Source organism: Xenopus laevis, chromosome 1L (assembly GCF_017654675.1).
Source record: "Xenopus laevis strain J_2021 chromosome 1L, Xenopus_laevis_v10.1, whole genome shotgun sequence".
In the NCBI taxonomy this organism is placed as follows: Eukaryota; Metazoa; Chordata; class Amphibia; order Anura; family Pipidae; genus Xenopus; species Xenopus laevis.
Genome location: NC_054371.1, coordinates 193,743,189 through 193,815,277, shown reverse-complemented (window position 1 = coordinate 193,815,277; position 72,089 = coordinate 193,743,189).

Here is a 72,089-nt window from a genome sequence, read left to right as displayed (position 1 = left end):
ATATTAATAGTACAGAGCTCTTTAGTCAGTTACATACATGCCATTTTCAGACAGCTTAACACAATCATTACTTTTCTTTCTTTCCTTTTTTAAAATTATGCTGCAAAATTATAGCCGAATCCAAATAAACCCAATAACATAAAAGCAAAAGTTTCATAATTTAACCTTATTTTAGCCAGTGCAAACAAGTCTTAAATTATTTTGTTGGATGTGAAACTTGAACACATTTACAGTAAGTTCCCTAACAGGCTGCAAAGGCTACAGAGAGTATAATTTTTACTGGATAATATGACGTATTTTGTGCATAATTATCAAAGAGAGGTCAATTCATACTGCGTAGATTTAGGGTTAAAATAATACCATTGCTTAGGGCCCACAAAGAAGCTGTTTTTTTTATAAAGGATATCCAAACCTATAACCTCATTTAAACAAATTAACTTTTCTCCTTAATCTGGAATTTCTACCTGTCAACAGATATTGATACCAGTGGGGTAACAGAAATAGCCCTAATTACCCTGTACAATTTAGTCTGTTTGAAATGCAATAATGCCCTAAACTTAAAATAGTCATTTACGGCGTTATATTTTCCAGTTTAAAGAACATAATAAGAGCCAGGTCTTTATTATGACCCCCCTCTAATTGACGGTGAAAACTAGGCTTGAAAATGTAATGGTAATAATCATGAGACTTTTCTTCATAAAACAATCTGTGAGCCAAGGTCAGAGATCAAACACTTGAGGGCATACCTGTGTCACTTGTACAGATCACATACAATAGAAATGAACAGCTTGATAGGCTCAGGGGAGAGAAAACTGCACGCTGAATTGGAAAATTGGATACAGAACTAAACAGAAAAAATAACAAATAACGCACAGTCTTAAATTATCTTAACTAAACAGTGTGCATTTCTTTATAAAATTCTGTTAATTTTCCAGGCTTTCTGACATTACGAAAATGAGGAATTCCTTTTTATGGAACACCAAGACATGCTCAAAAAGGAGTCCATTTAATACAGCAGTCTCAGTATCTATGTGGTTCCCTGTGCCATATTAACCATTTAAACATAACTTGTTATTTCTTCAAACGAAATGCACAAAAGCTATGATTGTTATCCTATATTTAAACACGCCAACAAGTTTACTCATTACAGTGATCGTGCATCTTTCTCATCAGTCTCTACCATAGTGGAGCTTAGAATTTGTTTTTCACATTCACATAACACACTATCATCCATGTTTCTAAATATTTTTGATATTCTTAAAAAATGGCAAAAAAACGGTACTGCTAGTAACTATGCTGACTCTTACTTGCTTGTACCAAATACTGGTCCAATGTAGCCTGGTATCTCCTAGGGGCTGATTCGTCAGCACTGGAATTCAAAACACGTTTTTATTTGCGCTAAAACTCAAATTTTAGAGATTTACTAAGATGAAAAAAACTCAAACAATTCAAATGTAAAAATTTGGCATTTAAAAGCTTGTGAATTCATGTAGAAGTCAATAGGAACTTGCCTAGCAAAATTTAAGCAATTTGTTTCAACTCAAGTTTTTTTTTTGAGAGCTTGTAGTCTTTTTTAATTTATAAGATCAAGTTTTTTTAAAAAAAAAATCAGCACACATTCACATTCAAAGTTTGAATTAAAAAAAACACTACATTTGAATTTTGTTAGATAAGCCTCCCTGTGTGTTTTCATATTTTCATAGTAAATCTCCCATTCCATATATTAATATTTTGCACACTAGAATCTGCCATTTTGAGCTGGTCATAAAATAACTATAGAGCCTCATAAGATTTATACGAGGGGACACAGTGGTCATGAAAGTGTCATTTGCCATTCTTATGTGCAGGTGTTGAACTGTTTGGGCAGAGAATGGGATGAAGTGAATAAAATTGTGCTCATGAGAGTATGTAGAGAAAGAAAAAGTGGGGCAGAAGAATTTTAGATATAGGAGCCCACTGGCCTATATTTCTGCAATTTGACGCATTGCTCACCAAGGTAATTGACTGTGATCCTTCCATACAGGGTCAGTATAATGCAGCATGGTGAGGGTTAATATTTTCCAGATCTCAAGGTTAGCTTAGTTAGAAATTTCCCAGGAATGAAAGCACCACACACACTCACACACTTTTCTAATTTATATGTCATAAGCACAGTAAGGAAAGGCAGGCAATGCACAAAGGTCACAGAACTTCCCAAAACATTCACAAAGCTTCACAGAAAGCAAAAATGACACCACGCAGGACAGCTTTATGTTGTGTGTAATGAAATATGCAAAGATGATTGTGATTTCAAACATTTTTGCAGTCACAATCATAATGTAATGGAAAATGTATATTTTTTTTTTAAAATAGTCATTTTTTTCATACCAGTTGTTGTTATAAAACGTAACGCTGGCCAGGCATTCCATTTCAACATATTTGCTATTTATCTATAAAGATAAATGGGAGATGATGTTTACATCATAACAGCACAAAATAGCCCCACTAGTGTAGATTAGATTTAGCTATGGCATTTGCAATGTAAGGAGAATGTGATTGAGATTGAAAGCAGCATGGATGCATGCAATCATAGGGACAAAGGTATAGGTAGGGGGACTGATGATTTTGTACACTGTATTTAGGCAGTCCTCTAAGCTTTAGACAGGTACTTGGGTCCTAATTACAGTTGGAAGGGGAAGCTGCTTGCATATCCTGGGTTAAACAATTTATCTGGCAGTTCCACAACCGGCCAGGAGGCGTCATCAGGGTCGCCATCAGGGGGGCACTGGGGGTACTTCTGTACCGGGCCCTGGCCCAAAATAGCCAGGCCCCCCTTGACAGCGGCAAAGCCGTGCCAAAGTCTGGAACCGCCAAAGTCTGGAAAAGCCGAAGTCCCGAACTGCCGAAGTCCCGAAGCTGGAAAAATACAAAGTCACGTAAAGAGCCAAACTTGATGTCCTGAAGCCGCGAAAAGACCCAAAGTCACAAAAAGAGCCGAACTTGATATCCTGAAGCCGCAAAAAGACCTGAAGTCACAAAAGGAGCCGAAGTTGAAGTCCTGAAGCCACAAGTTTGGTTCTACTGAATGCAAATGTGTGTTTTTTTATTTTTTTAAACCCCTAGCCACCAATCTATTATTTTAAAACTCTATAAGCCCCTGCCACCAATGTTTTTTTTTTCAAAATATATTCTCTGGGGCCCCAATGGTTTTGTTAACTTGTAAGGGGGGGCCCTGGCACCAACATTTTTTTATGGGTGCTCTGACCACCAATGATTTTTTAAAAACTTTTATGGTGGGCCCTGGCGCCAAGGTTTGTTTTTTTTAACTTATAGGGGGCTCTGGTCACCAACTTTTTTTTTAAAACTTATAGGGGTTCCTGACCACCAATTTTTTTAAAAAAACTTTTTTGGGGGGCCCTGCTGATATTTGTGTGGCCTTTTAACTGTGGTGTGGGGTGGGCAGGATCTGGGGTGGGGCTTGGGATGGGTAGGGCCCAGAAGGGCCCCTAAAAAGATTTTTTATGGGCCTCGTGATTTCTAATGGTGGTCTGGGCGTCATTGTTCTAGTGTTTAAAAAAAATGGGAAGTTTACATGTGGTCATTTCCACGTTCCTATATGTGGAGGCAGGTTATAGCCTGGGCAGAGTTAGGCCCAGTAGGAGAAGCTAGTGTGAGGATATTTCTGTTATAGCTCACTCCATGAGTGAGAGATAGAATCACATTAGCTAGTAAATAGCCTGAGCTCTGCAGAGGAGAATTAGAAGAAATAGGGTCTTGGGTGTACCATCCATAGAGTAGGGATTCAGTGTACAGACTTGGTTACAGTGGCTCTCCTTCCACTTGAAGGGACTAATACTTGGGACTGGACACTTCCAAGTTGACTACACTGTTCAACGTTGTCTCCTCATGAGTAAAACACTGGCTGTGTTGCTGGTACAAGGGTATATGCTGAATATTTGTGCTGTGTACTATCCTCCTTTAGGTTGTACTATGTTAAAAAAAAGAGTTATCATTTGTTTTTGTGCCTCCTGGGACACTTACTCGTAGAAGCCTATGAGTAAGTTCCCCAGGAGGCACGAAATGCATCAGGCTCTAGTCCTCGTGTCCTATTAAATGCTTTTTGTACTTTTACATTTCTTGTTATTATTTTCAGGAATACTCACATTTCTCTTTTTGGTTTGTATCATATGCACCCTCAGACTGGGGTGAACTGTGAGTTTTCTTCCCTGATTTTATGCTTATTACTTCTCCGTTACATAGCTTAACAATTGGGTAGTGTTTATAATTGAATAGGCATTCAGGCACCATTTGTTCATTTTTGCTTTCTTTGTATTGGTTTCTTTGTTTTCTTCCCAAAAACATACAGGCAGGTTAATTGGCTCCTGATAAAATTGAGCATACTATGATAGGGACCTTAGATTGTAAACAAAGGCTAGTGTAAATAATATATATTCTCTATAATGTGCTGTGGAAATGTGTTGTTGCTATAAAAATACAAGGAAATAAAAAGGAAAAACATAAAGTTTGAAAGGTCCACATATTTATATATTCGATTTCAGGTGTTTGCTTCAGTAGCACACGGTATCGGATAGCTAACCTTGGAGCTAACTCATAAGGTAATTATTGTGCTGAGATGAGCTTATCTAACACAGAACGCTACACCTGCCTCATTCGGCTAACAAATAGGCCTCTGCCCTATAAAACCTGCTCATCTGACTTATTATATCCTCCCCATCAGCTCAGCCGAGAGACTCATATCATCACCAGGCCAAAGGTGAAATGCCTGGAGACAAAGTTGAAATTATTTTTCAGGTCCATTTAGCTAGACATTCAAAAATGTCAAATATGTTCATTCTGTAGATGTGTACAGTGCTCATACATTTTGGCAGGTTTAGAGCAAAGTATTATATAGCATTATATATAGCACACACACACACATATATATATATAAATAACTTTCAAGATCATCAGAGCAAGACAGAGTTTTTCATCAGTAAATCAAAGGACTGCCATATTTTTATCTAAGAGAGATCACCAACTGGGTCCAGTGTCATAAAAGGTACAAAGTCTGGGCCAGAGGTGAGTAGAGGAGGAGGCAGTCAATGCTACTTGCTGATTGGTTGCAAATTTTATGACATTATCCCCTTTTCAAATGCTGTAAATAGATAGACTGCTTATATTGTTCAATTGGGCAATTCATTTTGCATGATCTGCTTCATAAAAAAATGTGTTATGCTAGATTTTAAGCATTCCTGCTTATGTACCTGACTTTACATGCTTTAAGAATTTACTGAGACTTTTCCCCTGCAAATTTGTGGTAATATTATGTAAAAAAAAAAAATGGGAAATTGTACACGCTAAGCCTCAAGTAAATTATTCTCTTCCAATATACCTAGACAACTGTCATAAAGAATTACAGTACAGATTTAGTGATGTTAAGTGTCAATTGTAATTTGGTGACAGGCATTTTATTGCCTATGCATATTGCTCTCCTCGAATGTGCTTCTTAGTAGAGAGGCCAGCATATCATTAAAACCCAGTGATCCTTTACTGATGACATAATTTGACTGGCAGACAGAAACGCTAAAAGAAGCTTCATTTCACCTTCCCAGTGTCTGCTTTGTGTCAGAAATGTATTTGAGTTAAATTAGAAATCCAGCTGATTTGGGGGCACATTTTGTTTAATTTTTTTTTTTTTTGGAGAAGATTTTTTTTTTCAATGGACAGATGTCTCTCTTGTAGCCAACACAAATATTAATTGTCATTCTTATAATGAGTAACAATAATACAGTTTTTTAAAAAAAAAAAAGATGAGTAACTCTCATATCTTTCCTGAATCATTTATACAGTCACCTTAAGGATGTTCTTGAAATCTCAATTAAATTACCCATTTGTGTAGAACAGTACTGATCAAAAATGGCACTCATGACACAGTTCACCTAGACTGTCAGATAACTACACATTAGAGGCATTATTTATAAGATAGCCTGGTCTTCAGTGTACGACAGGTATATGTTTTTCCTAGTAATCTAATTTCTGGCTCTTTAAGTTATTCCCAGTGGCTGTTGATCTCCCTTCCAAAGCACATGTATTAGGCAAAATGCAGTGTAACTACAGGAGACCACGCACTGTCCTTTGTTCTGCAGCAGATTCTTTACTTTTTGCAGAAGAATAGAAATGTTTTAACTACATGCAATGCCCTGGTCTACTAAAAATTCTTGAGAAGTAGATACATTTAGAGGCATATTCATTCAGGTAGGAACACACTGTTCTATGCCTTAAACCATTGCTCACTAACCCAGGCATATTGGTCAGTAGTTCAGTTACTGTAAACCAGGGATCCCCAACCTTTTCAAACCGTGAGTCACATTGTAAAATATAAAAAGAGTTGGGGAGGAACTTCAAATATAAGCACCTGCTTTGAGGCCACTGAGAGCAACATTTAAGGGGTTTATGAGCAACATGTTGCTTGGGAGCCACTGGTTGGGGATCACTGCTCTAAACAATTAACAGCTTCTTAATTACCAGTTGCATTGCTTAGGGTCTAGAAGACTAATTCAACTGTTCAGGACCTGCCAAGATTGGTCTTAAGCCCTGTTTTGTACTCATAACCTAGCAGTAACCTAACCTAGTTCTCCAGAAATAGAAACAGTGACTTAATTACAGCTCTATAATGCAGACATCCCTTGTAAATAAATTAACCCTAATAAGACCTTTGTATAAACCTACTCTTAAGGCACATGTTTATGTAGTTTATGGAATACAAGGATATGTTATCTTCACTAGATGGCAGCTGATAAATACATGCAATGCTGTAGCAGACACAGTTATCAAGTGTCAATAAACACTTAATTATTTTGGATCACTCATGGGACAAGGCTATCTTACTTTAACCACAGTATGGTATGCTACTGTAAATTATATTCTAGTGGATTTGTACTGTGTCTGCTCATATTTAGCTGACTGGTTTGTCAACGGCTCCAAAATGGCTGAAATTAATTGGAGTGTTGTAAGGGACCAGAGTTGATGGTCCACATCCATAATATCAGCTGGCAGATGTTTTCACTGACATCTTTAACATCTCCCTGATCACCTCCACTGTCCCAAAGTGCTTTAGAACGACCACCATTGTCCCCTTACCAAAGAAGTCATCAGTGTCCTGCCTCAATGACTACCGTCAAGTGGCACTCACGCCCATCATCATGAAGTGTTTTGAGAAGCTTGTCAAGAAACACATCAAAACCCTGCTGCCACCAGCACTGGACCCTCTACAGTTTGCATACCGTCAAAATCGATCAACAGTCGATGCAATAGCCACCACCCTCCATCTGGCCCTCTCTTATCTGGACAAAAAAGACACCTACGTTCGAATGCTATTCATAGATTTCAATTCAGAATTCAACACTATCATTCCTCAGGATCTGATTGAAAAGCTGAGCCTGCTTGGACTGAACACCTCCTTCTGCAGTTGCATTCTGGTCTTCCTGACCGACAGACCTCAGTCAGTCAGGATTGGAAACATCATCTCCAGAACCACCACACCCCTCAAGGCTGTGTGCTTAGTCTCTACTGTTCACTCTGCTGACACATCACTGTGCAGCCATGCACCGCACAAATCACATCATAAAGTTCGCTGATGACACGACCGTGGTGGTACTCATCAGCAATAATGATTATGAGTCACCATACAAAGAGGAGGTGCAGCGGTTAACAGACTGGTGCAGAGCCAACAACCTGTCACTCAATGTAGACAAAACAAGGGAGATGGTTGTTGACTTTAGGAAGACTAGGAGTGACCACCTGCCACTGTACAGCGACGGCTCTAATGTGGAGATTGTCAAAGCACCAAATTCCTTGGTGTCCACCAGGTAGAGAGCCTTACCTGGTCCCACAATACCAGCTACTTAGCCAAGAAAGCCCAACAGCGCCTCTAATTCCTGTGCAAGCTGAGGAAACCCCATCTCCCACCATTCATACTCAAAACCTTCTACAGAGGGACTATCGAGAGCATCCTGAGCAGCTGTATCACTGTCTGGGCTGGGAACTGCACTGTCATGGAGCGCAAGACCCTACAGAGGATAGTGAAGACAGCAGAGAAGATTATAGATTATAGCTCTTTTCCTTCCATCACGGACCTTTACACCACTCGCTGCATCCGTAAAGCCACCAGCATTGTGGCTGATCCAACTACCAGACTGTGTAACAGTTTCTTCCCCCATGCCATAAGGCTCCTGAATACTCAAGTAATGGACAGATCTCTCTCACACACATACTCCATCTGACCTTACTATATACCATAACATTACACAGCCACTGTAAGCTATTGTATAAATAAATAGCCATTGGATACAATTGTTCTCTATGAGCACATCTGCACTTTATCATGTTCTTACTACTATCATATCACAATGATACACCCATCATGTCTGACGTTTAGCATTATTTACTTAACATATTACATCTGCTGAGTGTGCACTGAATTGTCCTGTCCCTTTGCTGTCCTGCCTTGCAGGAGTTGCATATTTTTTCACTTGCACTTTTTGTCTGTTGTCCGTTACATCTATGTTGTATGTAGCACCATTGTCCTAGAGGAACGTTGTTTCGTTTCACTGTGTACTGTACAAACGTATATGGATAAAATGACAATGAACTCACTCTTGACTTGACTTGACTCTTGAAATAGGTGATTGAACTACTTTGATCACTCACTTAGCTCTCCCTTAGGCCAATAAATCATGCAATAAAGCTATCAGGCAAGCTAAAATCGATATGGAAAAGGATATTGCAGCAAGCAGTAAAAAGAATCCAAAATATTTTTTTAAATATGTTAATAGTAAAAAACTTAAGCAGGAAGGGGTAGGGCCTTTAATATCAGAGAGGGTCAGGTGGTTGATGAGAACATAAAAGCTCAGATTCTGAAATCATATTTTTTGTCTGTCTACACAAATGAAGAACCAGTTAATGAAGGTTTCCTTATTAATAGTCCCAATTCTAGTAATACAACTACAGTAATGATGCATGATTCACACATGAGGAAATTCAAAAGAGACTTGAACATGTTAGATAAACAAAGGTCCCTGGCCAGATGGTATTCATCCCAGGGTACTTAGCAAGCTTAGCTCTGTGATTGCCAAACCTCTTTACCTAATTTTTCAGGATTTATTGAGGTCTGGCATAGTGCCGAGAGACTGGTGAATTGCTATTGTGGTGTCACTATTCAAAAAAGTTAGTTAGTCTGACGTCAGTAGTAGGAAAGCTTTTTGAAGTGTTAATAAAGAATGAGATACTGGACTTCATAGCAAATCATAATACTATGGGGTTATTTATCAAAGTCCGATTTTATCTCAAAATTTTCTGCTACAAACTCTGATCAAATCTGCTCGGTTTTTTACGCTTATTTATTATTACACTTTCCTGAAAATTAGCTTTGTGGGAAAAAATCTGATTTTCCCAATTTTTGGGGGATTTTTCACCCGAAAACTCAGATTTCTTATGCTTTTTTTGCCCAAAAACTCAGAAAACTTCGGGGTATTGCACAAACCCAGCACACATCAAAAAATCATTGAGACTTCTCCCATTGACTTATATTCAACTTCGACAGGTCTGAGATGCCAGATTCTGATTCTGACTTTTTTAATAAATTCGTGTCCAATTTTTTTTTAAAAAGAAACCACAAATTTTTTGGGATTTTTGCATTCGGAGTTTAGTAAATAACCCCCTATGAGTTTGTGGCAGCATGGTTGTATGCATAATAGATCTTGCCAGACTTACTTAATTTCTTTTTAGAAGAAGGTAAGTAGAGTCCTCGATTCTGGGATATCATTGGATGTGATTTACTTAGACTTTGCTAAAGCATTTGATACAGTGCCACACAAAAGGTTACTGGTTAAATTAAGGAATGTTGGCCTGGAACATAGTATTTGTACCTGGATAGAGAACTGGCTAAATAATAGACTACAAAGAGTGGTGGTAAATGGAACATTTTCTAATTGGACCAGTGTTGTTAGTGGAGTACCGCAGGGCTCTGTACTAGGTCCCTTGCTTTTCAACTTGTTTATTAATGACCTGGAGGTGGGCATTGAAAGTACTGTTTTTATTTTTGCAGATGATACTAAATTGTGCAGAACTATTGGTTCCATGCAGGATGCTGCCACTTTGCAGAGGTTCCTTGGGTTTATAAGGAGTCAGCACTGCCACAGCTTAGAGAAACAAGTAGTATGGTAATATATGGTGTAGTATGTTTACAATCTTTTTGATTTAGTTAGCCCACTTTCCAAATTTTCGATTAAACAGGGATTTCATACTCTGCTCACTCGAGTGTCGGAGAAAGTCCGCTGCAGATTGTGGGTGACTTAAAGACTGCTGCGTGTTTAACTATGACAATTGTGAGTGTATTTTTAAAGATATATATTTTAAATTAAAAGGTTTTATGCTATGTACTGCTCGTTTTTAAAGTACTGTGAGAACGGAAGTGCCGATTAGGATCAAAGATACCTTGAAGGGCTTATCACTAAACTAAGTATTTGTGAGTATTTTTAAACTACACATGGTGGTTTTGCTGTACTACATTTGTGTGACACTCGAGTGTGCAGCATTTGAAATTCCTGTTTGATTGAAAATTTGGAAAGTAACTAAATCAAAAAGAGTGTAAACATACTACACTATATATTGCCATTCTACTTGTTTCTCAAAGCTGTGGCAGCGCTGACTCCTTATAAACCAAAGGAAATTTGTGCATTACGAGAACGAGTCTACTTGGAGCCGGCAAAGAAAGAGAAACTTCAGGACTCTTTGGGTATATTAACTGATTTTTGAACTCACTTTGCAGAGTGATTTGGGAAACTGGGCAGCAAACTGGAAAATGAGGTTCAAAGTTGATAAATACAAATATAAATGCAAGATATACACTAAATGGCAAGTGTGTTGTTAGTTTCCTTAAATGAGAAGGATCTAGGGTTTTGTAGATAACAAGTTGTCTAATTCTGGGCAGTGTCATTCCGTGGCTACTAAAGCAAATAAAGTTCTGTCTTGCATAAAAAAGGGCATTAACTCAAGGAATGAAAATATAATTATGCCTCTTTATAGGTCCCTGGTAAGGCCTCATCTGGAGTATGCAGTTCAGTTTTGGACTCCAGTCCTTAAGAGGGATATAAATGAGCTGGAGAGAGTGCAGAGACTAAGTGCAACTAAATTGGTTAGAGGGACGGAAGACTTAAATTCTGGAAAAAAGGTGCTTGCGAGGGGACATGATTACACTTTACAAGTACATTAGAGGACATTATAGACAAATAGCAGGGGACCTTTTTAGCCATAAAGAGGCTCACCGTACCAGAGGCCACCCCTTTAGACTAGAAGAAAAGAACTTTCATTTGAAGCAACGTAGGGGGTTCTTCACAGTCAGGACAGTGAGGTTGTGGAATGCACTGCCGGGTGATGTTGTGATGGCTGATTCTGTTAATGCTTTAAAGAGTGGCTTGGATGATTTCTTGGATATACATAATATCAAACGCTATTGTGATACTAAACTCTATAGGTAGTATAGATATGGGTATATATAATTTATGTGAAAGTATAGTGGGGGGTGTGTGTGTGGATGCTGGGTTTTCATTTGGAAGGGTTGAACTTGATGAACTTTGTCTTTTTTCAACCCGATTTAACTATGTATAACTATGTAAAACAAAGTATAACTATGTATAGTTGTGCTCAGCGACACTGCTTGCCCCCAGTGCAATTGTGTTTATTGCCATAGTGGAAACCTGGAGCTTCCCACAGCATCCTGTGGCAATAGATGCAGCACAATTGCAACTAACGAATCATGCACAGATGTAATTTTGCGATGGTTCATATGGAGCACTCGATGTATTGGTTAAAATCTTCATTTATTGAATTTAGTTAAAAGCATAAATACAGCTCATATGAATGTGATCAGTATCCCACGCTTGATGTGTTTTGTGGCATCTCACCACTTCCTCAAAAGCATAAGATATCCAAACCCCTCATCCCAGTAGAAATAGACACATTAACCCCTCCCTATAAAATCATTAACCATTAAACTCCCATAGGAGGGAAGTGCAACAGGAGTCAAAACAACTCCTGGTCAGTAAATGCTAATTGGGGACAATTATGTTACATTCAACCAGGAAGAAAATTACATACATCTTAACTACATACTTTACAAATCATATGCTAATAATCATAACAAAAATAGATAAAGAGGAGGTACTTATTAACTTCCATTTACAATTAAACAAATAAAATTGTCATTTAAATATAATAATAATAAAGGGATTTGGTCAAGCCTGTGTATCATGCCTCGATAATAACCATCTAATGTTAGATCATCCAGTTTACCAAAATGTAAAACTACACATAAGCTTCAGAAAAGGAAAATGCACTATCAAGAAATCTCCCATTCTCTATTAAAGTGATACTGTCATGGGAAAAAAATTTCTTTTCAAAATGCATCAGTTAATAGTGCTGCTCCAGCAGAATTCTGCACTGAAATCCATTTCTCAAAAGAGCAAACAGATTTTTTTATATTCAGTTTTGGAATCTGACATGGGGCTAGACATATTGTCAATTTCCCAGCTGCCCCAAGTCATGTGACTTGTGCTCTGATAAACTTCAATCACTCTTTACTGCTGTACTGCAAGTTGGAGTGATATCACCCCCCCTCCCCCCCAGCAGCCAAACAAAAGAACAATGGGAAGGTAACCAGATAACAGCTCCCTAACACAAGATAACAGCTGCCTGGTAGATCTAAGAACAGCACTCAATAGTAAAATCCATGTCCCACTGAGACAAATTCCATTACATTGAGAAGGAAAAACAGCAACCTGCCAGAAAGCATTTCTCTCCTAAAGTGCAGACACAAGTCACATCACTGGGGGCAGCTGGGAAACTGACAATATGTCTAGCCCCATTTCAGATTTCAAAATGAAATATAAAAAAAACTGTTTGCTCTTTTGAGAAATGGATTTCAGTGCAGAATTCTGCTGGAGCAGCACTATAAACTGATTCATTTTGAAAAAAACATGTTTTCCGATGACAGGATCCCTTTAAGTTCCCCATGATTTTCAGTGGTTTTTAATTGGCAGATCCAGAAAGCTTCTTGCCTGCGGAGTTTTTGGTCTAAATCTCCTTTCCTTACATCTCTTGGTGGCGTGTCTATGATTTGAAAACTAATGCGCACTTCACCCTGATGCTTTTCCACCAGATGCTTAGCTATAGCTGACTTCAGATCTAAGCGATCAACAGCCGATATCTGTTCCAAATGCGGGTACTGGCCATCTTAACTGTTTTACCCACATATCGGTCCCCACATCCGCATGTTGCTAGATAGATGACAGATGTAATTTTGACATTCCAACAAAAACAGACATTTTTCAATAGAATTTTTTTCATGTCAAATAGGAAATGCATTGGTCACAATCAGGCGCATCTCCTCCTCCTGACTGCAATCACACTGGAATTTTGGGGGAAAAACTGCATTATGGTTAAAAAACATGGAGATTGCATCTAAAATAGCACTTTGCAGACTGCACTTGCGATAAGTAAATGATCCCTATAGTATTTTCTTAGTTGACCTGAAGCATTTGAGAATATACCCAGTAATTGTATTTCATGCAATATTGTTTTTCACATATAGAGGAGCTGGTCAGGGTCAGACTGGAGTGTTCTGGGCCCACTGGTAAAACTCAAGGGCCCTGGTGTCAGTGTCCACAGTCCCCCCTCCCCCGTTTCTGGCCCATACACTTTAATTCCCTCCTCCTTAAATTTCCACTTCAGGCTGGGGGAGTGGGCCCTTGAAGGCCAGAATTGACGCGGGCATCAAAATTCGTGTTTCACAAATTTTGCGCCATTTAACAGATTTCATGGGAAATTCACTATTTTTTCGGTGAAGAGAAACTGGACAAATTCGCCCATCACTAATATTCTGTATAAATTTATAACTCAAAATGTTTCATATTTAGAATTATAAGAACTAAGAAAAGACCATGTCTACATTGTACAATGTTATTCTGGTGGTTTATGTTGATAAATGCCAATCGAAAAATGACAATTATCCTGTATATATATAATTAATTGTGTATGTAATTAAAGAGAGAAAGATTGAGGCCAAAAATGTGTATCAGGGATGATTGGGGGTCACAAGGTTGGGTTAAACTAGATGGACAGTTGTCTTATTTAAACTCAAAACAACTAGCTATGTAACTAAATGCCCATACATCTTATTTAGTTTTTGAGCGATAAATGGCTTAATGTATTCCATGAATTTCAGCACAATAATTTAAATCTTGTTCTTGCTGACACACAGCTTCTGATAAATGCTTGTTTAAATGAGAGGAAACATACCACCAGAAGTTTAATCAGAAGTTCTAAACATTTTAGACATTTTTTTTTTGGCAACAAGCTGCATTCCTACATTTGCAGCATCCTCTTAGACCGCTGGGAATGTGCCTTTCCCATGAGAATATTAAAACCATCCCATGCTTTTGGGAAATTATTTATAAATAGCTATGGCTTTTACAGGAGCAAACATACAACCTTTTCTGTTTTTATAATAAATAAATTGTTGTTTCACCCATTTTGATAGGCTTTCTTTCTCATATGTCAAACATTAAAGGCAATGTTTGTTTCGAAAGAAGGAAAGAATTTATCACTGCAGGAGAATAAAACTAATATGAGCACAAATATTCTATTACTGCTACACACTAAGGGGCCCGCTCGAGTGAAGGAATAGAGGAAAAATACTTCGAATTTCGAATGGTTTTTTTGGGCTACTTCGACCATCGAATGGGCTACTTCGACCTTCGACATTCAACTTCGAATCTAACGATTCGAACTAAAAATCGTTTGACTATTCGACCATTCGATAGTCGAAGTACTGTCTCTTTAAGAAAAAAATCGACCCCCTAGTTCGCCACCTAAAAGCTACCGAAGTCAATGTTAGCCTATGGGGAAGGTCCCCATAGGCTTGGCTATCTTTTTTTGGATGAAGAAAAATCGCTCGATCGATGGATTAAAGTCCTTCAAATCGAACGATTCGAAGGATTTAATCGTTCGATCAAATGATTTTTTGTTCGATTCTTCGATCAAACTATTTGCGCTAAATCCTTCGACTTCGATATTCGAAGTCGAAGGATTTACATTCCCTTGATATTCGACCCTATGTAAATCTGCCTCTAAATGGCACACATGGGAGGCTTTCTCTTTGCATGTTTTGTATCTATTTTGGCTCCTTCCCTAACATGCAATACAGTGTTTGCAGTAACAAATCCCTCCTTCCTTTAAAGGGAAAATAAACCATTTTTTTTTTTTTAAAAAAAAATGCTTTCTTCTCCCACATTTTTGTTACCCGTCTGCATGTTTGCCCAGTTCAAAAATTTACTAACAAAAATATAGATTTCACCACTGCTGGGGTATTTTTTTCATTTTGGGAAGAATATTGGGAAGTATATTTTACACAGAATGATTTTGAAAGATTGAAAAATGTGTCAAAATCTACCAAAAGACATTTGTGCACAGCTACTAAGCACAATAGATACCTAATGGAATTAATTAGGGGACAATGCTGTTTTTTACTGGCTCTCCATATTGCAGATTATTTTTTTTACATGTAATAATTTTTTGAATAAGTATTACTTTTTGGAGCCACATCAACCACTGGGGACTGTCCTGCCTAAATTAAACCAAATGGTATATATGTCTATTAGCAGCACAAATTAATTACATTAATTAAATAGCCACACTAATAGGACCTCAGAAGAGGTAGCAGTGACATATGGGTAGGAGGAAAGGACAGGGCTAGGAGGAGCTGCCAGTAGAGTTGGTACAAGAGGAAGGTGCCTTAGTCTAGGCAAGAAGCATGGTGGCCAGGAATGCTTGCCAGAGAGTAAACACCACATACAATACATTCCAACCCCTAGCTAGTAGGTAGGCAAGTGAAGCCAAGCAACTGACTGTCAACACTTTTTGTAACCCACTCACTGCCTACTGTGACAAAGTTAGCAAAAAAACAACCAACCCTTCTATCCAAACAGAGCATTTGTGAATGCCCAATGGGTGTGTGGGAAGGGACTTACTCAAACTGCATTCTTTGTCTCTTGGGGATTAAGGTGCGAGAATAATTGTATTTTGTATATATAGCTGCCATCTTGATGCTGCCTGTGTCATACATATTAATTCTTATTCTTAACATTGGAGACAAACAATGTCCATCGCAACCAGTCAGCAATTAGATTTGAACAGTTAATAATGTAGTTTAACAAATTTGTAAAATCTGATCAGAAGGCCCCCTCTTATGTCAACATGATTCCAGAAGAAACTGATGAGTTTAATAGTTGCTATATTTATCAATGTTTTTTCGTTTTTAACATTTCAATTGAATTTTTTTAGTTGAATTCCTTTTAGTTTTCTACTAGTGCAGCCTAAGACTCTTCCATATCATGTTCCCTGTTCTTTGATGTACAAATGTAATGACTTTTCATAAACATGTATTTTTGGATAGTATGTGCCATTGCACAGTCCCATATGAAATGCTGCCATTTTAAGTAGTAAAGTCCATCCCTCAATCTCATATGACAAACCAGTAATGTGTATAAAACTAGCTTGCATCACCAATGACAATAAACAGAGCTTTGTCTTTCACTCCCACACTTCTTTGCTGTGAGATGATCTCTGAGAGACACAGAACATCACAAAAGTGGTGGCTCAACGAAAAAGATGTAAAGAGGCAATAGGGCAGAAACGCACATGCCAATTTTGTGCAATTCTTAAAATCCAGCATGAAAACACAGTACAGAACTGTGGGAGCAGAACTTGTGAATACATCCCTGCCAAATGCAGACAGCAGGGTATTCATCATGCTCCTGGGGAAGATCACTGTGAGGCAGGGTGCAAAGTGGGAAAAATGGAGGCTTTTGTACTTTGTAGTCTGCCTCGTGGTTTGTACCCCTTCCAATGGCAAAAACAGAAAAGAACATGGCAGGCTCAATTTATTCTGCAAATCCTTATTGTGTGATTTATACCAAATAGAATGTAATTTATTTATGAGCCTTATGAAAATATTGATTCCAATTGATTTATGACACTTGTTAATATTATTACACTAGCGATCGATGTATTTACTGATAACAGCATAATGCATACTCACACTCACAGCATATGCGTTCATTACTCTATTTGCAGTCAACAGATCGAAGCTAATGGCTGATTGGTTGCTATGGGTTACTGCACTTAAGAACATTTGCCTGGTGTTGATAATGAGTCTCACTTCTGACCTGCTGGAGCAGGTGATTTTGCTCAGATTCACTATTGTTAAAGTGAGCCCATGAGCATAAAGCCCTTACAGAAGGCTTGAAGAAGAACAAAACACTTAGGGGCACATTTACTTAGCTCGAGTGAAGGATCCGAATGCAAAAAACTTTGAATTTTGAAGTGTTTTTTGGCTACTTCGATCATCAAATTGGCTACCTCGACCTTTGACTGCGACTTTGAATCGAACGATTCGAACTAAAAATCATTCGACTATTCGACTATTCGACCATTCGATAGTCGAAGTACTGTCTCTTTAAAAAAAAACTTCTACCCCCTAGTTCGCCACCTAAAACCTACCGAACCTCAATGTTTGCCTATGGGGAAGCTCCACATAGGCTTTTTAGGCAATTTCTGATCGAAGGAAAATCGTTTGATTGATGGATTAAAATCCTTCGAATTGTTAGATTCGAAGGATTTAATCGTTCGATCGAACGAAGTGCGGTAAATCCTTCGACTTCGATATTCGAAGTTGAAGGATTTAACTTCGACAGTCGAATATCGAGGGTTAATTAATTAATTCGACCCTAAGTAAATGTGCCCCGTAAAGCCAATTTACATAATTAATTATCAGTAGCATTTTAACAGTCCTGTCTGTATTCCGGCTCTTCAACATGAACGAGGTTATAGAGGCAGATGCAACAGAGATATACAAGAGAAAGTTACTGAAAATTGAAAAAAAAAGGCTTGTGTAATGGTTTTAACATGTATCACTCTATGGAACGAGGGACTGTTACTACAGACAATTTTAATCAAGGAAACATTGTTTCCCGCATTGTAAATAGGAATAATATGAAAACATCCCTAAAAACGTAAACCTTGTTCCTCTTATTAAAATAATGAACATGGGTATTAAACACAATAATTAGCGCTAAAGTAGTAAAACCAGCATTTAAAGCAAGAATAATTACATTTTTACATATTATAATAATAGAAGTAGACACAGAGCACTAGATCACATCAGCATGTATGAAAAATATTTAAAAATAAACTACAGAATATCAGCCTGATCACCTGGTGACTGTACCGTGGTCTTGAAACAGAATGTCTGAAAGAGAGGTGATAATACTGCGTATTAAACCAGAATGATTCATGGAGTGGAATATATACACCTTCCCATGAGATGAAAGCATGATGTTTTTATTTCTATCAAATCGCATTGGTGTTTCACAGCTGGTGATGTTCTAAGCAATGCAGTTCTTTAGTTTCCAAATGCCTGAAATGCCATGGGAAATCCTTTGGTCTTATATTCTGACATTAATGCTTCAGCCAAAAGCGCTAATAACCCATATCCTTGTTTTCTTTAGGCTATCCACAGTAATTTACAGTATGTCACAAATCTTAGGTTATGATATTTGAAGTATTTTTACCACTGAAAGCTAATCTCGTAAAAACAAATGAACTACATTATTTTGAGATTTAGGAATATGCATTGTGTCAATCAAATTATAATCCAAACATTTTTTTGTTTTTAAATGCTGAAAGGGATTTTACTCAACTGCAGCTCATATTTCTTAAAGGAGACACATAGGATTGATGAACTCCCCCCCCCCTAATTTTGCAGGCAATAATGTATACTATATGGCGCTGGGTTTTACTTTTGGATTTAAATTAATATTGTCTTCAAAAATATTTTATTCCTTTATTGGAGTTCCCCATAGATGTTCACTGGTGTTTCAAATGGTGGGTGGGTGTGTCCTAATGGTCCCTACCAGATGCACAGTAGGAGGGGGTTAGCCAATCACAGCCCTGCAGTCGCACAAGCAAAGACAGGTTTCAGTTCCCTATCAGATCAGCTTAGCTGCTGATTACTATCCTATAGTGCAGTGTGCTGACTGGCTCCTTGAACAGCCATACAATTGGGCTGGAAGTGGAACAGATGGGCGGGACTAGTAGGGTTTTTGCAGGAATATTTTTAAAGCACATTTCTTCTATATCTAAAAGAGTTTAATGCACTGGTACATTTCTGTTTTTTGCATAATATGTCGCCTTTAAATTATATATATATATATATATATATACAAGGGAAAGTTGTGCTCACCACTATTTTTTAAAACCGTTAGGCGGGGGTGCAATGAGGGTGTGATCACAAAATACATATAGTCAAATACAAAAGTCCTCTGCACTCAACCCATTATCAATATATTTAAGACAGAGACATTTTGTGCATACTGCTACTGAAAAATGCCTTACCCTTTAAACAAAACAGGGATTGTTTGTCCATATATTGCAATATATTTACAAGGCACAAAATGTCTCTGTCTTAAATATATTGATAATGGGTTGAGTGCAGATGACTTTTGTATTTGACTATATATATATATATATATATATATATATATATATATATATATATAGATATAGATATAGATATAGATAGATATAGATATAGATATAGATAGATATAGATATATATAGATAGATAGATAGATAGATAGATAGATAGATAGATAGATGTTTTTTAGGAGTGAGATTTTTAATTCATACATTTTAAAGCATTAGCAAATTTCTTCCTAAATTGTATTTACTTCCCTCAGTAAACAGAAACATTTGTCATTAATCTGCAGCCAGGGTTGCACTAGATGATTCCCAATAAAGCTCCTGTTATCAGTGTTCCCTCTAGGTAACCAAGTAGTACAAAAAGAGATAAGAGTCAAGGGAAATACAAGAAAAAAATCAAATGAAGCCTTATACCAACTATTTCACTGTTGGTTTGTTCACCTTACAAGGAATAGTACCCAGCGGGCCTTCTTTTTCACTGCACATAGATTAATTGCTTCATTGATTTTTGTAGGTATTTATCCAACCAATTGTTGTTAAACCATCACCATTATGTCAAGATCATGACAATGCATGATGCCCTTTCCTGGATAGTGGACAATAGAATGTTTTTGATAATGTTGAAAAAAATAATTAGGACTGATATGTTAAAAACTATGTTTGTGTTTTTTTTCTTGATTTGAGAAAAACGAAGACACGAAATGCGATTATTTTCTGAAACCTCGAATAGTCGGGATATGTAGAGAAAAAAAAAAGTTGGCCGAGATAACTTGGCAAGTAAAAGCTGATGAGGTTGTATTGAAGTCTAAAGAAATATTCTATAACAAGTTTATTCATTTATTTTCCCCGTTTATTAAAACTTTTTAGCCTCATTGAAAATGAACTGAACAATGTGATTCTTCTTGGATAGTAGGGCTCACCAAAAGGGATAGATAGCTTTTAGTCTCCTTATTTATATTATAAAAAATGCTTGAGTATAATTATTTTGTTTTTTTATGCATTACCTAAGCTTGCAGTAAAAGCTTCATTAGTTTTATATTTCCAAAGCAAAAATACATGACTCCATTTTCTACACAGGTGAACAAACATTTGGTTACAATGCATTAATCACTTCTGAAATGAAGCAGCAGTACACATACTACTTCTCCAATATACAACCCCAGGACATGATTCTACCTTAAGCAACTACAGCGCCATGGAAATAGTTATGCCAGCAGCAATGTCACCAGCACATTCATGGTAGAAGATGCCTTATTTGATATAGTTATTGATTCATTTTTTGTACCATATATCTCATTTAAGTAAATCCTGTTGTTTTAATTAACACAGCATGTCTGTGGATCTAAATACTGATTTAGAGGAAGTTACGGAAGTCATTATTCTAATAATAATATATAACAGTTCATGTAAAGCTATTATGGGCGCTATTATGGGCGCTGTCAGAAGCATACGCACCCAGCATTTATTCCTCTTTTCTTTCTTCATTAATTCAGAAACATATTAGTTGGATAACAGAGACATACATAGTTCTGCATTATTTTATCCCATGTAGCCCAATCATATTTAAAGTTTAGAAAAAAAATTGGAATGAGCATTTTACCCAATATAAAATGAAAAGAATTATAAATCGCACTTGGGCTTCTTTTTTTGTTATAATTCCTTTGTGTAAGAGAAGTCATGTTGATGAATTCCCAAGCTACGTGTTACCCCAATGCATGGTCAGCCTATACTTGTTTTGATGTATATCCTAAGCAACAGCATTCCGCTGAGTGTGGAAACAGAAACAAAGAGGAGAATACAAGACAAAAGATTAAATAAATAATTTCAGGGACATGCCATTTTTTCCCCTGAAATATAAAAGCTCTATAGAATGGTATGGTCAAATAGCATGTTTTTTTAACGCAAGACATTATTTGTTCATAATAACATTGTTTTTAATGCAGCAATAAACACACATCAAACAATATCAAATATTCAGAAGTAAAAATTATATGACATCTTAATAAAACAGCAAGATAATAATGGCCAGGGACTATTCTATCAGCTTTTGTAATCCTCTGCCCAATTCAGGTTTGTGATAAGTTAGGTAATTGAAAGAGTAGCAACATTTCTTTCATTTTATGCAGATTGAATTGCACGTGAGGCAGATGGCTGACTTTGCAAGTGAGGCTTAATGCAAGTTCTGCAAAAATCACAAAGAAATAAATGTTTAAACAAACAGGCCAAAGTAAAGATTTGGGTGGAAGAAGGAGGTTCCACAACACCCTTCAAAAGAAGGGCCACAGTATATTAGAGGACCAAAAGTATCTGGACAACTGCCTGTCTCATTACCAAGCCCAGGGCCGCCATCACGGGGGGACAGCCAACCCAGGCCCAGTGGGTTTTGGATCTTAAGGGGGGTCCAGCTGTGTTGCACTTGAACTTGGATTAGCTGGGCCTCCCACTGTCACACTGGACTTACGAGGCCCACACCATGGCAGCACACAGGCTTTTAATTCATCCCAACCCTAACCTTGAGTGGCCTAGCTCACCCCATCTCAACTGGCCAAGGCCATTCCCATCACTGTTTGGCCCAGCCAGCCCCAACCCCAATTGGCCCAGCCTGACCCAACCCCAATTGGCCCAGCCAATTCCCAACCCCAGTGACCAGCCCTCTCCCATAGTGAACTGGCAGATGCAGTTCATTCTCAGCTATTAAGTGCCAATGTGATGGTCTAGCCAGTGCAGAGTGAGCTGCTTCCTTTCATTTTACTTATGTACAATGTATGGATGAGTAACTGAGTTTAACAGTGGTATTCCTATCATTTTGTTTTTTTCCAAGTAACCCCCCATAACTTTAGCTTTATCTATTTACTGCCTTATTGTCTGTATTATCCTTGCCCTCCCATAGATCATCTTGCCATTCCCTATTTTTATATTCCTATTGCCTTCAATGTATCCAAATGTAAGGGACCCATTTATTAAACCTGGATTTTTTCTGGTCAAGGTTTTTAGGGAGAAAACTTAAATTTTTCATAGAAAAATAAAAAATCAAAGTTTTATAGATTTATCATACCCCAAAGCTGCTAAAAATCTGAAAATACTCCATCTCCATCCTGTCCAGGTCATGTAGAAGTCAATGGCAGATGTCCCTGAAGTTGTGATGGTGATCTGCACTGGATAATCCAAAAAAGTTGCGTGTTTGCAGCGATATTTCAAAAGTCGAGTTTTCAGAGCAACAATCATATGATATGAATTGATGCTCAAAATATATTGATAAATAAGTTCACGTAATTGAAGGGAGTTTCGTCGACTTTGTTTTGATAAAAGACTGAAAATCATTTTGAGTTTTAGTAAATAACCCCCTAAACCTTGTCTCATATACCTTTTAGTATTTACTCTGTTCTAGGAGTATGATACCACATCTGTATGCACATTTCCAGCAGGGCTGAAGGAATACAAACTGCAGTGTGAAGGCATCGGGGTTAAGAAAATTAGCGAAACGGGCAAAATATTTCACTCATCACTCATCAGCCAACTCTGTCTAAAGATTTGTGAGGTCAGTAATCAGTGGAGCTAATAAAGTGAAGAGGGAATTCCGGGCAAGGGATGGCATTTTTTTCATGTATGTAAGTATAGTATTTATAGTACTATATATATATGAATGCAGCACTGTAGAGCAGATGTACTGGGAGGTTTCTTTTTTAATGAAGAACCTAGGACTATTAGGACCCCTGGCCACTAATATTTGTTTTAATTTTTAACTACTGGGTCCCCAGAGGGGCCCTGATAATTTTGCTGTACAGGGCCCTGTGAATTCTAAAGGCAGCCATGACCAATCCAAAGATTTTAATACAGGTAAGGGATCCCTTATCCGAAAACACCGATACCCAGAAAGCTCTAAATTACGGAATGAATGACTCCCATAGACTCCATTTTATCCAAATAATCCAAATTTTTAAACATTTTTTTTTTCTCTGTAATAATAAAACAGCACCTTGTACTTGATCCAAATTAAGATATAATTAATCCTTATTGGAAGCAAAACCAGCCTATTGGGTTTATTTAATGTTTAATTGACTTTCTAGTAGACTTAAGGCATGAAGACCCAAATTACGGAAAGATCCGTTATCTGGAAAACCCCAGGTCCCAAGCATTCTGGATAACAGGTCCCATACCTGTATAAAGTTTCCATCATTTTTCTTGGTATAACAGCCTCGTCTCTTTTGTAAAAGCATAACACTAGACTTTGAAACATTGTTTGTCAGATTTGCTTCAATTCAGCCACAAGAGCATTAATAAAACTGGGCGAGGATATTGGGGATCAGGCACAGGTTGCAGTTGCAGTCACAAGCTGGGTCAGCACAGTCAAATTTGCCCACTCCCAGATACTTTACACAATTCCAGCTGAAACTTGGCATTGTAAATGGTGCTGTTGGGTTTGTTTTCCCTGATCACCCATTGATACCCCACTCTCCCTAGGAATAGTTTTTGTAACATTGCTTCCAGAGACAGTTTGGAAATTGGGCATTGAGTGTTCCAGCTGAGTACATGTCATTTTAGTGACAGTGTACTTTTGGCAAAAATTGTGTCTGGATTCATTTGGCCACACTCAATTTAGGCAGTCCTATTGTAGAAGAAGACATTTAGTATTATTGGTGAATGGTTCTACATTGTGTCAGTTATGATGTATGTGTTATAACTATTCTGAGCAGTAGTATCTTAAGTGAATCTTAGTTGCACAGGATGTATTCACTTACCTTAAGAGTAGCTTTATTTTACCACCATAATCCAGTATGCTAGCACTGGGACACAAAGTTGCTTCCATCACTACTTATTCTCTGAGGATCTGCCTTGTAGGAGCTTTATAAAGCAGCAGTTCTTACCTTAAAAGGTAACACATAAAGGTAGATTTGAAGCCTGCCCAACTTCAGAAATGCATGATGTCATCCGCAAAAAAAGACCAGTACAATTTTTTATGCAACCTGTCTGGTTTTTCTGATACATCACTGGATTGCCTCATTTTTTGAGCCAAGAGTCTTCTTTGTAATTAGAAGGGGAGAAAGGGCAATCTTCACAATCTTAGTCGGTGCCACTAGTAAAAGGAAATGGAGTAAAAAGAATGTCTTCATTAATTACACTCAGCGAAGAAGCAGGATAAAGAAAATAGTGACATCACTACAACCCTTCTTGATAAGAATCACATTATTATGGTCATGCAGAACTATGTCAAAAGCTTTTTTTGTGTTCAGAGACAGAAGAGCTGGGTGTTTAGGATTGTGTACTTTGTTGTGTTATATCAATAAATGCCACTGTGATAGTTGAATATCAAGGAAGCTTGATAACTGCTTGATCAGGGGTAATCAGTTCATGTGATAGGTTGCACTCTGATGTACTCCTTAGGTCTATTCCTTCTCTTAAAAATAAACTTTAATTGTACATTTCACTTGGCAAGTATCCTCAGCCTGTACGAAATTATTCCATTTCGGGTTAGTAGAATAAAGTGCTATTCTTAATGACAAGTATTTAGTGATGAGCAAAGCCCATATCACCAAAAATCACAAATGGTGACAATTTGCAGAAATGTCATCAAAAGCTTTGGAGTCAATAGACTTTTTTTCCCGGCACAAAAAAAAAGGCTTTCTTTTTTTGATGAAAAGAAATGCACAGATAAATGCTAATAATGCTGCTGACATTTTTCTGCCACAAATACTATAATGTTTGCTGGCACAAAACAAAATGCATGGCAAAACTGGTGTTTTTCCATGCAAAAAAAACACCTATATTTTACCCCTGGCAAAACACATAACAAAATTCTGGTTAAATTGGGAATTGCAGTAAAACATTTTGTTTATTCCAGCTGGTAATATATCTAGGCCAGTGGCTGCATGTTAGGAAGAGATTTAGGAATATAATTGTGTGAATGCCTTGCATGTGGTAGTTTTCCCATGTTCTGGTTTGATGGCTTTACAAATATTATTTTTACATGCCTACAGTTTATTTGGGGTCTTTATAGGAGAATTAATCTTTTTACTGGCAGGTTATCTTCCCAGTGATTTCCAGTAGAAATACATGCCTTATCTTTCCGTCATCTGTTTTGCTTTTATTACCAGTTCAGTAGGATCTCTTCCCCATTCTACTTGTATAACCTATCACTTACATACAGTTATTTTGCTTTCAAAGTGTTGATTTACTGCTTACCATCATTTCATTTAACAGTTTTATTGCTTTAGAAATTAGCTCTTACACACTAATCTACAAGTACTATCTGATATGTTTATTTTTCATTAAAATTCATTAAAAAAAACAAAATATTTACTGCATAAGCTAATCAAGTTTCTCAACATAGATTTACTTAACACATGTGCTTAGGGAGAACTGAAGTAGTAAGTTCATACTGACTAAGTCAGGATAAAATGGTCTGTAATTTCATATCATTTATTGTTATAAGGGCTGAGAAAACAGATGACATGAAAGTCGGTAGAAATCTACTCTTAAATAATATGCTCAAAGATTTTGCATTAAACACAAGCTTTTCACACTATAAATATATAGATTGTCCCATCCAATGCTCATAATAGGATTGCAACAGGAAAAAAAAATACCAACGGGAATAAATACCTTATTAATAAACAAATAAAATAAATTGCATTGTAGACTGAATTCTTTAGTGACAAGCACATCTGTGCTATTTGAAAACCCCAATCAATCTTTTTCTGCAATCTCAACCTGCATTTCTGGGTCACTTGAGGCATTCAAACTCCACTTATAATTAACAGCTATTTTTAAACGGCAACAAAAAATAGAGCAGTGGCAAGGTACAAAAGCATTAAAATTGCCCCAGTTTTGCTATTGAATAGGACACACTGCACACTGGTGCAATATGCTTCAAGATCAAAGAGAGCTCAGAAAAAAAAAAGAGACAGCCTGATCAGTGGGGATAAATTGTTCCCATTATGATGGTGTAAGAATAGGGTTCTTTCAGTTGAAACAATTTAATAACCACATTCATTACATTAGTGTCCACTCTGTTTTATCTGAGCAGTTTCTGCATAACTGGGGAGCGCGTTCAATTGAGCTTATTTTCTAGAAATTAAGATGTGCAGACTTTGACATTATGGAATTAAGCACTAGTAGTCAGCAAAGCAGTTGTCTGGAGACTCCCTCTGGATGTAGCCTACCGCTAATTATGCTGAATGCAAAAGCACACTGTAATAGACGTAGCAAAAAAATTTACATTATTGTATCTCATTTCATGGCTCTTAAAATGACACTTGTTTTGAGAGCAATTTCATATATTCAAAGATTAGTGCATTTTCCACTGTGTAGATTCCTAGTTAATTGTATGTCTATTACAATCTCCCATATGAAATATATTGGTCCTTATATGAAGGTTTATGAATACTCAGGGGTGTTTACCTTGATATGGTATGGTGGCTTAGCAAACTCTATGATCACAGTAACTAAAAACCCCAAATGAAAATGTTGGCACATGTAAATATTGAATTATTAATAAAGCATGGGCCAGGGAATGCATATTGAGCAACAACACATTTACATGTCGCTGTACAGAGATTATACATCATTCATATCAGTCCCTGCTCCAGTGGAGCTTACAGTCTAAGGTCCCTATCAACTTCACATACAGTAGGGTCAGTTTTATCAGGAGTCAAGTAACCTGCCTGTGTTTTTATTGGGGTGTGGGAGGAAACCATTCATTAGCCTTATAGTGAACAAACAATGTGTTTTTGCCATGAATAAAAATTTGACATTGTTAATGTAGGGATGTGAAAATCTTAGACACCCTTACACTTTACAGACAGGCACATCCCTAGTAATATGGACACCTCAGTGGGTCCTTATGGGGACTTTGTGCTTATGTAACCCCTGCAGTTCACACAGTGTACACCAGATGGGACTGTGCCAGAGTATAAAAGTTTAGGAACCATGTGCTCTGGGTCCATTGCTTTAGCCCAACCAAGCAGGCTGGAAGGGAATGGGTAGTGCTGACCCTAGGTGCCTTGGCCCCAGTAATTAGACAGCTATACTCGTTTTATAGATCGCTCTAGGAGTGATAGAGAGGTTATTTAGTTGAGCAGCTCAAGGCTCCGCCGAGGAGATTAGAGGGATTAAGATCCCAGGGTATTACTGACCCAGAGTAGGGAACCAAGTGTTGAGATAGGGATGTCAGGAGTTCCCCTAGTCTGCCACTGGAAGATATCCTGAAAACTGGGCAATACCCATCACATGCTGTCAACTTAAGGTGGCCATACATGGATAGATCCGCTCGTTTGGCGATGTCGCCAAACGAGCGGATCTCCCTCCGATATGCCCACCTTGAGGTGGGCAATATCGGGCAGATCCGATCGTGGGCCCTAGGGCCCAACGATCGGATCCAAGCATTCGGTAAACGGGCGGTCGGATCGCGGGACCGCATCAACGAACAGATGCGGCAGCGATCCGACGGGATTTTCTGTCCCATCCGATCGAGATCTGGCCGACTTTCGGCCAGATCTCGATCGGGGAAGCCCGTCGGGGGCCCCCACACACGGGCCAATAAGCTTCCGACACAGTCTGTCGGCAGCTTTTATCGGCCCGTGTATGGCCACCTTTACTCTCTGCTGTATATTCCCTAGCCTGTGGGGATTCAGCCTATACGTGCTGTGAGTATATGCTTCCTTTATGCTGCTGTGTATGTTCTATACTCCATTGTAGATCAATGTGCTAAATGATCTCTGTGCTATTGTTCAATAAATACTGTTCTTTGCTCAACTGTTAAAGAACTACTGGCGCCCATCATTGTGCTATCGCATCAGGTTGCAGTTACACTACACCCTTGCCTCCACCCCGCTGCGAGGGCTTACCCCTGAGAAAGAGAGCTCATCGGTGGTCTCAGCCCACCAAGGAAAGTAGCTAAAACTGCCCTAGCACAAGTCAGTTTACTATAGCGCTACATTAGCAACCACCTGTAGATGTAAAACTCTTCTACTTTGAACGTTTCAAAAACTCATGGCAGGTTTGGGAGTTGGTAATAGCACAGAAAGAAAAGTAGAGAACATGAAATGTAGATGTGGTACAAAACCGTACATATCAATCAAAATGATAGTTTTATATGATATATATGTATGTGTATATATGTAACCACTTCCCACTGGTGAACCCCAATAGGAAGTCAATCAGCAATGCGTTACTTTGCTTTAAAAGATGATAGTTTGGTTTAAGCCTATAGGAGGCATGTCATACTCACTGAGAAGTGCATTAAATCACGGGCCCCACATATAATATTAATGAATTCTACAATATTTAATGGCAAACACATTTCTTTACAAGATTTATAATAATTTGTTTATCAACTAAGTTAGTCTTTCAATGTCTGCATGTACTGTATAGTTATTAGTAACATATAAATAAAATAATATATGAATAAATATTTTATGGAAGGCCTAACGCGTTTCGTGCACTTACTCATCGGCCTTCACCCAATATGTCCAAATAAATACTTTTTGTATTTTTACTCCTCTTGGTTGATTTTTTCTAGGAACTCGCAATACTTGTTGTATTCTCATGTATATGCACTCTTGAACTGGGGTGAACTGCTTCCCTTGTTTTATCAATTGGATTTATATTTATATCCATTTTAGTAGTGCTTATAACTGGCTTTGTGCACCAATTCATTGTTGTAAATATTTTATGGCCCTAAATTAGGTGAATGAGAACATTTTCAGAGGCTGGGGACACTGTGGGGCATATTTATTATGCTGTATAAAAAAACATTGGGATAAAACACTACACATCGCCATGTAAAAAATGGCGTAAAATTTTTATACGTTTTTTCTTAGAGTGACTTCTGCCGGAAACAATGTAAAATAACAGCGACAAATCTGGCATTCACCTGGGGTATTTTACACAGCATAAAAACAGCAGCCAAAGACAGAATAACACATTGTAGTTGCTAGTAAATTTATAATATCCTTTTAGTTTTGAGTTACAAATGCCAATATTATCAATTGATTGTTGAGCTACAGTATATGAGTAACTATCCCCAACAAAGGGGATACAAACAAAGGTTTTATTTAGACTTTAAACCACTATAATTGAAACCCTTAGGGTAAGGCCACACTAGGCGATAGCGCCGCGATTTGACTCGCGGCGACTTTTCGCCGCGACTTTTAATCCGCAATCGCTGGGGAAACTTTTGCGCTGGCGTCTATGGGGAATCGCGACAAATCGCCAGCGTAAAAACACACGCGGCGATCTTTTTTCTATTGTCGCTCGAAATCGCCGAGCGAGTCAAATCGCGGCGCTATCGCCTAGTGTGGCCTTAGCCTTAGGCAAGGGAGCAATGAGACTGTGACCACAAACTTCAAAGACAAAGAAAACGTCCTCCACAATCAAATCATTATCAATATATTAAGGTCCTTCAGAACTCAAAAATTGTGCTTCAGTTCAGGAAACCACAGAAACATTTGTGCAATGGTGAAATGATACCTGAATTTAGTGGAAAACGATGGGGTGAATTGAGTGAGCATTTTTGTCATGTTTTTTTCTCATGCCCAATATATTAACATATTGTTCTTGTATTCAAGTAAAGTAGTGTTTTAGGGGCACATTTACTAAGCTCGAGTGAAGGATTCGAATGAAAAAAACTTTGAATTTCAAAGTATTTTTTTGGGTATTCGACCATCAAATTGGCTACTACGACCTTCGACTTCGATTCGAATGATTCAAAGTAAAAATCGCTCGAATATTCAACCATTCGCTAGTCGAAGTACTGTCTCTTTAAAAAAACTTTGACTACATGCTTCGGCAGTTTAAACCTACCGAGGTACAATGTTAGCCTATGGGGACCTTCCCCAGCACTTTTCTAACCTTTTTTTGAACGAAGAAAAATCCTTCGATCGATCGCTTAAAATCGTTCGAATCGTTTGAATCGAAGGATTTTATTGTTCGACCGAACTATTTTTACTTTGATCGATCGATCGAAGAATTTGCGCTAAATCCTTCGAATTCGAAGGATTTAAATTCGAGGGTCGAATTCGAGGGTTTATTAACCCTCGATATTCGACCCTTGATAAATGTGCCCCTTAGTGTCAATAAGCATTTTTTTTTTCACTGCAAAAAAATCACACATGACAAAGTTCTATTGCATATTTGCAAAAATTCTCACCACTAACAAAACATAAAATCTGTATCAGGCGAAAAAAAATCCTTCATTCCTAATGCACATGCATGAGGTGGTTGTATATTTCAAAAGATGAAGTAATTGGGGTTTTTTTGTACTTTTTAAATAAAATAGAGTTTATTATCCATGCATTGCTCAATAATGGTCTGTAGGCTGTGTGATGGTATAGGGAAAATCAGGTTGGTTAACATGTAACGCTTGTTTCTTCTGTGAAGTTATAGGGACTCTTTTCCTGTTCGGTCTTGTGTCAAAATGATTAACTAGAATGTACAAATCTCTTATCTACCGCAATTTCAGGGGCTCTTGACACAACCTCCAAATCTCTGCTTTCCTTGACACAAACATTCTGAAATCAAAACAATGCAACACAAATCTACTTTTGTTGATGGAAATGAAAGGTGTTATTTTGTTCCAGTTCAACATTTATATCAATGCATTTTGTATTTCCTTGCTAGAAGGGCAATTTATGTATTATTTTCTATTTGCACTATTGGAGAGGATGTAGAACATGCCAGCACACAACCCCTCACTATTCCACTACTGTGGGACAGTCAGATATCCCAATTTATCATAAATTCACAGCAATGTAGGAAAGCATCATAATACCTCCTGCTCTATCGATGCACTCTTAGATATGCTCGAAACCTAGGGTTTATCAGATAATGGCTCTTTCCATAATTTGGATCTTCATACTTTAAGTCCACTACAAAAACATGTAAACATTAAATAACCCCCATAGTCTGGTTTTGCTTCCAATAAGGATTAATTATATCTTAGTTGGGATCAAGTACAAGGTACTGTTTTATTATTATAGAGAAACAGGAAATAATTTTTTTAAATTTGGATTATTTCAATAAAATGGCGTCTATGGGCGACAGCTTTTCTGTAATTCTGAGCTTTCTGTAACGGTTTCTAGATAAGGGATCCCATGCTTGTACAATAATAATAATAAGTATTCTGCTAACACTCAAACATACACAAGTGTGACGCACGCTTTTTATGGCCTCATTTCCTATTATTCTAGACACTTGTTATATAATCTTTTACAATGCAAACGTGTGTTATTTCTACAGACCAAAATTGCAACCAGAACAAAATGATTTGATTTCTGGAACATCAGACATAATCTACATAGACATATTTTACATCTGCCATTCTTAAATCGGATTTCAGGGTTATACAAAAGTCATTTCAGAGGTGCAGCAGTCACTTTGCTGTAGGTCGACACAGGATAAAAGTCAAGGTAAGGACACTCAGACCTACATTTTGGCAATGGCCCAGCTGTTTTAATTGGTCCCTGGAGACTGAAAAAAAAAGCAGTGGAAATTCCCAGAAGTGTTCCTGTGAATGCATTCAATTGGCAATTACTACATTGCATCTGATATGCTTTTAGTTAGCACTTGAATAGTAAAAGGACCATTTTATCTTTTCATTTTAATTTTATATCTCTGTAAGTGTTTACCATTTCTAGAAAATTCTACCAGCCCTTCTATAACTGTTATTTTTTTTTCTCTACTAATAACATTGGCATTAAGCATCATTTTTACCATCCAGGACCGTAAAATACCAACCAGATGTCAAGCCTATTTATATAATGGATAGTGATGTGTAAATCTCTCCCTTTGCTTCGCGGAAAAACTCACAAATTTCACGCAAAATTTGCGAAAAATCGTGAAATCGGAAAGTTCACAAAAAAATCTTGAAATTCTACAGTTTTCACGGAAAAAACATGAAATTCTACCGTTTTCACAAAAAAATAGATCAATTCGAACATTTTCACTAGAAAATCTAGCAATTCGAACGTTTTCACTAAAAAAATCAAGCAATTCGAACCTTTTCATGAAAAAATTGAGCAATTCGAACATTATAATGAAAAAATCGTGAAAATCTGAATTTCACTGGAGATTCACAAATTTATTCGCCGGCGGCAAAACGCGGGAATTCGCTGCAAATTCGTGCCAGCCGAATTTATTCGCTCATCACTAATAATGGCACTTATATTGTTTAAACTATGCTAGTATATCTGTACTTTTCACCAGCATTTTTACCAACATTTACCAGAATTTTAGTCAGAAAAAAATATATTTTCATAGCAATGTCAATAGACAAGAATGATAACAGACATATGTATTTTTTCCATAAATCATGCATCAAGGTATTTATGAACAAACATCTGTGTTTGAAACAAACAATAAATAGGTTCAGGTGAATTAGCTGGAGGCAAAATGCTGAAAATCGCTGTTAATTTGTATCTGCCGAATTTATTTGCTAATTTTTGCTTTATTCACTAATGTTTGGTGATATGAGGTCTTCAGGCAGCTGAAATAGGACTAACAGCTAAGAGGAGCCAGAATGGTGATCCTGTGTCAAGATGCACACTAAGGGGTAGATTAACTAACGTTTGTTTTCACAAAAAAATCTTGTTTTTTTATTTTTCTAAAAAAAATCAAGATTTATTAAGTGTAAAAACCACAAAAAACTCTAATACGAAACTTCTCCAAGTAAAAGTAGTCATGGTCCTATAGAATTCAATAGGAGCTTCCTTGATCCTATTGGACTTTTCTTTAACCATTTTTCACTAGGAAGCATTTGAAAAACTGAAATTGTTAGAGGTTTTCGTATTTTTTTTCCATTCATAAATTTCATGGCTTTGGAGAAAGAGTTTATTTGTGGTTTCAAAAAGTTCTACTACCACTAAAATTTGACCTTAAATAAATGGGCCACTAATGGGCTGATTTACTGACATTTTGGTTTTCTATTTTTTCATGAATCTTATTTTTTCTCCAAAAATGTATGTTTTTTCATTTCTCTAAAACTCTAACAAACCAAGATTTATTGAGTGTAAAAACCACTTAAAACGATTATATAAAACTTCTCCAAGTAAAAGAAGTCGAGGTCCCATAGAAGTCAATGGGAGCTGTACTGACACTATTGGACTTTTTGTAGCCATTCAGAGGTTTTCAAATTTTCTTCACAATTAATTGTCCAGAGTTTTTAAAACTTTTAGGGTATCATTCAGTGTTTTTTCTGTTCATAATTTTTATATTCAGATCTTTTAATAACTGTCATGGCATTTGTTGTTTCAGAGAAAATGAGTTTAGTCGTGGTTTAAGAAAGCTCTAATAACACTAAAATTCAAAATTTATTAAATGGGCCTCTTAACTTGTCCAGATATATAGGCACATGCCAAGCCTTATAACGAGGGTGCAAGTTTAAAGCAAGAGTAAACCAGGGATGAGTATAGAAACAATAGTCATTTGTTTGGGTTTTTGTGCTGAGAGAAACAAGGGTTCACCATTATCTGAGAATTTTTTGGTAAAGCCAAGAAAACAGCATTTTCATTATAGAGTATCTTACATCAGAGTAACTTATGCCACTGTAAGAGAAATTTATATGTCCATTAATATGCTTACTGTACTGCTTGCAATATCAAAAAAACTGTCTTAATTAAAGAAATTCTACATTGTACATTGTTACCCTAGTTAGGATTTGCCAACTTGTTTAACAAAGCTTTGTTTAGAATTGCAAGCATATTATCAAAGCACTAAAATTAACACAAAACATTTAGGGGCACATTTACTAAGCTCGAGTGAAGGATTCGAAGTAAAAAAAAACATCGAATTTCGAAGAATTTTTTTGGGTAATTCCACCATCGAATAGGCTACTATGACCTTCGACTACGAATTAGATTCGAACGATTTGAACTAAAAATCGTTCGACTATTCGACCATTCGATAGTCGAAGTACTGTCTCTTTAAAAAAAACTTCGACTACATACTTCGGCAGTTTAAACCTACCGAGCTACAATGTTAGCCTATGGGGACCTTCCCCATCACTTTTCTAAGGTTTTTTTGATCGAAGGAAAATCCTTAGATCGATCGATTAAAATGCTTTGATTTGATCAAACAATTTTTCCTTCGATTGTAGGATTTGCGGTAAATCCTTCAAATTCGATATTCAAATTAGTAGGATTTTACTTCGAGGGTCGAATTCGAGGGTTTATTAACCCTCGATATTCGACCCTTAGTAAATGTGCCCCTTACAGTATGCTATTCACAAAGATACAGGTATGGTATCTGTAATCCGGAAACTAATTTTCCAGAAAGTTCCAAATTACGGAAAGGCTCCATTATAATCAAATAATCCAGATTTTTTAAAATGATTTACTTTTCTCTGTAATAATAAAATAGTACCTTGTACTTGATCCAAACTAAGATATAATTAATCTTCATTGGAAACAAAACCAGCCTATTGGGTTTATTTAATGTTTACATGATTTTCTAGTAGACTTAAGGTATGAAGATCCAAATTATGGAAAGATCCATTATCTGGACAACACCAGGTCCCAAGCATTCTAGATAACAGGTCCCATACCTTTATTAAACCCCATACATGCACCTCACAGCCAGTGTCAATGGCCTGCCCAGTATACACAATTGTACATTGATATAAAGGCACCGTAGAATTAAAGGTTGGATGGATGTAGTGGTACTTCCAGGATTTGACTAATGAGTTGCATCAATAGCCTATAGAGACTTGAAAGTGAATACAGTTATTAACACCATGTTCATTGATATGCGGTAGTGTCTGCTGCAACTCGCAAACAATTTGGCAATATTTGCACTAGTTAGCGAGTTTATTTTTGTGAGTGCTGCAAACACTTTCAGAGTGGGTATGGCACAACTTCCTGCATGACAATCGCTCTTGATGGATTTTCGCTAAAAAGACAATACATAGTGACATAGCCTATTTAATAAAAGTTGAGCAACAGGCAAACAGTCATAAATCCACTAATATCAATTGGTTACCCTTTTCACCAAAATCTATTTCACCATGTTCTGACTGGCGAATTAATACAATGAAACTACATCCTCATTGTTATGTCAGTGACATCATATCCTGTATTCCCAAAAACAATCATAAGCAAAAGTCAAAATGTTGGTGGTTTTTTTATATTTAAAGTGGGATTATGTTAAACTTGTAGCTGTTAAACATATTTACTTATTTACACTTTTTTTAACAGTTGAAGCTCATGCCACATTTGTTTTAGGGTGGGCTCATGGCCTAGGACAATAGAGGATCTCTGTCTTCCTTTGCTTCCTTGGACATTTTTACTAAGACGGGGCCACTTCCAGCATTTTTACCAACATCACTAATAAATACATACATGTGACCTTTATATACCCATTGAATTTAAATTTACGTAAGCATAAGAAGTTTCACTAGGAAGGAAGTAACACTAGAGAAAATTCATTATGAAATCATGGCTGACAAAAGTATGCCAGTGTTCTTTTGCCGAGACACAATTTAGCATTTTGATGAAGACGCGTATTCATCACAAAATAACGTATGAAGTAGTTATGCAAATTATGGCGGAGAGTTCTAAAGCAAAAATTTGCACATAATTAAATGTGCCCCAATGAGAGAAAAGAAGGTAAGAAAATAGAACAATGATCCTCTTTTACTTTCTGTAATTTGGATCTCAGTACCTTAAATCATTTAAACATGAATTAAATCAACTAAAAAAAATTTTAAATATGAATTCAACCCAGTAGGATAGTTTGGCCTCCAATAAGAATGAATTATATCTTAATTGGGATCAAGTACAAGCTACTGTTTTATTATTACAGAAAAAAAAGGAAATCATTTTTAAAAATGTGAATTATTTGTCTGAAATGGAGTCTATGGGAGATGGCCTTCCCATAATTCTGAGATTTTTTGGATTGAAAGAATAGCCAAACCTATTAACTGTATGATGCAAATGCTATTTATATGGCTCATGCTGAACATAAGATGTAAATATTGCTCCTTTAAGACTCTGCTTTTTTGATGTTCCCTTGTTCCCTTTTAAAAGAAGTCTATCCTGATTTTATCTTCCTACAACATACAACGTGCTCGAATAATCCTTATAATGCTTCAGTGACCACCTCAACCCTTCAGATGGAGTTTTTTAGTATTTGTGGTGCTTTTGTGCACAACTGACATAATGCCAAGTGAATCCCACATGTATTACATGTACATCCAACTCCACTAGATTATAAACTCTCATGGGCAGGGCCCTCTGACCTCATGGGTTGGTTTGTTTATGCTTGTTCCATTATGCCAATTCCATTGTAATTGGTTGTCTATACTTGCCAAATCCACTGTATAGTTTCAAGGAATAAACTATGAATTAATAAATAGCAATAAGAACAGTGTTATTTTGTAAAAGCAAAACAGCATATTTTTCTAGTTAAGTAACAACTTGTAGGGGCAGATTTACAAAATTCTAGTGAAGAATTCGAATGTAAAAAAATTCGAATTTCGAAGTATTTTTTGGGTACTTCGACCATCGAATTGGTTAAATTCGATCGAATTCGATCGAATTCGAACGATTCGAACGATTCGAAGTAAAAATCGTTCGACTATTCGACCATTCGATAATCGAAGTACTGTCTCTTTAAAAAATACTTCGACCACCTACTTCGGTAGATAAAACCTACCGAAGTCAATGTTAGCCTATGGGGAAGGTCCCCATAGGCTTGCCTGTGATTTTTTGATCGAAGGATTTTCCTTCGATCATTGGATTAAAATCCTTCGAATCGTTCGATTCGAAGGATTTAATCGTTCGATCGAACGAAAAATCCTTCGATCGATCGATCGCAGGATTTGCGCAAAATCGTTCGACTTCGATATTCGAAGTCGAACGATTTTAGTTCCCAGTCGAATATCGAGGGTTAATTAACCCTCGATATTCGACTATTGATGAATCGGCCCCGTAGTGTCCAAAATTACAAAGGTTTCTGATTAGAAAGCTATTTTAACTATGAACCCCACCAATATATACCTTATAATTTTCTTTTCTTCATAAGATATTAAATAATCGTGCTGCTGAAACATTGAATAAACCACTGTTCCTCCAGCATTGGTGGAAGTTGTAATTGACTTTATATATATATATATATATATATATGTGTGTGTGTATATTTTTGCATGTTGATCATTTCCCATCATTTTCTAAGGAAATTTCCATTCCTCCAATTAATGCAGTTTACCTCTAAATGTTTCCAGATCCTTAATGCCTTTTTGCCTTTTTGCAGGTATTGGAACCACTTACCTTTATTCAAGCTACAGAGATGTGGTTAAACAAATAATATACTGCTGCTTACTATCAGTTAGCATTATTCAAGTAGAACAGTAAAGAAAGAAGTGATCCCTGAAACTATACAGCACTTGTGTTCTACATTATTTGCAGTATTTTTCTATCCCTGTGTTTCTGACTGGTATTGTATTAGTAAAATTATATGTTTTTGTACGTTTTACTTTGCAAAACAACTTTAACCATGGATTGCTTAATGTGCTATATAAAATGTATCTTTACTTTTATTTATAGAATCCTAACTTGTTTCTTACCTAAGGGTAAGATAAAGTGGCACAAATTTAAACAACCATATCCATATCTCTGCATAAAAGATAAGATAGGAAAATGCAGGCCATTTGCAGATTTAAAATACCTTCTAATACAGATCCTGTTTGATCTCTATGTCATAAATCACTGTTGCCACTGTAAAATATCATCCAGCTGGCAAATCTATTTGTGTGAAAAGTGGTATGATTACATGGTTAGGTAATGTAATAATGAAATAAAAAAATGAAACAAAGTTTTTATCATTTATTGTTTTAGAAATATTTTACCAATGTATGTATTTTTAAAGATATGTAATTAATAGTGATGGGTGAATCTGTGCCAAAACGGCAAAAAATTTGCAAAACACATTAGAGATCATTTATAAAGTTCTCCAAGCTTATTTATTTGCAAATGGTTGTATTGCCCATGTTTTTTCCTGAACGCTAAAATATTGCACTGCTGTGCCCGTCTTTTCCGGCTTTAGAGAATTTGCATTGATAATAAACATTCGCAAATCACTCGCAAATGAGACAGATGTTTGAGTGAGTGCGCCCACTATGCGAGGTTGTTTTATGCGACAATAACATTGATAGTAACTTAAATTCACAATTTGCAAAACTGTTTTACGAATATTTGCTCAGCCACCAAAGTTGTGGCGTAATTCAAACATAGAGTGTGCACATAAATATTCGCAAATTTGCGATTTACATATTTAAAAGGCTCTTATAAACTTTCAGCTTTATAGAGATTCAGCTTTATAAATATAACCACGCGCAGGGCAAATATATTCACTGTGCAAACCAATATGCCCTGCGCAAAGTTTCTAAATAAGCCCCATTGAAGTTAAGGGGAGTCAAAATAATTTTGACGCGCGTCAATTCTTATGCGCACACCAATTTTGACGCATACCAATTTTTTTGGGCGTGCTGGATTTTTCGCTGGCGATTTGTCACCACAGTTTCCCTAATTAACTCGCTTGCTGTGAAATGCGGAAATTTGCAGTGAATTTGTGTCTTGTGAATTTATTCGCCCATCTCTAGTAACTAATACATTAACACAAATGACCTATACCAGATGAAATGCAATGCAACTGACTTAGGTGTTTTATTGGTTATGATAAGTGATAAGCTATTTTTTTTCACCATGCATGGATTTGCTGCAAAATTCTGCATTTCACAAAACTGCAGCAAAAAATTTGCTGCAAAAAACACAATAAAAAACACCCATTCACTGACAATGCATTTGGAGTGTAAAAAACTTGAGAAAATAAATGGCCATTGACTTTAATGCAATTGGAGTAAGAAAAAAAAGTTGATTGGGAAAAACTGCCTATTCACGTCAATGCATTTCGCAAATTTTTCAGCAGCTTCCCAAATTTTTTGGCAAAGCGGCCCAGATTCGTTCATCCCTAGCCATAATTTATGATATGGTATGTAATTTGTAAATTGAGCAGAAAAAACATTGTACAGGATCCCTTATCCGGAAACCCGATATCCAGAAAGCTCTGAATTACGGAATGGCTGTCTCCCATAGACTCCATTTTATCCAAATAATCCAAATTTTTAAAAATGATTTCCTTTTTCTCTGTAATAATAAAACAGTACCTTGTACTTGATCCCAACTAAGATATAATTCATCCTTATTGGGTTGTCATTTAATGTTTAAATGAATTTCTAGTAGACTTAAGGCATGAAGACCCAAATTACGAAAGATCCGTTATCCGGAAAACCCCAGGTCCTGAGCATTCTGGATAACAGGTCCCATACCTGTATAACATTAGCATGTAATGCTTTTTGGCTATACACCCATTAAATAATGGAAAATGGCATTCATTAACCATAAGGAGGGTTATTGGCCTAAGTTACCTAGGAAGTGTATTTTTGCTAAGTTACTTCCTTCCTATTGGAATACAGTTATAGAACATGATTACCACTACCATAATTATTCGTTAGTTTAAATTTGCAGAACTGTCAACCTTTACTTAGTATGACCATGGGGATAATGCACCAATGTGATATCCCCCTGTGACATCACCAGACATGCGCAAAACGCACAGTGATAGTTGATCCCAGCAATGACTAACAAATATTTTATATAACAATTTAAAATAATGGTATTGCAAAAGTTTTCTTTTAAACGGCAGGAAATAATTTCGGCATACAGATGATCTCTTTTTTTACCCTTCCAAAGCATGCTGAAGGCAGCCATTTTAGTGTGCCTCCTTTATTTTAATGAGGCAGCAAAAGCTTTTGTGCAACCATTCAAAGGTCATAGCACTGTTGCATGACTATTAGTAATATGTCTTAAAAGAATAGGTGTGTTCACATACACATGAAATGGGTTTGTGCTCAGTGACTTTTAAATAGATAATATAATTGGGTGTATACACTTGTATAAAATGCAACTTACCATACCAAAGTGAACATCAAATGTTAGTTTATGTTTTAGAAAATATCTTTGCGATTACTTTTTTTTTTCTACACACTTATTTCTTGGTTTGTTTGTGTTTGTCTGTGCTATAAAGAAAACAATATTTTAGCTCTACTCCCAATTATTTATATTGGCAGTTAAAAAATAATACAAAACCAAGAATACATATAATTACAACCAAATAATATTGAATGCGTATGATAGTGGTGCATTTATTTGATTCATATGAGTGAATCACATGAGCAAGGCATTTTCTCCTCCAGCATATATCTGCCAACAGAAACATCCGTAACTCTCAATGTCCCATTGACATTAATAAAAACCACTCGACACATCAAATACAAGTGGCTATTAGACCAAAAATGCTCCAATGCTCTCACCACTACAGTCTATATTAAATTATGTTGCTAAAATTCTCCCTCCAGTGATAAAATCCTGTCAAGCTTAGCAGATACCAGGACCAGTGTACTGAGGAGGACCACACTTACATTACTCTTTCAGGTGCTTCCAGGTAAAGTTGTTGTACTGTGTTAGCCAGTCACAGGGCAAAAAAATAACAAAAAGATGGTATAAAGGTGATGCTTTTATTGGCTAACTAATATAATCAAGCAAGCTTTCAGAACATAGATCAAATGACCAACAAAAAGGAATGTCCATCTCTGTGTGAGGTGTTAACAAAGTCATATACACAGGGACACACAAGGGACAGCCAGATAAGGTACAACATCAAAGTGGCAGAATATAAATTAGGGCTAAATTATTGGAGTGTAAAATAAAAGGGATTCCATATGAGCAGTTAGTCTAGTGTCCTAACAACTGTCTATGTTTCTGACTTGGTGCAGGCAGTTCTTAATCCACATAATTAGCCATACATCAAAGGCCCAGGTTCAGTCCCTTCTCCAGAACGTAGAAAGTTTTAATTAATTTGTACTCCCATACTTTCCTTTCGTTTTCTGTTTCAAAATTCCCCTTAAGAACCAAGATTCTTAAATCATATATGGAATGGTGAGGGCTGTTGAAATGGTTTCCTTCTGGTGTGTTCAGCTTTTTATTGGTTGTGGTTAAGCGGTAGTGTGTATTTCTCTTTCTCAGACTAGTTTCTCCTAAATACAGTCCTCCTGTTTGGCATCTGGTGCATCTGGTACTTCACATTGGAAGAAGGACAGTTGTACTGGATGGTGTCCAGAATCTGTATTCTGTCTGAGATCAGGATGTGTGGCATGTTTTGTATTGTTTTTTGCCACATGGGTATGGATCATTTTTGGTGAGTTGTGATAGGGCACTTCCTGTTATTACTTAAATAATTCTCCAAAGGCATGCTTATAAGTTAAAACATATAGTTTATTACACCGAAGTATTAAAAAACATTAGAAAATCCCCTTAGAGGGCCTAACGCGTTTCATATTTACCTAGCACTCAGTCATAGGCAAAAAACTTCCTGTTATTAGTTTTCTTAGGTTTGGAGGCTGTCTAAATGCTAAAAGTGGTGGGTCTGGGAATATGCTTTTGAGCCTCTCATCCTTATAGATTGTACCCTGTAGATCTCTGGCTATTTTTCTAAGGGTCTTTAGTTGTGGATCAATATTACCAGATACCAGAACCAAGGTTCTGAGGAGAACTGCTCTTAGAGCTCTCAACTACTATGCCCTCGAATAGGCTCAGAGAGGTAGCTAGTGATGGCATGGGAGCCCAAATAGACTTACCAAAGTGATGAAATGATTTGCTGGGCACATCAGAGAGTAGTACATTGGTCAGAAAAAATGAGTCTCGGGTCACGGGTCAAGCAACTGTGGAGCAGATCCAGGGTTATCAACTGTTAGGAAACCAGTCAAGGTACCAAGGGAAAATCTGTAGAATAGGCAAGCAATTGGCAATTGAATAGCACAAGACTTACTGAGCCAAATGGTTTCACCAGCAAAGCAACATGCATGGTGTCCCTATGCACAAATCCTTATCATTGCTACCCATAAAGTAACAAATAACATAAAATAATTTTTTTAAAAAAAGGCCTTCGTTTCTCAGCACCTCACTACATTTTTTCGTATTTCCATACATTCCTGGCCAACTTTTAAAGCAACTTCTTGGTTGTTAGACTTCTGTCTGGATATTGACCACGATTACGCCTGATCCTATTTGTACCTCGAACTTGGACTTTAACCCCTAAGGCTTCCTCCTTGGTCCTGACAACTCCCGCTGGGAGCCGCGCTAATTCCTGCTCCATCCCAGCAATCCCCAGTCATTCCTCCGGAGGAACCTATGCAGATCAGAAGGGCACGTCTCTCTGAGCAGGAGAAACTTTGGAGGTGCTTGGCAGGTCTGTGTCTGTACTGTGGCAGCCAAACTAATTTAGCCAATTCCTGCCCTGTGAAGCCAAAGGGTTCTCTTCTTCAAGGTAAACCTGGGGTAACACATGTGGGTGGCGTTACTCCAAAACCCCAAGAGAACTCTCATAGGTTTCTTCTGCCTTTACAGATTTGTCTGGCCTCCTAGATCCTTCCTAGAATGCTTCCTAGATTCCGGGGCTGCAGGGAATTTCATGGACACTAACTTTGCCAAATATATGGATGTTCCTCTGTATCCATTGTCTACTCCCCTGCGGGTTACAGCAATTGATGACGGACCATTAACGTCTGAGATAATCTCCATGACAACCGGGGAATTACCTGTGCAGGTTGGGACTTTACATAAAGAGAAATTATCATTCCTGTTTATTACCTGCTCCTCCATTCCTGTGGTGTGGGGGTTACTCTGGCTTTGTCTGCAAAATCCCTCCATTGATTGGGCCTCCAGTCAGATCTCTTGTTGGAGTCCATTTTGCCAAAAACATTGTTTGCCTGCTACTCCTCTCCATCGGATGTATCTCGCTGTGGCAGAGCTGCAATCCTTGCCCGCAGTGTACAAAATTTTGCTGACATCTTCTGCAAGAAGTCTGCTGAGACCCTCCCTCCTCATCGCTCTTACGACTGCTCCGTTGAACTTCTCCCTGGTACCATGCCCCCCGGGGGCGTACCTACCCCTTGTTTCCTGCCGAGACTTCTGCGATGAAGGAGTATATCCGAGTATATCCAGCGTGGATTCATTAGACCCTCCCCTTCTCCTGCCGGGGCAGGATTCTTCTTCGTGGAAAAGAAAGATGGCGGGTTGCTTCCCTGTATTGATGACAGGGGCCTCAATAAGATCACGGCGAAGAACCGATATCCGCTACCTCTCATCTCTGAGCTATTCGGTCAACTCAGTGGGGCGAAGATTTTCACTAAGTTGGATCTCCGAGGAGCTAACAACCTAATCTGCATCCGAGAGGGGGTTGAATGGAAGACTGCATTCAACACCAGAGATGGGCACTATGAGTACCTGGTAATGCCCTTCAGCCTCTGCAACGCTCCCACCGTCTTCCAAGAATTTGTAAATTACATTTTCAGACATCATCTGGAGTAATCTGTAGTTGTGTAATTGGATGACATTCTAACCTTCCCCAAATATTTGGGAACTCGCCGAACCCAGGTGAAAGAGGTGCTCTCCTTTTTGCCAAGTTGGAGAAGTGTATCTTTGAAGTACCCAAGATTTCATTCCTGGGGTACATTATCTCTCATGAGGGGTTTGATATGGACCCTTCCAAGGTTTTGGCAATCCAAGACTGGCCTCTCCCCACAAGTACCAAGGCCATCCAAAGATTTGTCGGTTTCGCTAACTATTACCGACAATTTATCAAAGGGTTCTCCTCCCATATTGCTCCTGTTTTGGCTCTCATCCGGAAGGGAGGAAAACCTAATGCCTGGCCCCCTCATGCTCTGGAAGCCTTCCAGTCCTTGAAAGATTTGTTGTTGAAAAGATTCGGCTCCTGTCCTTCGACATCCTGACCTTTCGGCTCCTGTCCTTCGACATCCTGACCTTTTGCAACACTTCTTCATTGAAGTAGATGCTTCCGATATCGAGGCTGGTGCCATCCTCTCTCAGAGACAAGTCGCTATGGGAAACTTCACACTTGTGCTTATTTCTCTAAAAAAAGTTCTCTTGTGCACAGCAAAATTACGACGTGGGGAATCGTGAGCTTCTGGCAGTGAAACTTGCACTCAAGGAGTGGCGACATTTCCTGAAGGGAGCCCCTCACCCTGTGACCATCTACACCGATCACAAAAACTTAGAGTTCATCCAGATCTCAAGAGATTGAATCCTGTCAGGCTTGATGGGCACTCTTCTTCACTCAATTTATTTTTGTCCTTACGTATCGCCCAGGCTCCACAAGCCGTAAGGCGAATGCCCTATCCCGAAGTATTCTTCCTTCGGGACGCATCAGTGAAGATCATGAGCCAATTGTTCCTCCCACAAAGATCATTGCTTCCCTATTCCCACAACTGGCCAGCCAGATCCTATCTATCCAGTCGTCTGCTCCAGCTGATCCCCCATTGGTATGGTTTACGTGACACCTGAATTTCACATACCCATCCTTCAGCAAAGCCATTGTTCCAAGCAAGCTTGACATCCAGGTACTCAAAAGACCTTTTAGCTTGTCAGTCGAATCCTTTGGTGGCCTTCCCTATGAAAGGATGTGAATGACTTCGTGGCAGCCTGTGCCATCTGTGCCTCGTCTAAGTCCAGCCACTCTTGCCCTAGTGGGCTATTACAACCTCTGCCCATTTCTTCTCATCCTTGGACTAATTTGGCTATGGACTTTATTGTCGAATTACCACCTTCCAAGGGGAATACCGTGATATAGGTGGTTATTGCCCGATTTATCCCTCTTTGCAAACTTCCCTCTGCCATTGAATGCTCTCAGTTGTTCATTCAATACATCTTCCGACTCCATGGCTTTCCAGCGGAGATTGTATCTCACAGAGGTTCCCAGTTTGTGACCAACTTCTGGTGCTCTTTGTGTAAAAACCTGGGTATCGCTCTTCAATTCTCCTCTGCCTATCACCCTCAATCCAACGGGGCAGCTGAGAGAGTAAACCAAGCACTGGAACAATTCCTGAGAAGTCATGTATCCCTCTGTTTGGACTATTGGGCCGATCTACTTCCCATGGCGGAATTCTCTCACAACAACGCTTGCCATGCCTCCACTGGAAGATCACCCTTCTTGACCATGTATGGACAACATCCTCAAGCTTTCCCTCAGGACTTCCTCTTGTCTGATGTTCCAGCAGCTGATGATCATGCAGCCCACAAGTTGGCCATTTGATCGTATAAACCAGAACCAACTTACATAAAAGTTCCTTGTCACACAAAAAGTATGCTGATCAAGGACGGAAGTCTTCTCCTTTATATAAAGTTGGGGACAAAGTGTGGCTTTCTACGAAGAACATTCGTCTCAAGATTCCTTCCCCCAAATTGGGTCCAAAATTTGTTGGTCCATACTCCATTGTGGAGATTGTTAATCCTGTGGCTGTCAGACTTCAGCTTCCCCCTGAGATGCGAATTCCTAATGTGTTCCATGTGTCTTTGGTAAAACCGGCCATCGCTAATCGCTTCTCTTCAGAGCAATCTCCTCCTTCGGCTTACTCCGTGGACGGTCAATAGGAATACGAGGTAGAGAAGAATTTGGATTCAATAATATCTAGAGGGTCTCTACAGTTCCTGATCCAATGGAAGGGTTTCGGTCCCGAAGAATGCTGTTGGATAAAACAGGCTGATGTTCACGCTCCCCGTCTTGAAACCACGAGATGGTGGTCCAATGGCCCCCCTGGGGGAGGGGGTACTGTCAGGAGTGCCCGATGGTGCTCACGTCTCCGGCGGCGCCGCATCCAAGATGGTGCCGCCCAGGAACCACGTGGGCTGTGATGATGTCACGCGCCCGACGCAAAATGAAAAAGACGCCAAGGACACCAGTTTGATGCCCAATTGTAGGTTTTGTTTGGAACATTCATAGGTGCTTGATAATTCTTGCTATATCGATTCCTGGACTTTTGACCTTGCTTCCTATCTGCCTGTGGAAGTTTCTGATTGGCTGAACCATAAATGCATCCTAAATTCAGCTTGCTGTTTTGGTCAACAAAATTTCATGTGATGAGTTTTCTCAGCCAGGGCACCTGCCTGCCCTGCCTGCATATTGTACCTTCTGAAATAAACCAAATTGTATCAAACGTGTGTTAATGGACTGTGAATATCTTTCACATTTGGACAGCATTGGCAGCAACATAGGATCATGTGTACATTACTCTGAAGGGTTATTTAATAAAACTCAAATTTTTCTCAAAATTCCAATAAAACAAAGTCACTCAAACTCCCATCCACGATTTTAAATTTTTTATCAATAAAATAACTCGAAAAATTCGGTTCAGGAAAACTCTTGATAAAATTGTCACAAAACTCAAATTATACAAATTTTTCAGATTTGACTCCCAAATCACTCTTTTTTTCCCAAAAACCCCAAATGTTGTGGATTATAGTACGAAACCCAGCACACACCACAATATCTTCAAATTGGAAAAGGGACATCTGCCATTGACGTCTACAGGACCTTCACAGGTTTGGGATGGAGTATATTCAGATATGCAGCTTCGGGGTATAATAAGTCCATTTATTATATTAGAATTCTGGTACTTCTGCAGTTTCAACATTTGACTTTTATTACATATTGACCTGGAGTAAACAGTTCCTGAAGCTTGGTGCAAAATTTTTTTTTGAATTCCTAGCCCCATATATTATCTATCTTATATAATTTTTGTCGCAAAAAGCCTTACATAATAGAAAGTTATAATTACAATGTTGTATTTTTAGTATTCATTTCTAACCCTTATATTAGTTCTTTATAAACACAAAATAGTGTTGAAATTGCCAGTAACTCCCGATTGCACATGAACCTGCACCCAATACCAGCCCCAGATTTGGTTTTTGCTAGGCATGTTATAGCTATGGCTTTCAGGTTAAATAAGGGCTCATTGTTAATTTTATTTACAATTTAGATATCTACTATAGAAGCAACTTGGTGGGCATTAAAAGGTACCATAAATAACTTTGAAGTTTATTGAAAAAATGCCATGAGGGTTTCAGCTCCATTTGTAATTATGCACCTGTCTAGGGCAGATATATTTTATATTCTGAACATTTTGCTATTTTCTAATTCAATTACATTCCTTTTCATTAATATGGGCTTAACAAGGTATTGTATCTGCTTTCATCTAACATTATGTCTGTGTATTGGATCAGCAAGGTTTACTGCTAATGATAGTGATGTGTCTATGTACTCTGTCCGTGATGGATGAAGTTTAAAAGAGCTTAGATTGGTTTCCACTTTCAGAAGATATTAACACAAATGCATTGTTAGTCATGTGCAATCTCACCAGTTGATGGAGTTAACAAATACTTGACGTATGATCCCTTAGTCACAGTTGTCAGATATCAATTTATTTAAAGCTGGACTCACAGGTGATTCTACTCTTTAAGAAGCACATAGTCATCAATATGGTCATATTTATGGCTTACAATTACATTTATATTTGTATGAATAAATTTGTAATAATTATTATACCACTTTTCTGTACAAGTTGATATATAAACCAATATACATCACATACAAAGAGTTTTTTGGAGCAAAATTAATATATTAAAATTTAGAAAAATAATCCAGTTGAGTCCAAATAGCATATAGGTATGGGACAGGTTACATAGTTACATAGTTAAGTTCAACCTCTCCAAATAATCCCTAGACATACATACACACACTCATACGCACCTATCTATGTACTCACATAAACTATAAATACCAATATGTATACTAATTGTAGATTATATAATCACAATAGCCTATGATATCAGGCCTGGCCAATAAATCATCCAAGCCACTCTTAAAGGAACAGTTCAGGGTAAAAATAAAAACTCGGTAAATAGGCTGTGTAAGATTTAAAAAAATGTTTCTAATATAGTTAGTTAGCCAAAAATGCAATGTTTAAAGGCTGGAGTGACTGGATGTCTAACATAATAGCCAGAACACTACTTCCTGCTTTTAAGTTCTCTATCTCTGAGTTAGTCAGTGACTTGAAGTTACTGCCTGGGCTGGTAACCAAGTGAAAACCAAGAGAGCTGAAAAGCAGGAAGTAGTGTTCTGGCTATTATGTTAGACATCCAGTCACTCCAGCCCTTATACATTACATTTTTGGCTAACTAACTATATTAGAAACATTTTTTATTTTGCACAGCCTATCTATTTACCTAGTTTTTTTTTTACACTGAACAATTCCTTTAAAGACATTAACAGAATCAGCCATGGCAACATAATCTGGCAAGGATTCCACAACCTCAATGTCCTCACTGTGAAGAATGCTTGGGACCAGGGTGTTTCTGGAAAAGGGATTTTCCCATAATTTGGATCACCATGTCTTACGTCTACTAAAAACATTTAAACATTAAGAAGCATTGTTCTGTCTCCAATTTGGATTAATTATATCTTAGTTGGGACCAAGCAAAGGGTACTGGTTTATTATTACAAAGAAAAACAAAATAATTTAGAAAAATTTGAATTGTTTCAAATGGAGTCTATGGGAGATGGCCTTCCGTTCATTCCAGCTTTCTGGATAACAGGTTTCTGTTTAAGGATTCCTATACTCGTACAGAGTTGTAGAGAGATTTGACTAAATTGGGCAGCAAATTGGCAAATGAGGTTCATTGTTTATAAGAGCAAGGTTATGCACTTTGGTAGAAATAACGTAAATGCTAGATATACACGAAATGGTAGTGTGTTGGGAGCCTCTGTAATTGAGAAGGATGTGGGGATATTTGTTAGTCAGTATTAATACAAATAATGTAATATCTTGCATGAAAAGAGTAAAAAAGTGAGTTTGTGTGTTTAATGAGTCCTGGATTACACTCTACTCTCACTTTGCACCAATTTTTTGGTGGGTGGGTGCAAGGCATCCCTGTCCTTATCACTGCCCACAGGATGGGTGGTAAATACAGAACTCATTTGTGCTCTGAGCACTCTGGGGCTTCTTAGGTGCTGGATAGATGCACAAGTGTCTATATGCCTCTCACTGCCCACACTTACAATACAGTGATGCCAAATACAGGTCTCTGCACTCTTTTTTTGATTTTTTGATGAGTCCTGCAGAACTTTTCCTTTGTGCAATGGCAGAACACAAAGTGCAAAACACACAAGGTGAATAGAGCCCATTTATTTGAACTTTGCACCCTGCTCTGCACATAGTAAATGAGCCCTTAAGAATTTAACAAAACATTGTTACAGTTCAGCACATAATTCAATTACATTCTCCTCCTCAGGTGATAGCAATAGAAGATGGTGGAATTTCAAAAAGAAGGAAAAATGTCAACGTGCATGGAAAATCATAATCACCAGATTAACAGATTAACAATTTATGCTATATATACTACTCTCCACAACTTCATATATGTATAATATTATTGTGAATGCATGCACATTCTTCAAACTGCATGCAAAACTCTCAGCAACTTCAGATGACAGAGATTTCTCTCCAAATCACATACTTTAGAATTCTTTTTAACTTAACATTGGAAATTTTCACTTCCAGCAGGCAGAGAGCTCTGATTTTATTGGCAACATTATAATTTGTAGTAACTTGGTCAGAATCTACTCTTATCAAGTCACCAATAGTAACTATTTGATATATTTCATCATTTTAGCTGTACAGGTATGGGACCTGTTATCCAGAATGCTCGGGACCTGGGGTTTTCCGGATAAGGGGTCTTTCCGTAATTTGGGTCTTCATGTCTTAAGCCTACAAGAAATGAATTTAAACATTAAATAAACCCAATAGGCTGGTTTTGCTTCCAATAAGGATTAATTATATCTTAGTTGGGATCAAGTACAAGCTACTGTTTTATTATTACAGAGAAAAAGGAAATCATTTTTAAAAATTTGGATTATTTGGATAAAATGGAGTCTATGGGAGACAGCCATTCCGTAATTCGGAGCTTTCTGGATATCGGGTTTCCGGATAAGGGATCCTATACCTGTATTAGAATGGCCAAAGCTGTCAGTTATTGTGTACTGTGGACAGGGCCGCCATTAGAAATCATGGGGGCCCCATACAACAAAATTTTCTGGGCCCCATTTTTTTTGTTGCATCCTAATTTTAATTTTTAAATTGCCCCATAGTCGATTATTATTATTATTGTTACAATATAGGGGCAACTATCCAACATTCAGAAAATCCTTTCATATTGTCCTCAGTGAAATTTTTCTGAAATTTTTTTTGCTGGAATTTACCATTTTTGGCATAAATTTATTGATTTGCTCAAATTAGCTAAAATATTTTCTCTCAGGGTTACAGTCCGCCATCTACAGAAGTTTTGACCTGCTGCAAAATAAATTTCAGTCCCTTTTCTAATTGAGATTTCCATACAGTTGCTGGCAAACTTGCTCCACCTCAAGCCCTAGGTGATAATGGTTTATGCTCTTGTTCAGCTGACCACTTTTAGGCCCTGAGAGAGGAAAATGCCCAAAATGCTTTAGTTAATAGTAGAAAATGATACACAAAAACTGAGTACAGGATTTTCACTCCAAAATCAACTTTTTCCTAAGCAGGAAAAGTATTTTACAGGAAAATATATTTTCTGCAAATCCTCCAGAAAAGACTGCAATATTAGTAAGTCAGTGGCATGCTTAAAATTATGCACATAATGCTATCTTATCCAGAAAAAAAAACCATCTTATTTCCTGAATAACAGGAAAAGAAGATAATACACAACCTCGTAGGTAAAAACTGAAGGAACATGATCATTAGTGTCTAATGTATCTTGTATCTTTTTATGTTATACACATCATTGTACCTGAATATCTTAATCAGGGCTGGAAAAGCATTTCTTTATCTGTAATGTATGTAGAGAAGGATTCCAGCCTTACCCTTAACATATTTGGCAGCAGCCCAGGAACACAAAAAGGAGCATTAAAATGGTAAAAGGCTCATGGAATTGCTTTGTGTTGGCAGCCTATTCATTTGGAGAAAGTTTCTTTGAGCATTGTTTGTTCTATTCAAACGACTAATAAACAAACCAGTAGGATGTCAGATTGGTGTTGCTTATCACCTCCAATATATCTATTTCAGGTTATCAGCTTTATGAAGATTGTACCTCATGCAGAGTTTAACGCTTTTCTGTTTTGACAATTTAAACACAGTCTCGACACTGTTTAACTGAATCACGAGAGGTCCTTAGCAATTAATTTCTACAGTCAATGGTATTCTCAAACTGGGCAACTCCCCTTGGAACTAGGAGCCACAACAGAAAAAAAAAACCCCATGCTAGTGAAAGAGTGAGACAATTCATTAGACGATTCTGCTGCAGTAAAAGTGGCGGGGGATGTCAGCTCTTGCTCCTGTGTTTCAATACTAATGAGAGTCATTGCATATTCATAACCCCAAATACAGTCAGCTTCTTGCAAAAGAAAAAAAAAAGAAGGGAAAAAAAAACTTTTGTCACTGAGGCTTCACGGCAAGAGCAAAGGATTGCACTCTTCATGTTGTGGCACTTCCGCCGAGTGAGTGCAAGAGCATGATTGATTGTTTAGCAACGCAGCTTGACAGGGAGCTGAGAGATGCTGCCCCTGGGGTCCTGAAACTAAGCTTAGTTTGATTACAAGGCCTGAAGTAATCAAAGAAACAAAAGAGAAAGGGGGGGGATCCTTATTTGAAAAGATAAAGGAATACTCCAAAGATATCATTTTCCTTACTGAGTCTTCTGGGTAATGATATGTAAGTCATTTGAAAGAGTTCATATCAATTTTTATTATGGGGGGAGAAGAATAGCATGCCCTGGTGAACTTGTTCTCAGGTTGTAGGAACACCGCTGCATCCCTTAATAGATACAAGTCTGAAGCTCTATGAAGTTTACATCAGTATCAATGGCAAATCTTACTGAACTGAGCCTGTCACATATTAAAATTAGCTCTGCTATGCACCAGCCTACCCACAATCCTTTTTTTTTTGTGCTTTTCGCATTCCTTTCCAATTTTATGTCACATTCTTATTCTTATTTATTTTAAGAAGCTCCCTCTGTAATGGACTTGCTGATAAATCCGTAGGGTGCACAGCATTGCTACCAATTGACCCAACAATACCCTTCTGCTAGGGCTGCTATTAGCATCCCCTGGAGTCAGAGAAAGAAAATGTATGTTTCAGCACCCACTTTGAAAAAAGCCTTGAGCATTTTCTCATAATGATGTCTTCAGCTGGAATGCCAGCACATTTCCACATCGTCTTGACAGGCAAGTAGGCTATAAAATATACATAAAATTAAATAAAACACAACATTAAACAAAGGTTTAGAAATGTGATAGCATATGGTTTTTAACTAGCTCCAAATGCACACAAATATAAAATGTGCCCGGATACATGAAACATGGTGACTTTTTTTTTTTTTTAACAAATCTATTAAAAATTTTACACTAATGTTCACATGCATTAAAAAATATAGGCCTTCTGTATTTATGATTGATTGTGGTAATTTTGATTATCCGCAGATATTTTACATGTTAAGACATTAAATTGTCAGCCATATCAGTTTGATTGTAGTAAAACATGAAAACATTGACTTTTGTCTAGTTAGAGAAATTTATTTTTCCCAGAATGACAATCCTTTAAGTAGAAACTAGGCAGCCTGCCAACTCTCCATGTCATATATTGCAGCTTGCAAATGCGTCCCATATTTTCAAATGTTTCTTTTAGAGATTGAGTGAATGGATCATTGGTTATTCAAAGTCACTTGTAATAAACAGGTTTGAGAAGTTGCCACAGCCTTTTCTTTACTGCACGGAGAGTACTCTTTTAATTTGAACAAATGAAGGCTATTTAGGGGGTTGTATTGAGCGACTGTACACGGTCACATCCACTCACTTATGTAAAGTATGTCTTTTGCTAGAAGGAAAAGAAAAGGAAAAATAACCCTCTTTGGACCGCAGCTTTTTTGAAGAAGTTTGATTAATGTGTTTTACAAGTTGAAGTAAATGTTCATCAAAACTGTCAGCCAACTGACAGCTTTCAAAAAGGCCTTTTGTTCCCACAATGACTAATTTGTGTGATCTCTTGAAAAATACAAGATCTAAACTTGAAAGAGGAAAGAAGTACAGTGAGGCACTCAACAGAATCCTATTCAGTTTCCTGTACCTCAACACCAGTGTGTGCGCTCAATCCTCTACTTATTCTCCCCCATTCTATACTTTTGCCCATTCAGAAAACTTTATTTGTCAACCAAAGATGATGTCAGATGTCATATATTTGTTCTTTATAAATAAATGTCATTTTTGGTTAGTTGAAGGGCAAATTCAGTTTTTTAAAAGATAAAAACTAAGAGACCCAACTATGTAAACTGTTTTATACTTCTAGAATCTATTTAGAATTCGTCCCAAAAAAAAAATTATATATATATATATATATATATAAAGAATTGCAATTCTAAATATTACTATTACAATATTATATTAAGGGGCACATTTACTAAGCTCAAGTGAAGGATTTGAAGTAAAAAAACGTTGAATTTCGAAGTTTTTTTTGGGTACTTCGACCATCGAATAGGCTACTTCGACCTTCGACTACGACTTCGACTTCTAATCGAACGATTCAAACTAAAAATCATTCTACTATTGTACCATTCGATAGTCGAAGTACTGTCTCTTTAAAAAAAACTTCGACTACCTACTTCGGCACTTTAAACCTACCGAGCTACAATGTTAGCCTATGGGGACCTTCCACATAACCTTTCTAAGCTTTTTTTGATCGAAGGAAAATCGGTCGATCGATGGATAAAAATCCTTAGAATCGTCGATTCGAAGGATTTAATCGTTTGATCGAACGATTTTTCCTTCGATCGTTCGATCAAACTATTTGCGCTAAATCCTTCGACTTCGATATTCGAAGTTGAAGGATTTTACTTTGATGGTCGAATATCGAGAGTTAATTAACCCTCGATATTCGACCCTTAGTAAATGTGCCCCTAAAAGTTTTGATTTGCATATCGGTATTTCATTCCTGAAAATTCATGTAAAAACAGCACTTGAAGAATAAATTCATTATTGTTTGGAGGGTACTATTGAATTTATCTTTGCATACAGAATTTTTTTAAATGATAGAAACAAATAAAACTTAAAATTGCTATCAGAGACTGTAATCCTAATACCCACAGGAGAGTGCTTCTTTGGCTAGGATTGTATTATTACAGCTTGTTTTTTCTTACTTTCTTACTATACTTTTTTAGGCTCTCTAATATTCATCTACCAGTTGGATAGCTACATAGGCTAGAGTTGGAGCTTGACCTGAATGAGCAATAGGTGGTATGAAGATACATTATGACCACAAATGAAGTGAGCAAAGTGCAATTTCAAGTGCAGCAACTGAGCAGCTGGAAGTGCATATGCAGCAACTTAGCTCCTGGAACAGCCCTCATAGGTTTGCATTGAAGCTTTCATATAAGGCACCCAATGATCCATGGTAAATCAGATGGTTCCAATAATATATGGCAAATGGAACTTCCATTCTTTCACCAGCAAAACCATAACTTTACCCAATTCTATAAGTTGTTTTTATGGAATCTTTGTTTGTAGGAGAGCTCTGAATGAGGGTCCTGTTTTTGTTTCCAATACACATTAGAAAAGAGTGAAGAAAACAGATATAAGAATCCTGGGACACATGACTGACACAAAAGACATTCCAGCACTGGTTGTGCTTAGTGAAACTAAGGGGCCGATTCACTAACTTCGAGTGAAGTAAAAAAACTTCAAATTTCGAGTAGTTTTTTGTGCTCCTCGACTATCGAATTGGCGTAAATTCGCCTGAGTAGAATGATTCGAATAGATCGAGCGCAAAAACGCTGCGACTATTCACCCATTCGATAGTCGAAGTACTGTCTCTTTAAAAATACTTTGACTGCCTACTTCGCCACCTAAAACCTACCGAATTGCTTTAAAAGCCTATGGTGAAGTCCCATAGGCTTGTTTTCCAAGTTTTTGATCGAATAAAAAGGCATTCGATCAAATGAAAATCCTTCGACCGAATATTCGATCGAGTGCCTATTCGCCTGGCGAATATTCGCCAATTCGAATATTCGCCAGCGCGTAAATTAGCCCAAATTGCCTATTCGATTCTATTCGATTCTATTCCCCAGTCGAATTTCGAGGGAATTAACCCCTCGAAATTCGACCCTTGATGAATTTGCCCCTTAGTGAAATTAGCGGAAATCCAGAAAAATTCACGAAACAATGAAAAATTTGTGAAACACATTGAAGTTAAAAGGCGTCAAAATAATTTTGAAGTGCAATAATTTTGACGCGAGTGCCAATTTTTATACACACGACTCTTTTGTCCAAATGCGTTACAGTAAATGGGCGTTTGAATGATTTTGACGCGTGTGACAGTTTTTACACGCACGACTCTTTCATCCAATTGCATTAAAGTCAATGGGCGTCTGAATAATTTTGACATGCAACAGTTTTTTTGTCGTAGCGAATATGTCCACCGCTAATTTTCGCTGCATTTTCCCAAAAACAGTCGCAGTCAGCGAAATGCGGAAATCCACCATGAATTCATGCCTGCCAAATAAATTGGCCCATTGACATTGTTTAAGCCAGGGGTAAAGATAAGAGGTCCCACTAATCCTGGTTAAGGCAGGCAGGTGGATGAATAGGAAAAGGTCGGTGCAGGCAGCAATTAGCAAAGTTATTAACAGGCCGAGTCACAACACAAGGGGGCTAATTCACTAAAGGCGAATTGTCGCCAGCAACCACTTTGCCACACTCCACGCCACTTCGCCAGTCGCAAATTCGTTAACACTACACTAATTCACTAAAATGTGAAGTTGCGTCCTGGGCCGGAACGCTGGCGACGTTTTTGCTAGCATTTCATAAGCAAAGATTGGCTAGCGTTCGTTTGTGTCAATAAACATACCTGTGTCATCTATAGGTGCACCCACCCATAACCATGTATGCTCTGTCAGTACATGTATTGCAGCAATATGTACATGACACACAAGAATCAGTGAGCGGATAACAGTGTACGTGTTGAGAAATACACATAGGAGTGAGAATCCACACAAGCATAAGTGTCACAAATAGTGGAGTACTTAGGTTTAATATTAATCAATAAAGGAGACTGAGAGCAAATGTACGGTATTATCTGCATTCGGATAGCTAAACATTAAAATATATATTACACACACACAGACACACACGCATGCACGCACCCACGCACGCGCACGCACACACACACACAAGCCATAAATATCCTGTAAATGATATCCTTATAAACGGTGAGTTCTGATGTCATTTCTGTCACATGACTCACTGAAACTTGTGTATTATAATAAATAAAGTACCCCCAGTTGCAAAATATGAGGATATTAGAAGTTACCTCGGAGTTCCATGACCTATGACCTGTATAAAAGCACTCGGCCGTCGACCTAGTGTTTTTAGATGGTCATGAAACGTCTCGGTAACTTATAATATCCTTATATTTTACAAGAGGGGGTACTTTATTCACTATATATATATATATATATATATATATATATATATATATATAGTCAACTACAAGAGGTCCTCTGCACTCAACCCATTATCAATATATTTAAGACAGAGACATTTTGTGCATACTGCTACTGAAAAATGCCTTACCCTTTAAACAAAACAGGGATTGTTTGTCCATATATTGCAATATATTTAAGCTGGCCAACTACGTCAAAGTCATCCCATATCTGGCCAGTCCTACGCTTAATTTTCATCTGATTCATCAAGAATTCAACTGCTTAATTATACATTTTACAAAGGGACTAAGTTTTACCTGCAACTTACTAGCTGCTTTCAAAGTAAACCTCCCAAACTTGGCTGCCCTTTTATTAGACACCAGTGGGATCACCTGACTATAGCTGGGAGGGGTGGGAGCTACAACATGGAGCTGGTCACTGCTCCTGTATAACTATAACAAACAAGGGAAAGTTGTGCTCACCACTTATTTTTTAAAACCATTAGGCGGGGGTGCAATGAGGGTGTGACCACAAAATACATATAGACAAATACAAGAGTCCTCTGCACTCAACCCATTATCAATATATTTAAGACAGAGACATTTTGTGCATATATATATATATATATATATATATATATATATATATATATATATATACCCATTATCAATATATTAAGGATATTTTATAATATATTAAGAAACATTTTGTGCCTTAAGCTAATAAAAATGGCTTACCCTTTAAACAAAACAGGGATTGTATGTCCATATACATATATATATATATATATATATATATATATATTTATATTAACATTAATATTACATCAGTGGGTAATGAATTAAAGGTTATTAATGTAGAAAATGAGACTCCCAAACTCTAATAGATATGCCGGGCTAGGCACACTTTAAAAGCAAATGCAAATAATACAAACAAATGTTCATGTGGGGGTGGGATTAATATAGTTTCCAATGTATGGCATTTCCACAGATGCAAGTCTTCATGCAGGCATTAAAAGAATTGAAAATTCAATAACATTGCTGACAATTTGTGAAACAGCAGCAACAATTCCCCAAAGGAGACCTTTGAAGTCCTCTCTATGACACAGGGTAGAAGTATAGGTGAGATATAGAAGTAGCAAATCTATTTTTGTAATGCTTAATAAGCAACACTGTACTACTGGCATACATCATCATTATTAAATCTTCTATATTCATTTATTTCGTTCTCGTGCTTTCATTTCAATTATAATGTTGTTTTTGAAACGTATCTGACAAGTGTAAATGAGATCAGTAGGTTACGTTGTCTTTTCTGTTCCAAATAACTAAACCCTGTATTTTAGAAGGGGTGGCTGCTTTGTGTATATTCAAGTACAGGTATGGGACCTGTTATCCAGAATGCTCGGGACCTGGGGTTTTCTGGATAACGGATCTTTCCATAATTTGGGTCTTCATGCCTTAAGTCTACTAGAAAATCATTTAAACATTAAATAAACCCAATAGGCTGGATTTGATTCCAATAAGAATTAATTATATCTTAGTTGGAATCAAGTACAAGCTACTGTTTTATTATTACAGAGAAAAAGGAAATCATTTTTAAAAATTTGGATTATTTGGATAAAATGGAATCTTTCTGCATATCGGATTTCCGGATAAGGGATCCTATACCTGTAGCACTGTACATTAGAAAATGCAGTAATAGAGCTGATAGGGATTAATGCAATAGCATAAATCAATAACATTTTAAATTAAGTGGTAAGGGGCAGATTCACTAAAGGGCAAAGTGACTAACGCTGGCGAAGACGTCATTTGGGCACTTCACCAATTTACTAACGGTAGCTGGCGTAATTTCGCACTCTAGGAGATAGATTCTGGCACAACTTTGCACTCTAACGCCAGGCGAATTTACGGTCTAGCGAAAGAGCGTTACTACGCAAATTCACTATGTTTTTGATTTTACTGACCCTTACCTCTATCGCCAGACTTGCCTTCGCCACCTCAGACCAGGCAAAGTGCAATAGAGTAGATAGGAGTTCCTCAAAAAAAAGTTTAAAATTTTTCTAAGTCCCAAAAAACGCTGGAGTTTTTTCCTATTTAAAGGGCGATAGACTGAAAAAGATCGTAAAATTTTTTTTCGGCACCTAAACTATACTGTGGGCACATGTGTAGGGCATTATAACAACTTTTATATAATTTTATTAAGGTTCCCTGGCCTTGTGTAGTGTAATGTATTTGCTGCAGCATATACGGCCGATGTACTTTAACTGCACGCCGTAAGATAATTAGCCAACGCTAGCGTAACTTTGAACTGCTGAGCGTAATTTCTCCAGCCTTCGGTATCCTGTGCGCAACTTCGAATCTTTGTGAACCAGCGTTGTCAAGGCGAATTTATGCATGGCGAAGTGTTGCGATGTGCACAAAGCCATCGCTGGCGAATTTTCGCCTGTTTGTGAATTTGCCCCTAAGTGTCACTTTGATAGAGCTTATTATCTAAGTGGGCAGGCTGAGGTCCAAATTAACTTAGCAACCATGCATTGATTGGAATAAGAGACTGGAATATGAATAGAAGAGTGCCTGGAGAGAAAGATGAGTAATAAAAAGTAGCAATAACAATAAGGGGGTTATTTACTAAATTAACACATTTTTTTAACACATTTATTATTTTTTATTAAACATTTATTATGCCCGGAAACTGCAAAAGGTCCAAATCAGAAAATCTGCCATCACAAACCTGCTAGGTCATGTACTGTATAAGTCAATGGCAGATTGACAATTTCAAGATATTGTGATCTGCATTGGGTTTCATCTGATAATCCAAAAAAAATTGGAAAAAATCAAGCAATTCGGCCCATCAAATCTGAAAAATGCGATATAGATAGATATAGATGGGAGTTTGGTTGAGCTTGGTTGAATAAAAATAGGAGAGAAATTCAAATTTTAGTAAATAACCCGATAATTGTACTGAGCATTTGTTTTTTAGATGGGTTCAGTGACCTTCATTTGAAATCTGACACAAAAAGAGTCACAAGATGAAGGCAAATAATTCATAAACTACAAAGAAAAGGAAGGCCAACTGAAAAGTTGCTTAGTACTATAACATACTAAACGTTCTTTTAAAGATGAACTTCCCCTTTTTATATATATTTTACTCAAATAGATAAATCATTGAATATCAGAGCAATAAACATTAACAAAAAAGCATCATGTAGAGGTTTGCAATGCAGCAGATATGTGCATTTTAAATTTTTGGTGGAAGGAGGCATTTTCAGGCATTCTCAACCCAATAACACCTCATTAAAATTAGGATAACACCTCCAACAGTTTTATAATATAGTATTAAATGTGGGAAAATCCAAAAGGGTTCTAGAAATTAACCCTGACAATATTAAATTTAAAAGCAGGATCATATACATGCATAATAGTGAAGTTCTAAAATGTTCTCAGCACTAGATTTATTGGAGCTGAAGATGTGAAGGCACCTACCATACGGCTAGACCCAAGCGCTCTTAATGATAAACTGCAGTTAAATTGTTTTTGACCGACGAACTGCCTGTAAAAATACGAAATATAACTATAATTTGTTATGTTGTTAGCAGTTTAGCATAAATAAATCCGGAGTAATGTACTGTGGAGGAATGTAAGCCCTAGGATATGTTTTATCACTTATAATGTAATGTTTTTTAAACTGCTTTTCATTTTCTTGCATAATGTTTTTGTTTACATTTCATGAGGCCACCCAAGATTCCACGTAACATCAAATATGTTGTTTCCCAGCAGGCACACGTTCCTCATGGTGCCAGATGGTGCAAGATTGGTACAATAGCTCTTCATTTTTCAGGTGATTGGACCCTTTCTCCTGAACATGACATTTTTTGATATGATGAGAGAAATGATGAGGCAAAATCTGCAAATTTAAAAATTTTCATTTTTGTGCACCCCTGCCTCAATAATAGCTCACAAATATACAGCTACAGAACGTTTTCCATGTGTTCCATGGTTGCAGATCTGTGTCTGGAAATGTTATTAAAATGTATTTTTCAAATCCTATGGAAAATTTGGATGCCACCTCAAACCTGTCAAAAACTTTTTAAAGGTCAATTAAAGCACTGGAAGCATCATAACTGAATAGTGATTAGTGAAATTTTACGCCACGAAAATGACGCCCATAGAGGGGTGAAAAATTTTGTTGTGCTTTAAAAATTTGTTGCACAATTTGTGCAATGCATTTCGGCGAATTTTTCTCCGAAGCGAAACGGGTCAGATTCACCCATCACTAGAACTGAACAGTGCATTTTCATCAACTTTTCTTTTGTGGAAAAATCTGAAAACGTTGCTTAAGTTTAGTAAATTTTTGACATTTTTAAAAAGTTGGAGACAAAAATTGATAAATCAGTCTCTGTATCTCAATGAGCAGCATGGGAAAACTGATTACTGGGGGAAGGAGACACAAAATGACAAACTAATGGTAATAAGGGACAGCTTTAATATGCTTTTATTTTAGCTACTAAAGAAATAAATAATAACTAAGATGATAAAATAGAAATTCAATATTTGAATAAAACATGGGATGCACCAAATCCAAGTTCAGATCTAATCCTAAAGGGGCTAATTTATTCATTTCTGCACAAATGACAGCCTTTATCTTGAATATTTATTTTATTTATTTGGAATTGTGTTTTTAAAAAAAACATTAAATAAAAACCTCACTACTTAACACCTGCTGAGATTTTTATTTCTGAAAAACTTGAAAGCAGGGGAAAAAACACCAACATTGAAAAAAGACAATCAAGACTTAACAAACACGAACATGATTTTCTGCAATTTGCCCAAATCACTTCAAAACCACAACTCTAGAATGAATATTACCCCTAAGGATGTGGACGAACCATATACAGCATTTTGACAAACCTTTTGTGGAGGATTAGGTATTTGGCCAAATCCAAAAATTCAGAATTCAGTGCATGCCTACTTAAAACAGCATCAAAAACACTACTCAAAGCCAGCTAAACTAAAGAAATCCCTTAAAGAGTAGAAGGCATGAGATGTACAGACATTAAGGCAGCATGAAATGGGAGAAGGGGTTACAGCCTACTATGTTTACATATAGGAAAAAATGTCTATTTGCCTGCCCAGCGTCCAGGGCCCAACAATGTTGTATGTTACTGTATCATTTGCTTCTTAACCATAGCTCCTCCCTAATTAACCCTAATCATTCCTGATATTTAAGGAAAAGGTATTAAGAAAGGTATAAAGAGCAGGATTACAGAATCATGCAAAGCTATGGTAAAACCTCAAACTTGAAATCCTTGTTGAATTGGGGCTCTTAGGGCTCACATGAAATCCAGACACCAAGGGCCTGCTGTCACAACAACTATATGTAGATGGTGCTAAATGTTATGTTAGGTGCTACATTGTCCTACTGAGAAAATAAGAAAAGAATGAGGATGGGATTTGTCCTTGTGGCCAACTATACCTAAGCCCACCGGAAGATCTTCTGCTACTATGAGCCTATGATTAAGTGTCCTGTGGGGACACGAAACGCGTCAGGCTTTTATTTTTTATATAAGATATAAATAAAGCTTTTTTTGTACTACTTTACAAATATTTCGAGACTCCTGAACTTTACTTAATTTGATCATATTTTTGGGGTGTCGGAGTAGTGCCAGCTCTATTTTTCAGGTTTTGTATGCATTTTCTACCCTTGCTGAGGGCTTGGAGCCTGAGCACCCGGACCCCATATGGAAAGCGGTAAGCTTCCTTATATACCCTTTTAATGTCCATGCTTTCTATTACCTTGTCCTTTATACTATGGAAGGTCAGTCTAATCAAGATTAAAACCATAATAAACTTATTATAGGTTTAAAAGACCTGTATTTGAAAGGCGATGCTCTGAACATTGAAATATTCAGGTTCATGGTACTGAAATAAAGCAAGTTGAACATAAATTCTATATCAAGGGGCCGATTCAATAACTTCGAGTGAAGGATTCGAAGTAAAAAAAACTTCGAATTTCGAAGTTTTTTTTGGGCTACTTCGACCATCGAATGGGCTACTTCGACCTTCGACTACAACTACGACTTCGAATCAAAGGATTCGAAGTAAAAATCGTTCGACTATTCGACCATTCGATAGTCGAAGTACTGTTTCTTTTAAAAAAACTTCGACCCCCTAGTTCGGCATTCTAAAAGCTACCGAAGTCAATGTTAGCCTATGGGGAAGGTCCCCATAGGCTTGGCTAACTTTTTTTGATCGAAGGATATTCCTTCGATCATTGGATTTAAATCCTTCGAATCGTTCGATCGAAGGAATAATCCTTCGATCGTTCGATCGTTCGATCGTACTATCTGCACTAAATCCTTCGACTTCGATATTCGAAGTCAAAGAATTTTAGTTCCTAGTCGAATATCGAGGGTTAATTAACCCTCGATATTCGACCCTTAGTGAATCGGCCCCTAAGTGTCTTGATACGTGTCTCATGTCTTATACAAGTCTTAGTCAGCTATCAAGTATCCATTTTACTGATCTCTTTAATCCTTTTATCTGATATAGATCCGATATATGGATTATTATATCTGTTGTTAAATTTTAAAGTGCAGCACTTTAGATTTTTGTTTTGCATAGATTGTGAAATCATTTGTTTTCTCTGTTTTTTTAATTTAGTGATTGATCTTCACTCTCTAAAATGAAAAAGAGACGACTTCCATAAAGGATCAGGAAAGTTGCAGTCACATTACTCTAACATCCCTTTCCTCTTCACCTCTTGACTCATTGTATAATATTTAATTAGACGCGTATTTGTGAACAGTGAATAATGAGCCTAGTCCATTTATAGTTCATTTTGCAGAAAAAAGCTGATATTGGTTTATTTTCAATAACACAGCAATTGTAAATTTCTAATACATGCATAGAAGTCTTGGCTTAATATGTACAATCATTGCCCAAGGTTTTTTCATACATGATTAAAATAAGTTAATTTGGGTTGCAAAAAATAGTCTATCAAGTTCAACTCCGATCTAACCCGCTCGGGTTTTTAATGCTTATTTATTATTACATTTTCCCGAAAATTTGCTTTGCAGGAAAAGCTCTGATTTTCATGATTTTTTCATGAATTTTCACCTGAACGCTGCGAAAACATTGTGAAATTGCCCGAAACCCCCGACACAACCAAAAATCAATGGGACTGTTCCCATTGACTTTAAGGCAACCTTGACAGGTTTGAGATGCCGTGTTTTTATATTCTGGCTTTTAAGCCCTCGGGGTTTCATAAATTCCGAAAAATCTGTGATTTTTTCAAAAGTCCAATTTTATAAAAAAAATCACAAATTTATCGGATTTTGGTCAATTTCGGGTATTCTGAGCTTAGTAAATAACCCCCCAGGAGTCTGGATTCGGTCAGTTCACATAGTGTGACATGAAACCTGACCCTAAATTAAGGCCCTGTTAATTAACTCCATACATTTGAATTCATAAATCTTCCTTTTCTGTTTAGTTTTTAAGTTCCATTTAAGAATTAAGACCCTTATGTCCTGAAGACTGTGATTTTGATTGCAGAAGTGTTGCCCCATATCACATGGTTTGGTGTTGATCTTATGTCTGTGATGGTTCATCCTTGTGCATAATTGTTGTCCTGTTTCGCCAATGAATCTGCCTCCTGTAGAGCACTTAGTACATGTAAAGATGTGTACCACATTGGATGAAGCACAAGAATAGTCCCGAATGGTGTAGACTTTTTGTGTATTTGGCATAGCAACTTGATCTTTGCACAGGATGTATTTGCAGGTTTCACATCTGTACCACAGTTTTGGTTTTGTGAGTTTAGGTACACTTCTCTCCAGTTCATATATATCCTTCTGGAGCCAAAATTTGCACTCCATACTCAAATTGAGGCCTTACCAGGCACCTATGAGGATGCAAAACTATACTTTCTTCCCTCGCGTTAATGTCACTTTTTAAATATTTTTATAATATATCGCTTACTACTGTAGACTACATTGCATGAACTCTATTTTTTTAATGAATGTCACTTTTAATTAGTTCTAGGATAATCTTCTATCCTGGGCCTTTATGGTACGTTTGATGTGTTTCAGGGGAGTAACTATAGAGGAAGTAGACCCAGCCACTACAGGGGGGCCCAGGAGCATAGGGGGCCCAATAAGGTTGTAATAATGAGCAATTTCTTTTCAATCATTTTTTTATTAACAGTTTCAGAAATACAAGATGTATAACAAAGTAAGTAAAATGAATTATTTCTGGCAATCCATCTGAAGAACAATTTCAATATAACTTTGTGAATTAGGTCAATTTACCAATGTTTTGAGACCCTAAATTGAATTTGCTATGGGGCCCAGTAACATCTAGTTACTCCTGTTTTCTGGGACTCAATGTTTTTTGGTAGTGCAGGTATGGAACCTGTTATCCAGAATGCTCGAACCCTGGGGTCTACTTGAAAATCATGGAAACATTAAATAAACCCAATAGGTTGGTTTTGCTTCCAATAAGGATTAATTATATATTAGATGGGATCAAGTACAAGCTACTGTTTTATTATTACAGAGATTACCCAAGAGGAGAAGATGGCGCCTTTGAGCTCAGCTGCGCTCACTCTGCATGTGTGGTCACTATTTCAAGAGGCGACAGAATTGTGGGGTAAGACTGTGCAGAGGGGAGGCAGGTTGGGGGGCCAACGGAGGGGGGCCAGTGGGGACTTAACATCGCAGGGGGTTTAGTTCTTCTTTAAGGTATTATGGAAAGTCCCCTTATCCAGAAGCCCCCAGGTCCTGAGCATTCTGAATAACAGGTCCCATATGTGTATAAAGTATAAATTACTAATTTCCAGTGGGGCAAAAAAACTGCAATACAGGCATGTTGTATTAAAGGGGTTCTCAACCCAAACACTTTTTACTAGTATAGTGAAGGAAAGTATAAATCTAAGTCACTTTCCAATATACATTATTCACAAACAACTCTCTGTTTAAAGTTATTTGTAAATGTACTTGCTGTTAAAAGCAATTTCTGTCTAGATGTGTATGTTTTCTTTGACTCCTGATACAATGTGGCTATAAGGCTGATTAATAGACCTGGAGGAGACCTAATTCCTGTTGAATTGTTTTAAGGGTGGTGACACATGCTAACATTCGGGGTGATTCTTCGGCGACAAATCTCCTCTTCTTCGAAAGGCAACTTCAGCGACTTCAGAAAAAGAAGCGCCCTGAGTGCCACCCCGCTGGTGATTTCGATTCTAACTGGCGGGAAGGCTTTTCAGGAAGATTAGTTGCCCAAAGAAGAGGTGATTTGTCATTGGCGAATAAATCTCCCCGAATCTTGGCATGTGTCACTAGCCTTAAGGTGGCCATACACGGGCCGATAAAAGCTGCCTACAGACCGTGTCGGCAGCTTATTGTCCCGTGTATGAGGCCCCCACGACGGGCTTCACCGATCGAGATCTGGCCGAAAGTCGGCCAGATCTCGATCGGATGGGACAGAAAATCCCGTCGGATTGCGGCCGCATCTATTCGTTGATGCGGTCCCTCGATCCGACCGCCCGTTTGGGCATCGTTAGGGACATCGCCAAACGAGCGGATCTCTCCATGTATGGCCACCTTTAGAGTCAGACTGAAAGAACAGGAATTTCTTTCAACTGCATGTACACATAGGGGGTTATTTACTAAAATCCAAATTTTATTGTCCCAATAAAAAAAAAACACACAGCCAAACTTCCATGCCCAACTTTAGCTTATTTATTAATTAAAAAAACTCAATTTAAACAGATCATGAAAAAACTCGATAAAATCAAACGAAAAACTTTAATCGTACCAATTTTTCGGGCTTTTTTCCAAATTCTCTTGATTTTTTCAAGTTTGTGCCCGAAAATCACAAAAAAAGTCAGATTTTCAGGCTAAGCCCAGCACAAGTCCACAAAAATTTCAAATTAGATAGGTGCCTCTCCCGTTGACTTGTACAGGGCGTCGACGTGTCTGAAATTCCGATTTTCGGATTCGGGTTTTTTGATGCATCGATTAATAGCAAAACATTCTAGTTTTTTTTTTCATGAAAAATTCAAGCTTTTGGCAAACAAGCTCATAGAAAATATTAAGCTTTAGTAAATAAACCCCATAATCTTTAAAACAATGAAAATATTAATTGCTTAGAATTACATTCCCCTTCATTATTTAAAAAAAATAATAATATTGTTAAGGATAACAGTAGTGTCAGGAGCTTAAGAAAAATGTCCAGGGCATGGGCAGGTCTATGAAAATAGGGGCTAAATTGCATAAGTTTCTACTTGCAGCAATTATACAGGTATGGGACTTATTATATAGAATGCTCGGGACCTGAAGTTTTTCAGATAACGGATTTTTCCGTAATTTGGATCTTCATACCTAAAGTCTACTAGCAATTCATGACATTACATTAAATAAGCCTAATAGGCTGTTTTTGCTTCAAATGAAGAGCAATTATATCTTAGGAAAAGGTACTGTTTTATTATTACAGAGAAAAATTTTAAAATTTTGAATTATTTTGATAAAATTAAATCTATGGAAGACAGCTTTTCAGTAATTCTGGGCTTTCTGCACAACAGGTTTCCGGATAACAGATAGCATACCTGTACCTTCAACTAACAATTTTTGCACATTTCTGTATGTAGTATATACCTGTTTTGCATAAAACCTGCATTATGCTCACACAAAAATATAATATTGAAACAGTATTTACAAAAATACAAATATATTGCATAACAGAGATTACTTGAATATAAAGCAAATATTTCCCTATATATGGTTGGTAAGTCTAGCTGTGTGCGTTGGTGTATGTTTATAAAAGTACAAATGAAAACAATCTTTACATTAACTAGGTAATGAGAAATGATTTGTAAAGACACTAGAGGAAAAACAGATTTGTAAAGGTGATTAAATGAGCCCACAACTGTGAAATTTCTTCTGGTTGACCTATTGACATGGGTAATGTTATTTTAACAGATTTTCAAACTGAATTGTATTTAGATAAGAATACTTAATGAGGGACAGACAGCACTGTAAAAATTAAGGTCAGGAATCCTTCCCCTCTGTCCTTATCTTATCCTCCTATTAATCATGACTAAACTGTGTATAACTTCTCTCCTCTTTTGTTAATAATGGGATTTGCATGACACTTCTCCACTTACATTGTTGTCCCTATAAAATGTGCTGTATTGACTTATCAAGACTTAAAGAAATGATTCAGCAAAAGAAATTATCAGGACTCATTCTCACAGGGATGATTAACCAAAATTTGCAGAGCAAGTCTGAAAAATTCAGAATGCAATTGCAATCTCCAAACTGCAGGGAATTGTGGAAACCATTGACTACATCCATACTTCCTCTGGTTTTCCAATAGGGGCAAAACTTATAGGCCTCAAGGGCAGATTTGGGGACATTTAGACGCCTGGCGACTAATCACCTCTTTTGCGGGGCGACAATCTCCCCGAACTGCCTTCGCCATGCCTGCAGCCTGGTATAATAACAAAACGCTAGTGTCAATGCACTCGCGGCACTTCGATTTCCGAAGTCGCCCGGAGTTGCCTCACAACAAGGAAACGGCAAAAGCAGTTCAGGGAGATTGTTGCCCCGCAGAAGAGGCGATTAGTCGCCAGGTAACTAAATCTCGCCGAATCTGCCCATGTTCTAGCTCCCTTAGGGCAGAGACACACGCTCAGATTTGGGGAGATTTAGTCGCCCAATGATAAATCGCCTCTTCTTCGGGGCGACTAATCTCCCCAAACTGCCTCCCGTCGGCTAGAATCTAAAAGGATGGCACTCGGAGCGATTCGTTTCCTCGTGAGGCAACTTCGGGTGACTTCGGAAAACACAGAGCTCTGCCCTAAAAGTTTTGCCCCTATTGGGCAATCCTCCCTATCTGAGGAGAATTCAACCCTGCAGAAAAAAACAGAATATGATGGCACTGTACACTATAAATATGTGTAAATAATATAGACAACACCTCTTGGAATGGGAGGAGAAAGATTATATAATTATCCACCATAAAGAGTCCAAAAACAGATGCACCTACTAGTATGGATGAGCTATGGCAGCTACACTGCCCTCTGGTGGATTTTATAGGGAATCATTGAATAAATGCAGGATTCCATACATTTTAATATTCCATTCCCAGTGAATCCACCTTTAAAAATTCTGCAAACCATCAACAGAAACAAATACACGAAACACCATTTATTAAAGAAAAGATTTGAAATGACATTGATATATCCTTTGTGTTGGTATATTTATGCTGTTATAACATTTAGCTTGTTTTTGACTTCAGTACTCAAAAATCCCGGTTATGTAAGCATATGCTCAGTGAGAAAGGCATAATAACTTCCAAATTTCAAGAGATAACCCTCCTGCAAGGCATCTGCAAGGTGACAGTCAGAAAACACATTGGGCTTCAGAAAATGTACAGAAAAAAGCTCAAAACCTTTAGGTAAATCCTTTTTTTACACAGTAATACAATCCATTACTAATTGTATCTGCATAAATTAATTTTAATATTGCATGAATATATACACTTTTTCGCTAAAAACAAAAAAAGTCAGTGAGAGTTAATGGACTGTTATTTGTTTCCTGAAATAGATAGGTGACAGTGTAAGACTGTTACAAAAGATGTATTGTATGCATGGAAAGATCTGTTAAATTATGTAGTGAGCATGGACACAAAAAAATGCTGTTAGAAATGACAGGTCAGTGATATCCCTGTGCTGGGGAGAAGCATTGTCTTTTGTTTGTTTAGTGTAGAGGGTGTAAGCGGAGACCTCACAGCCTCTCATCCCAAGCACTGGGATTAAACCTCTGCCTGTCTGAACAAAGTGTTTGGTGTTCATCCTCTTTACTTAGTTGTTCATCTTTCAGCAAGCTGGTTAGTGGCTTGTGATAGAAGCCATGCTCAGAGAAGATGGTATGCGCCTGATCAAGTTAAATTGATACAAAGCAGAGCTGCTTCTTTTGGCTGTGCCTTCATAAATGACAAGTGTGAGCACTAAGCCTCTATCCAAAGTGCTTGCTTCTTGCATTTGGCTTTAAATATCATTAGAATGCAGATGATATGCAGATGTATTTAGGCACATTCTCATCTATATATATATCATATTTTTATAAACAAGTATGACTGAATAAAATAGGATTGGGCAGTGTCGGACTGGCCCACCGGGATAACAGGAAAACTCCCGGTGGGCCCAGGTGTCAGTGGGCCCTTGTGCGGCTAAACATTTGGCCTATTTCATGTCCATTCCCTATTTCTATGAGAACAAAGAGGCTAATTAGATGGAATAATATGTTATAGGATGTATAACTAAAGAGACGAGGAGAATAGAGGTGAGGAGAGGAAAAATAATAGTACTGAGAGTGGGCCCCTGGCCTAAATTCTCTTGGTGGGCCCCTGGTCTAAGGTTTTTGGGTGGGCCCTTGGTGTCCCAGTCCAACACTGTAATCTCGAGAACTATTCACAACACACATTTTTACTTTTAACTGATATTCTGTCACCTCCTGCATGTATCAACCCCATCTCTAACAAACATAGAACCAATGTGCCATTTACCAAGTTAGCGCTCCTATATATCAGAACACCACACATTTCTAATCAAAGTCAATTCCCAGGTTTATTTAAATATTCACAAGATATTTTCAGGGTCGAACAGTTGACAGTACTAAACAGTCATTATTATGAAATCCACTATGCAAACCGATTATGTGGCAGAATTTCTCTTCAAATGATCAGGAAAGGATAAAAACAATTACAATGTGGATTTGCTGCCACATAGAACTTAGTGGATAAAACTCTTTTTGTATAGGGTCACTTACTCAGAGTTCCTCTTTTAAATCCTTTACTTTGCAGTTTAGAATAGCACTAAGAACACCCCCCCCCCCCATAGATAAAACAATTTACCTATATAAAAATCTTACTCTGGGCCAGGGGTCTACAAGTTGAAATTTAAATGTAGTAACCTGGAATGTTTAATTGGGACATATACTGTAATGTTTGCAATATTTTAGGTATATCAATTGTGTTAAGGTAAATGCAGTAATATTGGGATTGTTTAATTACAGGTTTGTGAATGGTATGTTTTCCTGACATAGACACAGCGCTGTGCAATATGTTGTCACTCTAAAAATAGTTAATAATAATAATAGAACTTAGTGCGGACAAGCTGAGCATGATGTATACCTCCCAACTGTCCTGTTTTTCGCTCAACTCGCATCCTTGCTACTGAAATGTCGGGACTTTCTGATTGATCTCCTGCACTGAACAGCCAGAAAAAGATACAATGTTTCTAAAACTTAATTGGCTTTTGGCAGCCCAGAATATGCGGCAGGTGCACTTAGATACATTTGTAACAATTTAAGGGTCAGGCGGGGTAAACGAGAATTTAGGCAGGGGGCCCCAGCCCCCTAACCCAACCCTGCGTAAACCCAATCTCTGAGTAAGTAACCCTATATTAAAAGGAAAGCCCTGGAGCTATAAATGCAGGGGCTGCATGACAAAGCATCTGAATGACCAGCAGCCAGTTTACGTTTATGTTTAGAGATTGGCTGAATCAGATACAGCTGGCATTGGGTCAGAATGAATGAGGTAAGGCAGGAAAAAGCTTGGCTGGGGTGGAGAAAGAGATGTCAGGGGAAGAAGCAGTTCACTTCCTTATCTTCTGAGCAGGTAGAAACATGAGGCAGAGCTCTCTGTTTTATATAATGTTATTAGCTGCAGTATATACACATGAACTCCTCGTTATACTGTTGTCTTTGGGGGGTAGAACTAATTGGGCAGGCTGCTTGTTTGTTTCCTGCCATTTCTTTGCTGTTTTGCTGCAGTTAATCTCACTGTAGTCACTGAGGCAGCATGGAAGTCAGCGTGGGCCCAAAAGTCACTGTAGTTGGAGTATATAGAGAGGGTGGTGGGGCTTAGTGGGGAATAAGGCAAAGCCTAAATACAGTCATTTTCTTGGGCTTTGCTTTAATAATTATGTGCATTGCACAGTATTTCTATAGATGTAGTTACTTAATTGATTAGCCTGTCATCAAATTCTGACCTCTAATTTTACTGGGTGCTATTGAGTCACGGATTTCATGCTCAAAGGACCATCCGCTACTACTGCAGC